Source organism: Schistocerca americana, chromosome X, assembly GCF_021461395.2.
Source record: "Schistocerca americana isolate TAMUIC-IGC-003095 chromosome X, iqSchAmer2.1, whole genome shotgun sequence".
Classification (NCBI taxonomy): domain Eukaryota; kingdom Metazoa; phylum Arthropoda; class Insecta; order Orthoptera; family Acrididae; genus Schistocerca; species Schistocerca americana.
In genome coordinates, this window is record NC_060130.1 from 325,205,445 (window position 1) to 325,277,533 (window position 72,089).

The window sequence follows — 72,089 nt, forward strand, 5'->3', positions numbered from 1 at the left end:
ATCGTACCCAGCGTTTCAGTAAGACTAACTTTTAACTCTTCATTTCGGTTCTGTCTATCAATTAACGTGACATTTTGTACAAAACCGTTCTTTAAAAACTTGTGCTAATCGTTGACTATTATCTGGCATTCTTATTTTCCAGACATATGGATATTGTCGTAAACGTGCTAAAGTTATTTTGCACCATCCAGCTGTTGGTTTCTGACACAATTTTATAAAAATCGAGACACTTTCAATTGGAAAATTTCTTCGTTTATGGTCCCAGTCTGCACTTGCTATTATTTGGAGAACGGTTGAGTACAGTATACATATACACCGTAGAACTTTTTGATTTATAGAATTTACGAAGAGTAGAGCTTAGAGAATAGAAAGAGCGAAGTGTAACTTAAGAAAGATGTGTATTTATTGATCATTAAGTGTTATTAGCCATGTTTTGGTAGTATTGCACAGAGCACCAAATGTTCTTCTATACAATGTTGGCACGGGCCTAGCATATAAATATTTTTCGTTTACATTATTTCTGTTGTATTCCGAAGTGTCTCATATATTAGCTATATTTTCTCCCGACAATGCCTTTAACACAAGAAATATTTTCTTACATTCAGATTCATTCATCATTTATCGAGTCATTGCCTCTCTTATCGTTTAGCGAATGATTGAGTCATGGAGTTAGCAGTTTGTCGCTGTAATGATAAATGAAGAAATGAAGGGAAACAGGAAGTTGTATAGAAGTGCCGAATGACAACAGATAGCTGCGGTACCCAGCGCAGCGTTTATATAAAGATCCCAAGTAACGACATCTCGCCGGCGTCCGTCATATTTATTAGTTGTATAGCTGTTATTAGCGTAGCCGAAGGCTCCGTAAAAAGACTACGCCGGGCGGCACATTAACGTTCCTGGAATCGGAGCCCGACCGTATATTATCGGTCATTACGTCATATCTGCCTGCTCGCGTCGCTTCTGCCTTGCTCCTAATAGAGCTGCTACTACACAGCGAGGAAATACCTCCTGAACAACTGAGGCAGTTACGCGTCAAACCGGTAGCCTCGTTGTTAACCTGATGTACGAGGATCCAGCAGCATTCGCCGCCGAATTCTAAACCGAACTCGAAACAATGCGTGTAAATGTAGTTAAACGTTTATAAGAAGGAGGAACCACATTAGTTCGCTTTAAGACCTTGTATCGTGATATCAGCTTCTCGCCATGTAGAGATCAATTCCTCTCCTCTGTGTCCACGTCATGTATGTTACTGTTAAACGCACTCGCTTATAATCTTATATTCTAATTTTTCTAGCTAATAACTAAATCGCACGAATGCAGTGCCATGTATTCATTGTTTACTAACCCACAGAAGCCACTGGCGTGGTTCAAAAGTCGTTTGACTGTGGGTTTACATGGTCAAATGGTTCAAATGGCTCTGAGCACTATGGTACTTAACATCTGTGGTCATCAGTCCCCTAGAACTTAGAACTACTTAAACCTAACTAACCTAAGGACATCACACGCATCCACGCCCGAGGCATAATTCGAACCTGCGACCGTAGCGGTCACGTGGTTCCAGACTGAAGCGCCTAAACCGCACGGCCACACCGGCCGGCTTACATGGTCATTTTAAATTCTTGTGGAATTACTTTTATATACAAACGGTTAAATATACATAAAACAACACAAATTATAAACAACGAAAGACACATAACATTTATAGTTGATTATCTAGGTCTCTAAACCAGTCCACAGGTTGTGGTGTCACCAAATGCGACTCACTGATACCACCAGGAAGTTTCCGTAGCAAACACTATTCAATCAGATACTGCGTAGTTTGCACAGCAATCCCAGGGTGGCACGTCAGAGAATCTTTGGAATCTCATTCACACAAAGAGGAACCACACCTTCCATGCACTGCACCGCATCGATTCAGAGCTGTCCATAATTTCGTGGGATGACCAAATTCATTCACACGTTTAGTAGGATCAGTAATACGGTGAAAGTTTTCTACAGGAAACTTCTGCAAAACCTCCTTTCTTTCTTGGCACGTATCATATTCAAGAGTCGCATACTACGTTGGCCAGGATGGTTGCCTGAGTTTAAGTTTTCTAAAAGCTATATTCTGTAGCTGATTGCGTGGAAGTGAGTTCTGATGAGTAAGTATTTTTGGAACTCTCTTACAGCTGCTGTTTCTCGTCTAATTGATGATGGTGCAATAAATATTACATAATACAGACAGCCATGAAAGTGATTTTGGTTTAGTAGTGCCATTTATTATTCTCATTGCTTGACTAAACTTTAAAATCAACTTTGAGTGCGTGCGACTGTAGTAATACGAGGAATATATCCGTTTTTACCCCATTCTAATAATATCAAGTTTGGTGTCCACTTTTATGTTATAATTTCTAAGTGGTTCTTAAAAGCAAGCGCCAATTCAAAATGACCTCCCAGTATTTTGGGTATGGCTTATGTTCAAAAGGAACAATTTCGAAGATTTTGATTTGTGATTAGGCCCACGGTTATTAAGACGGAAAACATTTTCAATTCCAATTCTTGAAGTAATCATGCATTACGCCAAAATCTATGGTAGAAGCTTCTTCATTATCTTCCAGTATTCCTGCTTGATAAGCTAGTGCCACATCGTCAGCAACTTGGGTATTTTTAGTATTACTGTTGGGCATATCGCCGATCCAAAGATTAAATAGTGTTGGTCATGGAACAGAGCTCTGCAGTAGCCCAGCTCTCAGCCTTCGTCTCCAAGGAATACTTGAAATCGACTGATGCTAAACATGCTATCCATTAAATTAATAAGGATTTTGCTACGTTATGATTTCTGCGAATTTAAATAGCAGGTATAAAATGCCGCCGTAAGATCAAAAAATGCTGCTCCAGACTTGAGTTTAAGCTGGTGACTTGATACTATGAATGAAGGTAATGTTGAAAGATGATAACAGAAACAGCGATTCCTTCGAAAACCGGCTTGTTACAATGGAGTTAATTTGTCAATTACAGGTTCTTCATTCTACCAGTTTATAAATAACAATCATAGTGAAAGCAAAAAATAATGACGTCGACAATACATACTCCTGCTACTATGAGCTGTAATTTGAGTTTTTGAAATAAAAGTACCTGCGGCTTCTCAAATTCATTAGCTTTTGAAACTACTTTGAAGAGCTACAGTAGTGAGGGTCGGGAAGGCTGGAAAATGGGGTCGAGACATTAAAAGTGACCCGACAACTATGCATGATGAGGAACAAAGCGACAAGCCCTCTGCCCACACCTACGAAATCGCACCACAAGTGGATAAGAAACTGCGATCTAATCCATTGTTAACGACTGCTTCTCTGAATTATGAATGTCCATGTTCAAAATGCAGCACTATTTACTCGAGTATATTGAAAATGAAGAAATTCCTCCAGCTGTATTTAAAGTGTCGACTTTATTTTGGCAACTAGTTTCAACGTTGTAAGAACGTCATCTTCAGGTTGTTACAACGTTGAAAGTAGATGCCAAAATAAAATCGACACCTTAAATGCAGCTGGAGGAATTTCTTCATTTTAATTTAAATTTATACCAGCTAACGTCCCACTGTCTTCCATTTCAACTATGGATGTACGAAGAGTTACTCGAGTATCGAACAGAAGCTACGATATCCTTAGTCCTTCCCAAGAAGGAGTGGCCAGCACATGAAGCAAAGAATGTCAATCGGACGAAAGTTTTTGGTCGACTAATGACGAGGTAGAGCGGATTTCTGGTTCAAATGGTTCAAATGGCTCTGAGCACTATGCGACTCAACTTCTGAGGTCATTAGCCGCCTAGAACTTAGAACTAATTGAACCTAACTAACCTAAGGAAATCACACACATCCATGCCCGAGGATTCGAACCTGCGAGCGTAGCGGTCGCTTGGTTCCAGACTGTAGCGCCCAGAACCGCACGGCCACTCAGGCCGGCAGCGGATTTCTGTTCCAAGATTGTTAGATTGACGAGAGATTAGTATCCCACATTAATACAGACTCAAAACAACGGTCAATTCAGTGGGACTACTCAACTTCGCTAAAACTGTAAAAAATCAAACCAACGCCGTACTAGAGTTGAAATTTTGTGCGTACCGCTATCTCGGGCGAAGAAAACGTTGTTTTTGTTGGTTTCATGGAACGCGGGTCAACAGTTACAGCTGACGTGCACTACGAAAAGGACATCAAACTGAGACGTGCCATCGGTAATGGAAGACGTGGGAATCTATCGCCTGGATCAAGGATAAGATTAAGTATTTGCTATGTGACCTTTTTGATCATTCGCCCTTCAGTCCCGACCTTGCATGCAGCGAATTTTACATCTTAATTCACTTCATGCAGCTGTCTAATGGACAAAGGTTTTAAAGATGAAGAGGAACTGAATTCCGCCGTTGACAAACAGATCAATCACCATACGAAGAACTTATGTGCAGAGAGGTTTAACAGCCAATGAAAGGAAAAATACACTCGAAGAAACTAAAAAGAAAATACTGAGACAGAATTGATTGGCCAATACTAATTTCATGACGCGTAATGTTCAATGCTGTCGTTAGACACATACCGGGTGTCCTTCCTAACAGTCGTCAGGAGTCTTTCCTCTGATGTTTTGGCAGAATTTTGAGTTTAGTTTATGCAATGTGTAGTTGGAGTCAGCTCAAACAAACACTCCGCATAGCATGTTTAATATGACGCCCAGCACCGATAAAAAGCGTTGGTTTGTTTCCTGTTACGAGCAAGACAATTTTTCAAGCGGAATTTTACGTGCCCATTCGATAGAGCGATCTCAGACCGGTCTAGTGCGATATGCACTTTAGCAGTATGTGGTAACGGAAACAATACAACACGAAGGATAACCAGCTCTCTGGCAGGGACTGGCGTGTCGCTCTGGTCCGTGCTGACACTAACGCCATGCAGCAGCGCTGCTCCGTCGCTGCTGGAGTATTGGTTATTCTCGCGTCTTACTATCCTGTTAATACATATCGACATAATGAATATCACACTACAGTAATGTGCGACTGTTCTATCGAACGGGCACGTCGAGTTCTGCTTTAAAAATCATTTCCTGTGTAACGGGAAACAAACGCTTTCCATCAACTCTGTGAGTCGTAAGAAAGACGTGACGAGCAGTACTTGTTTGGGCTAACTTCAGCTACGCATTGAAAGAACTATATTGCAAATACTTGCCGAAAAACCAGAGAAAATGCGTCTGACGATTCTTAGGAGGGACATCCTGTATAATTATGCACCTACTGTACTGGCTTTCAGATGTGTTAGTTCCATTCTCTGGGAGGAGTAAATTCCTTTCTTCCTATCCGGCGCCGTTTATCCAACCAATGCTGGTTCCGAACGGGTATGGTATTTCTCCACTTTTGCATAGGATCAATCACGCCTATATATATACTATTATTTCTACGGGATTGCCACCCACGAAGGCAGTTTAAAGCTACTAACAGCTCTCCCCAGGGGAGGAATCCCTTCTCTCTGTGTCTAGAGCAATCTCAAGATCACATGTGACAACGTTCCTTAGGGTGCTTGCGTATCATATATTTGAGGCGGGACTTGGGAACGAGTATGGTATTTACCTGAGTGGATGTCGGAAAGCGCCTGAAAACCATATCCAGGCTGGCCAGCACACCAGCTCGCGCTGTCAGTCTCCGAGGCCGAATCGATCCGGGATCGACGCTATTACCTGTGTCCTGGAAGCGGCCTCTTGATCGCACTCCCTTTTTTCGCCTTGGTTGCCTTTTGTTACCATTATTTTCAAAGGAAGTAGAGCGGTCAGCTTCAGGCCGGTGGATACAGTGTGGGCAGGGTTGCGAGGCCTGGCCATGATGCAACAGGAAGGAAGGTAAGCAAAACACTTTTACTCGTACAACTATGCCCCTCTAGGGGTAAGGACAGTATCTAAACAGGAAAAACAAAATTAAAGCGTAAATACAAAGTAAAATCCGCCCTTCCGGTGGACACTACATCCGCAGCTAGTAGCGACAAACGTCCGCGGGGATCCTTCTAACCCGCCATTAAGGTCGGACAAGTCTTCACAAAGAAACAGTCCGTATGGATTTGTTACTTCTTAGCGCTCTCAGCTATGTGGGTGAGTAACAGGAAAGATTTAAAGTTCAAAAAGGAAGGGCAGACCCCATGATGAGAGGGATCGATTTGTTGTGAGGATGAGGGAAGGCAACTATGAAGGGCTATTCGGCAAGGAGGATAGGAGGTCAGAAATAGTACATCGGTAAGCACTGAATCTAAGATACTGTGTGTGTGATTTTATGTGTATCTATCAGGAATATCGAATATTTCGACTACTAAAGGCATTTCTGTTCAGAAATTCACCGAAGGGCTCCTACTTTTCATATACGTCTCGTACTATTCGTGTTCGTGACGAAGTTCCTTTTCTCATTGATCAGCCCGCAGTAATAGTGGGATACAACTATTGTAAATGCACTAGCTCCTACATGTGAACATGCGACATTTTTAACTTTTATATCCATCATTCCCGTTCTAAATACAAAATTTAAGCTGACATATTGAGTAAAAAGTATATGCGAAAACGTGTAGAAGCAAGGCGGTGCTGGTTGTGGGAGTGAGAGGAGTAAGGAAGTAGTTGTGTTGTGTGAACGAGCGCCATCCAGGCCGAAGCACGACAGCGGATGTAGCTCCCATTGTCTGTCTGATTGCTGCCATTCATTTGTAGCATTACCGAGGCCGCACCGGCGTCGCTCTTAAGTGCTCCTACCAGTCTGTGTCACACACTCGCCCTACCGAACCTGCTGGCTACACACTAACATATACCGGATTCTGTACAAACCCCGCAGGATAGCGTATGTCACATCGTTATGCAAAGTAGGCCAAGGATCTGATGAAATCTTCTCAGGCCCTGCTCCGAGAGAAATCGTCTAGGTACCAATATCTTTTGAAAAGTTATCTATTTAAAGGTAAGGAGTAAGAAATTCATTTCAATGTATTACAAGTGTGAGAGATGGATAATTAGACTAGGAGGGAAATGACGAAGACTTGCTGAGCGCCTTCTTAGGGGGATTCATGAGGAGTTCCCCCCAGGAAATTGAAATCAAATACACATATAAATCGTAATCTCTTTTATGTCCATTGCTAGGTCAAGTGTATTTCGGTTTTAGGCCGACACATTTCTCTGTTGTTGCCTATCCACCTTCCTTTAAGTGACGGTCTCGATCTATTTTTGTATCTTACAATCAAGCAAAGGAGTAGCTCGGTCGCAATTCTCGCTTTATTAAATAACCGTTTTCGTATTGGATTTCCATGACTCATTGCCATACGTCAAACCCCGTAAACACATGAAAATCTCCGTTACAGATGCCTAAGAAACTTAATTTTGAACTCCATATTTAGTTAACAACAGCGAACCAGTCAATTGTTTTTCGCTGTTTTTCAAGTCGTTGCGTTCATCTGCCATGTGCATAAAACAGAAGTCATCAGCTGTTTCTCCTACTTCGTCGTTTATCTGTACAATTTTCTATACTCTGGATTGATTATGTGGTCTATGGTAAGATGTCGAAGTTGACAGATTGTAGGAAGATACAAGACGACTTAGACAAAATTTCTAATTGGTGTGATGAATGGCAGCTAGCCCTAAATGTGGAAAAATGTAAGTTAATGCGGATGAGTAGAAAGATCAAACCTGTAATGTCCGGATACAGTTCTACTAGTGTTCTGCTTAACACAGTGAAGTCGTTTAAATATCTGGGCATAACGTTGCAAGGAAATATGAGGTGGAACGAGATTATGAGAACTGTGTTAGGGAAGGCGAATGGTCGTCTTCCGTTTATTGGGAGAATTTTAGGAAAGAGTGATTCACCTGCAAAGGAGACCGCATATAGGACGCTGGTACGACCTATTCTTCAGTATTGCTCGAGTATTTGGGATCCGCAGAAGGTCGGACTGAAGGAAGACATCGAAGCAATTCAGAGGGGGCTGCTAGACTTGTTACCGGTAGGTTCGAACAAAACGTACAGGTAACAGTTACGGAGATGCTTGGGGAACTTACATGGGAATCGCTGCAGGGAAGGCGACGTCTAATCTAAAAGCCGTAAATTCAACTAAATATCTAGATATTACAATTACGAACAACTTAAATTGGAAACAACACATAGAAAATGTTGTGGGGAAGACTAACCAAAGGCTGCGTTTCATTGGCAGGAAACTTAGAAAATGTAACAGACCTACTTAGGAGACTGCCTACACTACGCTTGTCCGTCCTCTTTTAGAATACTGCTGCGCGGTGTGGGATCCTTACCAGGTAGGACTGACGGAGTACATCGAAAAAGTTCAAAGAAAGGCAGCACGTTTTGTATTATCGCGAAATATGGGAGAGAGTGTCACAGAAATGATACAGGATTTGGGCTGGAAATCATTAGAAGAAAGGCGTTTTTCGTTGCGACGGAATCTTCTCACGAAATTAAAATCACCAACTTTCTCCTCCGAATGCGAAAATATATTGTTGACACATAGGGCGGAACGATCACCACGATAAAATAAGGGAAATCAGAGCTCGTACGGAAAGATATAGGTGTTCATTCTTTCCGCGCGCTATACGAAATTGGAATAATAGAGAACTGTGAAGCTGGTTCGATGAACCCTCTGCCAGGCACTTCAATGTGATTTGCAGAGTATCTATGTAGATATAGATGTAGACGTTCTTTTCAGAACCACAATTAAGACAATTTATAGAACCTCCATTTGAAGCCGACTGTCAACCGACTCTACTGCCGCCAACCTACATTGCGCCTAAGGACCACGAAGATAAGATACGATAAATTAGGGTTCATACGGAGGCATACAGACAATCGTTTTTCCCTCGCTCTATTTGCGAGTGGAAAAGGAAAGGGAATGACAAGTAATGGTACAGGTTACCCTCCGCCACGCACCGTACGGTGGCTTGCGGAGTATCTATGTAGATGTAGATGCAGATTATAACGTATTTTCGTTTTATTATAACCGATTTCAGTCCTACCTTCTAACTTAGTCTGTCGAGTTAATCCATACGTTGTTGAAGTTCGTCTGCATTACCATTCTACCGGTGGCCTTTAGCGAACTGGTAAACAAATATCGTCAATATGAAATGTCTGCTCCCCAATCGTAGCATCAATCTTGCCTACCGATCCTCTGTTAAATTTTGTAATTTTCTGTCCCGACCACCACTGTTCATTTTCTTGTTAGTGACTGAGGTATTCATACTTGACTTTTTAGGCTCAGAGGTTCTACAGTTAATGCCCACTGATGTAATGTTACGGGTATTTATATTAGGATTAGTGTCTGAACCTCACAGGCAACGGCACTTGCTATTCCGTTCAGTTTTATAAATCTATAATTGCCGCCATTCAGTTCACAAAAGAATCTGGAAGTCGTATATTCCTAATCAAAAACAATGGTTTCGGCGTCACGCAACATACGTTGGCAGTCACGCCGCAATGCTGCCACGGAACTTTCCTTCGAGGTCACTTACTGTACTTTGAGACGCTTGAAGCACTTTCGAATGCATTAAGCTGCGCATCTAAAGAAGTATAAGAACTTCTGCAATGCTCTCTATAAGACATTACATCGTGCATCGTAGATTCCCCAATGAAACTGAATAAAAAATAAAAGAGATATTTTCAAAATTTGTTAGCACCGTGATCATATCAGCAACCACCGGTATTAAAGTGAAGTCGGAGATGACTGTAGATTATCCACCACCTTTTGATCAAACGTCTAAACATATTCATTCCGTAATTCTTTAACTCGGATCTTGACGTTCGCTGCAAAAGAGTAATTATACACTGAGATTCCACATGTATGCCTGGGCGAGACTTCGGCTTTTCGAGGCAACGACGCAAAATCAAGCTTACGATGTTATTATGAAATACCGCTTACATACTGTTTCATCTGGGAACATTATGCTGAACTCAAGAGAGTGACAGTATTGACTATTCATAGTAAGCAAGGGTACATATCAAGTGCCCCGTTGTTTCACCTCGTGTGAAGTATAGCAGAAAATTAAGTACACTGACATGGCAAATGAGCTTTTCTAAAACTTCAGCATGGCAGTTGACTTCAATTTTTACAGATTCTGCACGAATTTGTATAATACGGTTAATCTTTAATATACATTATTTACTGCACATTACGCTTACCTTGCATTCTGTGGTATTCACAGTGGTATTGGGAACAGGGAGCATGTCAATACGGCAGTTCTTGTCTGGAATCATTCATAATATCACTTTCAGCAAATGCGGTACATTCTTCCTGGTTCAATACCTATAGTCTCCACGATCTTATTACAAGCAGGGTTAAACATATTGTGTTGTGGAGGGGATATTGTAGCATCCTGTTCTCTTAGTGTGCACTTGTCAACAAGTTTTTGCCTTAGGGCTAAGAGAGAGGAACTCATGGGAGATATGTGATAGGTTTTGATGTTTCAATCATTTGGATTCAATAATAAATCACAAGAACAAGTTCTAGACATTATTATATTAAAAATTTACCACACGTTCTCCCCGAATAGTATTAAGCGCTATTCGAAAAAAACAGTCGTAGGTTGCACAGCTACAAATGGTAGCAACAGGGTTGCTGTACCACCAAGTCAAGATGTAATGGAATAATGTTTAGCATCAGGTGATATATTTCTGACTTATCGTGACCCAATCATGTTTTGCTTTTCGTTCGGAAAGGTAATCGGTGATTATAAGTAATAAGACAGTAATTGCTGAGCAGTTCGATGTAAGAATGTACTACTGTCGAATCCTCTTAAATACAGGCTGATTTTTCCAATTAGGAACGCACTGCGTGGAACGATCCCTGAGAGGATGATAAGCTGAACTGGTCATATGGACATATGACCTGAAATGCGTTCCGAGTGAAGTACACCTATTTGAAAGGTGGCGATAAAAGATCTTTGACTGTGACCCCGTTTATCAGCATGAGGCAGTTGGCCCGCCAGTACGGTATAAGCCAGACGATCATTGTGTATGTCCATATCACGTTTCTTGCTCCTTATCCTATCCAGCATCTTTTCCTGGAGCTTGTCTCGATTTAGGAAAAAATACCCTTTGTACTATTGCTAAAGTCTTTTACAGGGTAACGTATACTAAAGTAATGATTGCTCTCGTGTGGTAATCTAGAGATAGGCTTTTTAGTGAAAAATATTTGAAAAGCACTCGCACGAACCTATGAGAAGCTCAACTTTTTTTGAAATTGATTATAAATTCTTTCCTACCTGTTATGGGCCACACTAGAAATTACATTGATTTAATTGTCGTCAAAACTGGTTGCTAGTCTCTGATGGATTATTTTTTCACGCAAGCAAAACGGGTACCTGCCTTGCAGTGGCCATGACGCGAGATACCAAGGCGCGCTTTTTTCGACTTTCTATCTCTAGAGGACCTTACACGAATTATCACTTAGTACGGAAGCATACTAGACGCCAAAATAGAGATCTGCTTGCTGAAATGTCATGTAGTTAAGATGAAGTCAATCGAAACTTGATCCCGCAAACGTACCGCATAAGGGTTGGGTTGTTTTGGGGGAGGAGACCAGACAGCGAGGTCATCGGTCTCATCGGATTAGGGAAGGAAGGGGAAGGAATTCGGCCGTGCCCTTTCAAAGGAACCATCACGGCATTTGCCTGGAGCGATTTAGGGAAATCACGAAAACCTAAATCAGGATGGCCGGGCGTGGGATTGAACCGTCGTGCTAACCATTGCGTCACCTTGCTCGGTACCGCATAAGGAACTTATGTGGAGCTTCCTACGACTCTCTAAGGAAGCCGTTGGTCTCAGCTGCACCGATAGTTAGACAGATCTGTGCAGAAATAAGTGAGTATATCGTAGAATTCCGGCAGGAATAAAATAAAATGAAAGAATATATGAACTTTGCCAAAAATGAGGCATTTCTTCATTTTTTTTATCATTTCTGTCTATGAAAGCAAACCACACGACTGAAGAATCGATCTTCACAGAAAAAAAAAGGCAAGGATAACATCGATTCCCGTCTTCGACTGGATCATTGTATAATCTGAACGGGTCACAAATTCATTACTGTACTTTCTATACCTAATGTATTTCATAATCTCTTTCAAAACTAGCAGCAATCAATTCTGTAACCCAAGTAGGTGTAAATCTAGTGTGTTTTAAAACGTACACCACTCCCCTGATTTTAACAGCCTATTTATTGTAGCCAATATTAAGATATTTTCAGATAATAGTGGTACTCGGAAACTGGCCGAATAGTTTCTACCTTCAAAACTTCCAGGCTGAGGGGTCGCGTCAGTACATCAAAGTATTTCCTGACGTTTCATCTCCGACTGCAAGAGGTATCTTTGTAAATCGATCACGGCATTACAGCTGGAAACTTTCAACTGTAGTAAACACCGGCTACATTGTATAATTTTCCGAGAAATTGGGTTAAAGTCGGAGTTCAAAGGAAGTGTTAAGAAGAAAATAGATCTTTGACGTAAAGGTTTCCATTGGGTGATTTTTTTACGATTTTCGTAATGATATAACTGTGCAATAAACGCTGGATTAGTTTCGCTCAACTCTGATTTTTCGTAATAGTCGTGTTTGTTGCGTCAGCAATGAATTTTGTGAAGGTCGACCAAAATCTGTTGGTGATCCAAAAATCATACACGCTTGTGATTTCCGTGAGGTTGTGGCATCCTTAAGTATTTCGGAGACTGCACTGCATTCCAGTCAGGATGAACATCTAGCTCTGAAAAACGTCTCTTCCCGATGGATTTCTTGACATATCACCGACAAGCAGGCATGTTTCAGTTGCTGTGAGCAAATGCCGAAGAAAATTAACTGAAGAAATGTAAGAACCGTATAAAACAAGTGAAACTTGGATATCTTCATACGAACCGGAAACAGTTCTTTTTGTGTTCTAGCATGAACTGAAGCCCTCAACAGTACTTCGTTCATGAAGCCCTTTCAAGAAAATGATCACTTGTTTCTTTGGTTATGCTGGACTTACCTTAGAGGATCGAAAAATAATTATTCATTATGAATGTTTCAAATGGCTCTGAGCACTATGGGACCTAACATCTGAGGTCATCAGTCCCCCAGAACTTAGAATTACTTAAACCTAACTAACCTAAGGACATCACACACACCCAGGCCAGAGGCAGGATTCGAACCTGCGACCGTAGCGGTGTCGCGGTTCCAGACTGAAGCGACTAGAACCGCTCGGCCACTCCAGCCGGCTATTCATTATGAATACAACAATTTGTGTACCATAAGTCATCGATGAAATGGGGTAAAACAACCGGACATATGGAACCATTCTTCATCATGACAGTTCTAGTGTTCACACACAACTTCAAAAAGTAAATTACTTGACAGACAAAAACTGCGAATTAATGTCTCACCGACCGTGTTCAGATCCTTCTTCGCTTATTTACTTCATTTGCTCACTTACGTGAAAACAAACTCAGTGGACAGCGATTTTCAGCACCACATGAATCTGTGGAATCCTTCCAAAGGGTGTTCTTGAGGTACCAAGCTTAGAGTGAAAAAATATTTCAAGAACTGGTTCTAATGGATACGAAAGTATATGAATTTTAAAGGCGAACGTGTTGAGAAATAAAACGATTTCATACCATAAAACATTTTCTTTCATTGTTATAGTAAAAATAAAAAAAATGCTGCGCCAGGTCGTGAGTGGAGTCACGAACGTAATCAAAAACTGCTTCCGTGCAGATGAAAGTAGAAAAAAGTTGCGTAATACCGACATAGCCGATTAATTACACAGTTTGAATTTTTTACTTCATCTATCGTTGTACCGAACTCTCCACAGCAAACAGACAGTAAACAGAAGGAATAATGACGTTGTTGCATTTCTGGGCACAGAATAAAGAGTGTTGCGTAACAGAGACGCCAGCCCAGGGACACTGCCACCATCGTCCCAGAGACAGCATGTACCTTTTGGACGTATTTCTGCCCGTAGGTTCTCACAAGTGAATTAGAACAATGATGAACACTTTTAGTGCCATGTTTTGATCACAAGTGGTGTGTTATCGTTTCAAGCAGCCGTCGGTGAACTCCTAAAAACACATAAACGCCTAATGGCTGCATCCTCCCACATTATGGATGACAATAGATACTAATATGTATGCTTGGCGAGATGCGACTAAAGTGCTGCAGCGTGAGCCAAGGCAGGAACGGTTTTAAATGCTCCAAGGTGATACTGACTCACACAAAGGCATAGCTGTGTTTGTTGTCTTCTGATTCCGACATCACCTGACAGACTCCTTATGTGGCTCGAAGTCCTTGGTCCTCCGGAATTATTTTTTGAAGTATGCTGAAAAAAAAACTGCCTGTTGGCTTCTGCCTCGGGATCCTCTGCCAACGTTTTTCTCATAATTTGTCTGACGTCTGGCCAGGACGAGTGTCGAAGTCCTACTCTCCAATACCAGTGGCGGAAAAAAAATTACTAAAAAAAATATTAAACAAATGTCGGGCGAAGAACCGTAGACAGAAGCCAACAGGCAATTTGACAACAAGCGGCCAGGAAAGCTTTAAAAATTTTGTATGATGGAAACAGTTAAATGTAATTATTACTAGAACATAAACGGATCAGAATGTTTTTTAGATGTGTCGTGTAAGTCTTGCGATATGTGTCGGAAACATTCAATGAAAATAGTACTTTATTTGCTGAGTGTTTTGACAATTTCCGTATGTGTTTGGTCCAGTGATGAAGTAAAATCCTTCATCTGCCTGTTCATTGGATATTTAAAATTATTAATTATAGGTTAACCTAAGTAAATGGACATTCTTGTGAAATATTCTCGATTGTGTCGAAAATTCATTTAAGAGTTTTATCTATGGCTGCTGAAAAGTGCAAAATTTATATCAACCAAGTGTGTACAGGTGTGTAAGTCTTCTCGAAACACGTGAAGGCTACGGCAATGCTAATCGATGTTTTTCACCACTGCAGTAAGTATACTCGGCCCTAAGTTTAGTTACTTAGCAATATCAGTTGAATTCAAACCAAAAGCAAATAACGATGTTCCTTAGTGTCATCATTATTGGTCTTGCTCAAACGAAACTATTGAAAACTCGAAGTCTGTCTAATATATCTTTTTTGCTGATATGTTGAACTGTTTGTGTGCAGATTTGGACCAAACTAATTTATTTTCTGTTTTTAAAGGGATATTACTGTAAAGGCTACATTATTGTGAATGATTTACAAGTGAAATAGAAAAAAGAACGACAAACGCTTGTGATAAGCCATAATTCAGTGGAGACATCGCTTCAAAATCAGTGAAGTATTTCGTTGTAACATAAATATTGATGGAATCTGTTGGCAACAACCTGTTTAACTTTCAGGAAAGGTACAGAAGAGATTGAAATTTTCAGAAAATGGATTACACTGTAGATAACACAGTTCCCAAATCATTATCTCTAGAAAACTGTCACTGCATTGTCAAAGAATTATTTCATGAAACGTAAGAAATACGCATGGATTAGTTATTAATTCAGAAAACTGTCGTCGAAGAAAATTTGTTTATAAAAGAAATTCTACCATCGCCGTTTAGGTACATAATAGAAAACGTTTAGCTGTTATCCACCCAAGACAGTCTTCTTTGACAAATTTTCTTTCTTTTCGGAAATATGCAAAGAAATCCATTCATTCAGTGTTAAAATGTAAAGATTCTGATAGGTAAATGATTGCAAGGAACAGAAGTATATCACAATTGATGTTATATTTCTATTTAAACATTTAACACAACTGTCTTCGCAACACTCATATTTTATCGTATTCCTGGAACGATATAGTAAATTACAAATTGTACTCAACATGCATTGCAAACAACTCCATGAAAATGTAACTTCTTTACATGTATTTACATTATACTTAACACATGAATAAAATGGCACTTACAAGATAGCGATTGACGTCCTTATGAAGAAAAAAATTGTAAAATTTCACTGATGACATATTTCAGTAACAACTAGCGACTATTTTACAAACAACTGTTATGTCGGTTTGGTAACGGACACAGTCGTGTACATTTTATTACCTTAGTATGTGTCTCAATATAAATATCTTAAACAAGAATACACGTTCTGTACACCAGAGGATGTGTCCTAATAGCAGTCTGATACCAACTCTTACAGTCTAGGTAATCGATCAGGCACTTCTGGCGTATGGACGTCATCCGAACACTATTCACGAATACGGAAGCCGAGTCAAATGGAAATTCGCTGTATTTATTAAATTAAATAATGTCTTCTGTGCTGAAAAGTTTCCGTCTCTCCCTCGCTACCTTTTGTTTCCACTGGCAAGAGTAAACTAATAAGCTGATGGTGCTTAGAAAAGCGTCTTATTTATTTAACTAAACTTCCAAATAACATGTAGCTTTACTGGGCTGAAATAAAAAAGAGGAAACTAACTCCGCTGTCAGTTCCAGAGGAATGCACGATGCCGACTGGCCGCTGAGTGCCTGTGCCGAGGTTAGACGTCAGAAGTCCCGAAAATTGCCATTTTTCTTAATTTTGCTCTAGGCATGTCTCAGGATAATTTTTACTTTCAAGTACAAAGGAATTCTAGGAAACCAGCACTACTGGAAATTGACCATTGTACTCAGATCCAGTTTAGGGCCCGGGCAACACAAGAGGCCGCTTGGAGTGCCAAGATGAGAGTGACGCCCAATTACAAGATCTGTATACGATGGGTATCACATTTAATAACGGCACCTAAAACGAGTAGAAATGAACGACTTACAAAGGGGAGAGGAAGGATGGGTTATGACAGGCCGCTTGAGTGGAAAAATGTTCTGGAACTGGGCTTGCTTTTACTTTAGTAGAATGTTTTACAAATAGTTCATATAAGCAGTTAGTACGAGACGAAGGAAGGAAGAAAGATTCTAGTTTAAATTACTGTCAACGCTGGGTTCATTTGAGACGGAACACAGGAAGGAGGATAGGGGAAAAATGAGAAAGGAAACCATCTTGTTCTTTTCAAAGGAATCATCGTAGCATTTGCTTTGAGCGATTTAAGAGAACCACGGGAAATCTACATCTGGATGGCCAGATGAGGACTCGAACCGATGTCCCACCAAATACGAGTCCAATCACTTATGACTAAGCAACATCACTCTTTCAAACAGAAACCAGTTTCACGTTTCTTACCTCGCAAACATTGTGTACAGCACAGTGGACCTAATACGATTCTTTTTCGAAAAAATAAAGATCGCCTTAGGTTTTCAGCTTTAGTATGAAAACAACAGGGCATGTCGTGTTTTTAGGTATTTACGACACGTGTTCGACTTTTCTATTTGACTCGACCGTCCGGGTACTTCATTTTGTAGTGCAGATATGTACAGTATTTATATGAAAGAAATTCTGGCCTTGCTGACTAGTTTGTCACTAACGACGAGAGCGGCGGCGGCGACTACATGGTCATATGCCTCTTCATGTGCAGCGACAGGTGGTCGGAGCGCGAGAAGGCGCGCTCGCACAGGCGGCACTGGAAGGGCCGGTCGCCCGTGTGCTTGCGGTAGTGGCGCGTTAGCTCGTCGGAGCGCGCGAACTTCCAGCCGCAGCCCTTCCAGCCGCACTGGTACGGCTTCTCGCCCGTGTGCGTGCGCAGGTGCGCCTTCAGGTGCGATGACTTGGTGTACGTCTTGCCGCAACCCGGGTGCGAGCACGTGTGCACGATCACCTTGCGCCGGCTCCAGTTGCGTCGGCGCCGCGGCTTGGGAACGGCGCTGCCGGGCGCGGTCGGCGCGGGCGGCTGGGCCGGCGGCGGGGGCGGCGGGGGCGGCGCCAGGGGCTGCCGGCCCAGGAAGGGCAGGTGCGGCGATGACGGCGGCGTCAGGATCTTGAAGTGTGGGTGCGGGTGAGGGTGCCGGCCGTGGTGATACACGTCGCCGTAGCCGGCGGCTGGCGCGTGGTGGTGGTGCAGGTAGAAGCCGGGGCAGTTCTCCGGCGTAGCGGGAGGCGAAATCTGGCCGAAGGGCACGTGGCCCGTGGGCACGGCCGCGGAGGCTGCTGCGGGGGCGGGCGCACCGTACTGGCCCGGGTAGGCCGCCGGCTGCGGGAAGTGCTGCCCGGGACCCGTCCCCGACGACGAGGACGTCGGCGTCGAGTAGGGGAAGGCGGCCACGGGCCGGTGGTACGCGGTCGCGGCCTCCTGGTGGTGGTGGTGGTGGTGGTGATGGTGGTGAGCCGCCTCCAGCTTCACCTTGCCGGACGCGGGGGCGGCAGGCGGGAAGTAGAAGGAGGCGGTGTCCGGCTTGGCGGCGTCGTCGTCGGCGGGCGACGGGCTGGCGTAGAGCGCGCCCGGGGACACCACCGGCACCTGCTGGTCGCGGCCCGCCTCCGCCGCCCCCGCAGGCGCGTAGCAGTCGGCCAGCGGCGCGCCCACGCCCACGCCCAGGATCACCGTCTCGATGTCTTGCCACATCTGCCCACACATGCACCAGTGTCACCTCACCGTATCACCACAGCACACTAGCAGTTACATGTACACTTAAATACTACTCGAAACCACACTCGCTGCTCAGCCTGTAACCGATTACACGGTTAGTGGGGAACATCTGGAGCATGTCCCCTGGTGCAAATATTTATGCACAATAGCAAGAAGCGATATCAAATGGAACAAAAAAATGGTTCAAATGGCTCTGAGCACTATGGGACTTAACTTCTGAGGTCATCAGTCCCCTAGAAATTAGAACTACTTAAACCTGACTAACCTAAGGACATCACACACATCCACGCCCGAGGCAGGATTCCAACCTGCGATCGTAGCGGTCGCGCAGTTCCAGACTGTAGCCCCTATAACCGCTCGGCCAAATGGGACAAATATACAGGTTCTGTAATGGGGAAGGTGAGTAGAATGCTTAAATCTGTTAGTACGGTACTGGGAAAATGCACTGCACATGTAAAGTTTGTCGCATATAAGACAGTAGTGCGATCAATTGTAGAATACTGCTCCAACGTTTAGAATCCTTAGCAAGCAGGCATGATAGCAGAAATGTCCCTAACTCATAAACGTACTTCTATGATGGAAACGGATCGGTGTATAGGGCATACAAAATTGTAACTGAGATGTTTTGCAAATTCAGATCGGATTCTTTGGGGGAAAGGCGACCCCGTTTTTGTGAAACCCTGTTGGGTAAATTTAGAGAACCGGCATTCAAGGAAGACACTCCATCCAGCAAGATACAAAATGCGTACGTTTCATGAAGATAAGTTAAGTGGGGCTGTGGTACTTACAGAGATATAAGAAATAAATAGTGTCACACTCAGGAAATGAGCGCAGTGGTAGTAGATGCAGGAATCATGTACAGCCGCCCATGGCAATGTCCTAGTGGACGCGATTTATCGTTGCCTTACTGCGACCTCTTATGAAGTGTCGAGTGTGTAACTGTGTCGTGTGGATGACTGTGATGAGAGCTTGCACTGTTTTGTCTTGGGTTTGTGTTGTTAGTGATTTAGGGAGGGAGAGTGTGAAATCCGGTGCTGGCACATATCCTACTCCTCTCGGAAAGCAGTAATTAGGCCGCCGAGCTCAACGTCCCTATCCGACAGACGGACCACGGCCAGCGGTGTCACATGTCCTCACTTTATGAAAGGCAAGGGAGCGGTTTGGAATTTAATCCAGAACGTCGGCTCAAATATTAGTAATGAGAAACTTCATGTCACGACCTCTCCTCTTCTTGTCGGCCAGACAATGCCACTGAAAATCTTATTCACCGCCGGGATTACAACCGGCTTCCTTCCGAGTCGAGCGCCAACACACAGGCGTGCGTTATCGCCTTCGACTACGAAGGCGGCTTACAGGAATTTTCCCACCGCTCTCTGAGCGGATGAACAGGACACAAATTCGCTACTGTTGGTGCGTTGCACTCTTCCGGTATGCACTGTCAGTGGCTTGCGGTGTATACGTGGTGAACTGAACTTCACCCATAAAATTAGTTCTTACAAACGAACTCGAGACATGTTGACGGCAGAGAGGAAAGTGTGCACACTATTGCCATTAGAAAGTACCGTGAGTGAATGGTACAAGTTTGTTTCCAAACGAGATACACATGTCATATCGTCGATATTTGCAGTGCACTACAGATAAAAAATAAATGAGAGTAAAAAATCAAACTCAATACAATTACTCTCCAATGAGCCACCAGAGTAGACAGGCTGTCACTTACGTCAAAACATTCAGATGATCTCCCTGAAAAACTTACGATATTATGTAGGAGGAGCTGCGGTTAGCTTTGATTAACTTTCTCATCAGGCAGTAACTAGTTCTCCATTACATGTTATAGGATTTTAGGAAAGCGAATTGTTAAATACGGTTTATCCGGAGACTCGTGGAGAAGTTTAGTAGGCTCTGAGCACTATGGGACTTAACTACTGAGGTCATCAGTCCCCTATAACTTAGAACTACTTAAAGCTACCTAACCTAAGGACATCACACACATCCATGCCCGAGGCAGGATGCGAACCTGCGACCGTAGCGGTCACGCGGTTCCAGACTGTAGCGCCTAAAACCGCTCGGCCACTCCGGCCGGCCGAATTTTACTACACCTACATAGGGAATCACGTACAGGAATTTGTGCGCCTATTCTTAAATACTATTCAAGTATTTGGAAACCCCACCAGATCGGATTAAGAGGTCAGGTCGAAGCAGCTGAGGTGGCTGCTGCTATTCTGTCACCCGGCGGTTTAATAAGAATCAGAGCTTAGATGCAAATTCAGGAAGGGAAGAACAGGACTTCTCGCATATCCCATTGAGAAAGAATAGCAAACGCAGGCATCGCCTGCAAGGGATACAGGGGCCTTTAAGAATTTTTGTACAGAGAAACCGCTCCAGTCCCCGTATTATTTGATTTATTCTTATTTTCTCACATCTGACGCGAACATCTTCATGTATTCATTGCCCTAATGGTAACCCGTTACAGGTTTAAAGCTACGTTCAGCACAATCGTCAACACGAAGTGGTGTGAGTTGGATGCGCCACTAAGATAATTATCTGAAGACGCTCGCGAAACTAGTAATGAATGAAGTAATACCCGACCTGTGGCAGTTTATCTGTACATCTATTGAAGAGATTTAGAGAATCAGCGTCTGCGGCGCGTTGTAGAACGGTTCCACGTAATTATATGGGAGACTAAAGTTTAACAAGGACTCCGCAATACGGTGCAGCTGGAAAGTTTCTGAATTTTTTTAAACCTAGCTAACTGAAGCACTGACGGTGGAGCTGTGCTTCGAAAGGTACAATGATGAATAAAATATGCTATTGAAAACAAGGTAGGTGGACTTTATAATAAAGTTTTTATTTAGTTTCATTGTTTTGATTTCTTTCTTAAGAGAGCCGCTGTAACTACCATGAGAAATAGTTTTAAAAAACTCATTGGCAGAGGTGACAGAAAGGATCCAAGGAACGACTGGATACTTAAGATATATTTTCTGTGCAGATATATTTATTCTTATTGACAACAACTTTGAGACATCTAAAAATCTGAAGATGAGAATATATAACAGACGATTGTATAATTTTAGAAAGGTATATTAGAGTTAAAAATTCCGTCGACGAAGAATTCATTAAAGATTGTGCCTAAGTTTGATCGTTTGGGAAAGAAGTAAGTCGTGTCCCTTTCAAAGGCATCATATTTTTCATAAGTGATTCAAGGAAGCTGCTGAAACGAGGACAGCCTGACAGCGATTTGAAGTGCACTGATCCCCCAAAACAGTAACCTTCCGGAACGTAATTAGAACTTCAGAACGCCACTGTCAGTACCAGTGGAAGTGATGTTAACAGAAGAACATTATCGTGAATCAGTAGTGATATCGTGTAAACGGTTATAGGCTTTTGGATCCTGTAACCATAAATCGAAATGGAACGTCATATGTAACTGCCGTATTTTAGAGGGTAATCAGCACTCCGCGTCTTCTAAATAAAAAGTGCAACAATGGCAATTATAGCATCCTTAAAAAAGTCTGAGAGGGAGGTGAAACACAGATGCCAGAAACTTATTTAGCAGCCTCTGACTAGAGGATTAAGTATATTTGAAACAAAGCTGGGCCTAGTGATTGCGTACAAATGCGTGTAGATATTAGCGGGAATCGTCACACAATTTCTGCAGCATTTACAGAAAGTGGAAGCTTTATGTTCACTGGTACGATATATGGGACCAGCACTCAGTCCACGAAAGAAACCTCTTACAATAAATTTGTACGACATAGACTGAAATAGACTAAGAGCGTGTAGGACCCGAAAGACGTTAGGCTAATACACATTATCGAGCGTATAAAAAGAAAGAAAATTAAAGACATCACTTATGTCACAAGAAGGTCTTCTTTTTTGAGGAACCTTACAGAAATTTTAAAAATCTGGAACGGAAGAAGACTGAAGGAAATGTCGATCATTTCACGGAAATCCGATTACGGATTTTGAAGAACCAATTTACAACGAGGAAACCTGAGCTACACTGCGGAAACCTATATGACGCACACTAAAGGAAAAAAAAGTTGTGGAGTGATACAGCAGCGTAGAAGCAGGCATTACCCACGCGTTACATCCCAGCAATAGCGCGAGAAATCTTTACCATCCTTCAGGAACTGCTGATCTTCAATGTATACATCTAAACATTGATGTGGACGTAGATGAACGTTTAAGTGGTTGTACACCGAGTTTCTTTAGGTACAATGAATTCTTTGATCTCTAGTCGGTCTGAACAGTTGTATTATATTATTATTTACTATAAAAAGTGAAGACATCATATATTGCACACAAACACACACACACACACACACACACACGCGCGCGCGCGCGCGCGCGCGCGCACGCACCCACAAACTCACACACACGCACATACGTGTGTCCCTCCTTAACGTCGTCAGGTGCATTTTCTGTAGTGTTTCGGCAGTTATTAACAATTTCATTATTGCAGTGTATTGCTCGAGTCAGCCCAAACAAACACCGATCATGCGACGCCTCAAACAAAATGGTTTTTTAAGCGGCATTTTATGTGCTCATTCGATAGAGAGGTCTAAAATTACTCTACTGCGATATTCATTTTATCGATATTTGTCAACAGAAGCAGTAAAACGCGAAGAATAACCAGTACTTAAGCAGCGACAGCACAATCAGCAACTGCAGGAGTAATGATTATCCTTCCTGTTTTACTGTTCCTGTTAGTAGATATCGATGAAAAGAATATCACACTAGACGAATTTAGGACCTCTCTATCGAATTGTCACGTAAAATTAGTCTTTAAAAATAGCTTTGTTTGTAAAGGGAACGAACTTAATTGCAAGTATGTGCCAAAATACCAGATAAAATGCGCCTCACGTCTCTTAGGAGAGCCACCCTATATAGCAGTATTTGTAGTAGTACTGCTAACAATACAGTTTTATCATTACGTCCCATACCAAAACTCTTTTTAATTCTTGAGCAACTGCGATGTAGAAAAGTATTTTATAAGAGGCCATCGTGAAGTTTCCGTTTGAGTGCATTGCTGCAGGGTATATTCAACCCAGTGCGACTCAGATGCCGGTATATAAGCACCGACATGTAAGCAAGGGTTAGTGTGGCCACTGAACGGAAACTTTTTGATCACCCCTTATATGTGTGAAATCCTTGTCCGATATAAGGAATGGTATGATGGTCTAAAGCTGATAAGGTTAAATAAATAATATGTACAAACGAAAACCAGGAACACAAATGAATCGGTTTGTTAGCCTGTTAAATGGCAGAACACAGTGCTCTGTTCTTTTTGTTAACAATTTCTTAGTTTAAATTCTTAGAAGTTAAATTACACTTATGAACATTAATTACATGTTTCGAGTTCATAACTTTGAGACGCTTATTTGGTGAGAAACTTCCACAGAAGAATATACGAAAGTGGCTTTTTTAAGGAATGAAAACCAGAATTTTTCTCTCTAATTAATGTAAAGTTCTGATCAAATGGAACAGTAAACTTTGGGTTTCCAGACTTACCACTGCAACCAATGTCTCACACAGCTAAATCACATTACTCGCCATACGCTTTTTATTTTGAACTTTATTGCAGGTATAACCAATGATTATTTACTTTATTCTCTGAACTTTCTTTCCATGTATTTCTTCACTAGCACAGTCTGTTCCGTATAACTTGTCATCTCCCTCTGCTATGTTCTGCGACGAGTTTAGTGAATGTTAAACAGAGAAAGCTACTTTTTATGTGTCTCACACCACGGGAAATTCAGAGGACATATATTGCAGTGCACATATTTGTTGTTTCCAGCACAGTGAATTTTTTGAGGAAATAGACGTGAATGAAATCGATAATGCAGGCAGTCCTGCTAAGAAAACTTTATTATAATACAATATATTTCTCTGCTAGGGATAACAGAAGCATCACCAAATGTACTGCCCTTGCGACGTGACACTTTATAAGAGCAAATAACACGAAAGATCTATCTACCACACAATCTGTGGCAGACTCACAAGTTCGGTAGCATTTTTCGCCAGCACGACATACGAGTGCAGACGATGTATTAAACTATGAAGAAGATTAGCTCGTAGCTTCGGTTAACAGAAAGACAACAGAAACCCATTACTGCGAAGAGAGTTCGTTGAACACCGCACACAAAAAATTTACTTTGGAAGGTAGTAAGATCCATTAATATTTGAAACAGTAAACATGAGCAGCAAACGGGGTAGGAGAGGTGGAAAAACAGTCTTGGCTGAGTAAGCGCTAAATGACTCCACTAGTCTGAAATTCAGCTCGCTTGGAGAAGAAATATCACGCCTGTTTCTTTTGAGAATCCTTTGTGCTACAGAATTTTGACAGCAGCTTCAAGTAAGAAGAGTAATGCTTCCGAATGTGTGGCGCCTAGATTACCCCTTTTCAGTGAATCTCCGTCACGCAAATGTTCGCAGCATAAAAGAACAATCACGCCAGTTTGTTGGAAAAGTCGACTGGTTCAGCAAGTGTGATGGAAACTTGAAGATAATAGCAATAGAGTTCCCTCTTTGGTGCGCCGCAGGTATCAAACTGGAAACCGCACCATAAACAGTTGGGAATAGGCACACACGGTGCAGAAAGAAATTCTGATACTTTTAAAACATGGGGGACGTGGAATCCAGCAAAAGCTGCCAGATGAACAACGCTCGTATATTCATTGTTGTCGAACTGCGGCCCAAAATTCGAAAAAGAAAGCCGAACATCAACGAGGACACGAAAGTGTGTGCATTTATCTTAACTTTCCCTAGCTACTGCTTGATATGAAAAAACGCGCAGATACCGCTTAAAGTAGTTGAAGGTACTAGTTTAAGCTAAACACTCAAAGCTGGATGAACTTAAAAGTTCATATTCGCGGTTGGTTACGTTGGGCCCAATTTCTCTGTTATTTGGGTAAAGTTTTACTGTTACTCCTAAATCAGCTCCGCTAGGAATACCTTAATTCCTTTAACATGTCACAATAATAAGCTGCACTACAGTACCAGCGCAGCAGTAGAGTAATCGACATGTGTTATTGTAAAATGTTAAGTATTTAAATTATATGGTTCAAATAGTTCAAATGGCTCTGAGCACTATGGGACTTAACATCTGTGGTCATCAGTCCCCTAGAACTTAGAACTACTTAAACCTAACTAACCTAAGGACATCACACACATCCATACCCGAGGCAGAATTAGAACCTGCGACCGTAGCAGTCGCGCGGTTCCGGACTGCGCGCCTAGAACCGCTAGACCACCGCGGCCGGCTTAAATTATATCTAGTGTTTTAATTTCATGTTGTACAGTGAGCTATAACTCAGTCAATGCAAACTAACATACTGATGAAAATGGAAACACAAATTGAATTTTGAGAACATACTTTCAAAATATCATTTCATACAATAAATGCTCGTAAATCCAGACTAAAACATCACTACAATGTTGATTTCTTCGACAAATAATGGGCTAACCCTCTCGAAAATTCCTGATGTGTTGCGAATGATTGTTGGGGCCACAAAACTCATTACAACTAGCACTTCACGGATGTTGAATTCCGCACTCTCGTCGCCGATTGGTTGCCATTTTGTGGCAGCAGCTCCACAACAGCGTGTTGCTGACCCGGGGTTATTCCAAAAATTCCGCTCGATTCGACGCCCCCTACTCTGATCTGACATTATCAAAATTTATTTTCTGCACTCTATGTAATCCCCACCACAAGTTTCGATTATGCAGTATGGTAGCAGAATTGGAATGTGACTGTGGTAATGCTAGTAAAACGTGATAACAAGCGGCAGAAAAAAAATCAAATGACGCAGAGATCGTCTGTTAAGAATTTTTATCAAATACATGACAAAAAACATCGAACGAATTTAGAGACGCGCCGCTAGCTCGGTATAGCCTGTAAAAAGTGTACTAGATATACTCGGAAAATTTAAATAGGAATCCTTGCCATTCCTTATAGTTCTCGCGAAGTCCTATTGGGTAACAAAACCCGTATTCGAGGGAGACGTTGCCAAAATCTATTTCCCGCATAGGGATCATGGGAATAATATAAGAGATATTTGGACATGTGCAGAGGCTTATGGACAGAAATTTTCCCCTGCGCAGTACGCGAATGGAAGAGGAAAGGAAATCAGTTATATTTGTACGATGTACCGTCCGCCATGCACTGTTCGCTGTTTTCTTCTCCTGATCACTGTCACTCGGAATGCAGCTATTCGAGAGCGATGATATTCCCGTCTCATCGAACTGTAAGGTTACGTCATTAACAGTAACACAAATCTTGTGCGCTCCGAATTACTGCTCGTTGTATGCAAATGATATTACATGTGCTACAGCGGGTGCTCACTCTTCTTTCACATTTCAATCATGTTAAGTGATACCAAATATTGCCTCATGATCAAAATATCATATTCTGAGAGATTGTTATTATTTATTTTCGTTGATTGATGAGTTTATCACCCACACACACGTACACACAAAATCTTTTTCTCCTCTCATATTACTACTGAGCTGACCGCGAGACTGAATGCCACCTGTTGGCGCTGCGCTGCTGTAAGAAATGCACACAAGATGAAAAGGGAATCATTCTAGCGACGATACGGGCTGCAAATGCCAAAATCCACTGATGTTAGCGACTTTGGCACAAGTCAGATCGTTATGGCCAGGCGCTGGAACGAGCATCACGGAAATGGTGGCTCTGGTCGGCTGGTCAAGTGCTACTGTCGTGAGCGTCTATGGCAAGTGGTCGAATAATGGTGGAACCGCGAGCGGGCGGCAATGATCTTCACTCAAAACAGAATGTGGAGGCTTGCCCTCTCTGTAAAGTAGGACAGACGCCGATCTGTGGCTGACGTGAAGATAGAGTGCAACGCTGATACAGGCACAAGTGATCTGGTCAACATCGTTCAGCGCGCACTGCTGAGCCTGGGACTCCGCAACAGACAACGCACACATGTTTCCATTTTGATTCAACGATATCGTCGAATATAATTATAGTAGGTGCCGGTTCATCTGGATTAGACTGCAGGTCAATAGACACGATTCTCTTACACCAGGTCGATGGTCATGTGCGATACATCATCATACAAGCGATAGGCTGGTCGAAACGTGTACCGCGCGACGGGCGCAGGCCGCTAGGGACAGTATTATGCTGTTAAAGACGTTCGCCGGACTTCGTTGGAGCCTGCAGTAATAGTCAAAGGCAACACGGCAGCTGTGAGTTCCTAAACATTATTCCGGACCACCTACCTCCCTACATACTTGATCTTTACCCAGACTGCGCTGTCATCTTCCAACATGATAACTTTCCATGCCACAAGGCAAGAATCGTGTTACAGTGGTTTGAGGAACATGACAGTGGACTCACGTTGATGTCTCGTCCACGAAGTTAGCTTGGTTTGAACCAGATGAAATACATTGGGACATCAGGGGGCGCCGGCTCCGCGCCAGCGAACCTAAGCCTGTAACTTGAATGATCAGTGTATAGCCATCTGGTGCTACGCACCTCTTGAGACCTACCAACTACTTTTCGAATCCACGCTACACAGAATCGCTACTGTATTGCGCTCCAAATATGGACCAAAATGCCACTAAACCGGTGTCCATAATATTTTGGTTCATCAGAATGTGTAGATCTTGGTATGGAACCCCGAAAAGTAGCGTATAAATGAAAACAGCCTTCATCAGGTTATGAAGAAGCATTCTGCAATGCGGTAAGGTCTTCAGAGACCAGTATCTGAGAGTCACGCGTCAGAACCATTTTACCACATGCGCAGATCACTCAAAGGAGGATTCAGCTGAAATTCATGGCGTCACTGTGGTAGCTGTCAACGGTCTTGTAAAACAGACGCCTCACGATCTTCCCGGTGTCGCGCGCACGTGAACGTACTGTGCAGTGTTCTCCGCGAACACACTGGACTTCTGCCAGACATCTGAGTCACGAGCTTTTTATCTCTGCTCATTTATGGCTGAAATACATCTATCCAGTAAGTTACCACCCCACTGCAATCTGTAACTAAACAATACACAACAACACTGCACAGAGACTAAGAAGGAAAAGAAACAAATAAGAAAAAAACGAAGCGTTTCTTTCCCATTAACCTTTGTGCCTGCGATAGCGCAGCCCTGACGAACAACCCGGCCGGCCTGAGTTTTCTCGCCACAAAGTGAACCTGCCTCGGTGCCTTTTTTTAAAGTCATTCTGTGTCACTGTATCCGTTAATTGCGTTGGCGCTTTTCCGCCTAATGGAAACTGGACACGCAGCGGTCGTGGGTGATATATCTGAAACCCCGGGCAGTGCTAATAAATTCCGGCCGCCGGTCGCGTAGTCACAGTTTCCCCATTCAAGCCGGCGAGTTGAATAAATGGCGGTAGCGGCGGGCCGCACGTGAGTGACATGTGAGAAGGCTGGCAGGCTCGCCTTACACCTCTCCACCTCTCCACTGCGCTCCTGACAGCTGCGGCCGAGCCGCCCCCGCCCCCGCCCCGGCAGGCGTAGCCCCTGGGAGGGGGGCCGTGTTCCCACGTCTCATCACGCAATTAATGTTGTGCTTAAAACTCAGTATTTACCACAGTCACAGTTGCGTTTAAATACAGCTGACCACTGGCTACAGCCAATAGCGGTCAGCTTCAAATCTGTAAGAAATCGCAAATATACAGAAATCGCCAGGGCATCCTGCTGTATAATTAAATGCATCAAATCGCTTATGCCACACTGGGTGATCAAAAAATATATTTACAAACCTTGGGGCCAGGCACCTTACACCAAAACAATAAAAGTGTCATAAAATAACACGCCTAAAAATGCTTAGTTTTTAATGAAACGTCGCACTGAACACATCAGTTACACATCGTCAACCTGGTCGTGTCATCAACTTGTAAACTCACAATAAATGTTCAAAATGTCTTCCTCTTGCTTACACACAAACTTGTGTTCGTCTGATCATAGTCTTTCGCAGCCTTTCAAATGCTGGCTGGCGGTGGAAAATTGTTCCGCAGGTTTCCACGAATTTCTGCATGGAACTTGTCCTCCTCCACCCACGCCTCAGTCACAGTAGATCAGTAGATACCAGACATGTGTCTTCTTACTTGCACGGGGACATCTTTTAGTGAGTTTTCGAGAGTCTTCTCATTAAATTTGGGATGCCCCTGGAAAGCCGCTGACAGTAATTTTTTATTAATAACTAGAAAACGACAGATTTTCGGACATTACACGAGCTCCGTTCCCTGTTTTAGTGTAAGGAACATGTCCCAGAAGTTTGTAAAAGTAATTTTGAATCACCGTGTGTATATAAAAACTAGACACTTTCAACTTTGTTACAGACTAACACGGGACCTTCGTTGCCGTGTATAACTGTCTCAAAATTAAAATACTGGTAGTAAGGAGGTGGGGGAGGCGCGATGGATATCCCTAAAGACAAGCATTACGAATAAGCTGCAGCACTAGTAGAGTGGGGCGGTAGATTGCGAGGGTTAGGCACATGAAAGTACACTCACAAGTGTGCGTTAAGGTAAGCACATTTTTCCTAAAGGGTGACTAGCTAAACAGTAAGACAACAATCACAAAAAAGTACTCTAATCTACATCTTTGAAAAAAATTTAAAAATAATTTAAATGCAATATGTTATCGAACACAAGTTTGAAAATGAAAACGTCTCAGTTTTTAGCTTTCAGATTTTTGTGATTCATGACTTTATTGTTCAATTACTCGGTAACTTTTTGTCTGTTTTGTCTGTTTCCTCCAAGGTCCTCATTCCCCCCTCCCCCCTTCACCCCTCCCCCTCACCCCCTCCAACCCCTTTCCATGTACATTTACGTTGCCGTGTTAAGCTTAGCCCAAGCTAAAAAGTACTCATGTCTCAAACGATTCTACATATTTAATCTTACAGTAAGAAACCTTCACGGTTTCTGCATATTTGTCATTTTTGTGTAGTTTTTGTAGATCTAATGATGGCCTCCAGCGACCTAAACAGATAATCAATTGTATTCCATCGCAGTTGTGACTGTAATCAGTATTTCGTTTCCAGTGGTTGCTTCATCTCTTGCAGGCAGTAAGTTTGCCTCAATAATGCTCTGCTGGTATTCTGCAAAATGAATCAACCGGCACAGTGCTACCTCAGCAGCAACAGCGCGTCCGTCACGTGGGCTCGCATTCAGCACTATTACCGATTTAGAATTCAAGCCAACTAATACACTTATCTTAATCTCCTTTGTTATTCTTTCTGTACGTGTAGCAAGCGATAAAGATAACACAGCAGAAATTTGAAAGAAATTTAAGTTCAGAAAGTGAAATTAAAATTGTAAGGCTTACCAACAACAATGTAACTCCGTGAGAGACGGAAAAGGACTTGGAACATCAGTTGAACGGAATGGATAGGTTCTTGAAGAGATATTATCAAAGGAATATCAGTAAAAATAAAATAATAATGTAGTGGAGTGTGGTCGCATTGAGTCAGGTGACAATGGAAGAATTACCGGGTGAACAAGAAGTCAGTATAAATTTGAAAACTTAATAAACCACGGAATAATGTAGATAGAGAGGTAAAAACTGACACACATGCTTGGAATGACATAGGGTTTTATTAGAACAAAAAGAAGTACTGCTAGACGCGTGAAAGGTCTCTTGCGCGCTTCGTTTCGTGATGATGGTGTGCTCAGCCGCCACTTTCGTCATGCTTGGCCTCCCAGGTCCCCAGACCTCAGTCCGCGCGATTATTGGCTTTGGGGTTAGCTGATGTCGCAAGTGTATCGTGATCGACCGACATCTCTAGGGATGCTGAAAGACAACATCCGACGCCAATGCCTCACAATAACTCGGGACATGCTTTACAGTGCTGTTCACAACATTATTCCTCGACTACAGCTATTGTTGAGGAATGATGGTGGACATATTGAGCATTTCCTGTAAATAACATCATCTTTGCTTTGTCTTACTTTGCTATGCTAATTATTGCTATTCTGATCAGATGAAGCGCCATCTGTCGGACGTTTTTTGAACGTTAGTATTTTTTTGGTTCTAATAAAACCCCATGTCATTCCGAGCATGTGTGTCAATTTGTACCTCTCTATCTACACTATTCCGTGATTTATTCAGTTTTCAAATTTATATTGACTTTTTGATCACCTGGTACATCAGAAAATGAGAAGCTGAAAGTAGTAGACAAGGCGGCGAAGTACCTGATGACGCCAGAAATAGATAGGACATAACATGTAAACTGCCAACAGCAAGAAAGAGCTACATGTTAACGTTGAATATAAGTTTAAATGTGAGGAAATCATTTCTAGAGGTATTTGTCTAGTGTGTAGTCTCACACGGAAGTGAAACGTCCACGATAAACAGTTAAGAAAAGAGTACAATTTTTTCAAATATGATGCTATAGAAAATTTCTGAATATTACATGGATAATTCTGATAAATAATTAAAAGATACTGAATGGAATCGGGGAGAAAAATGTTTACTGGCACAACATGACTAAGAGTAGGGACAGGTAGACAGAATTCTCACTAAGGTATCAAGCTATAGTTAATTTTGTAATAGATGGTACGATGGGTGGGTGGGGAGCGGGGGGTACTAATTGTATAAGGTTATAAAGTCGTGAATAAAAATGGTTCAAATGGCTCTAAGCACTATGGGAATTAACATCTGAGGTCATCAGTGCCCTAGACTTAGAACTACTTAAACCTAACTAACGTAAGGACATCACACACAACCATGCCCGTGGCAGGATTCGAACCCGCAACCGTAGCAGCCACGTGGTTCCGGACTGAAGCGCCTAGAACCTCTCGACCACAGAGGCCGGCAGTCGTGAATAAACTAAGCAAGTTCAAATAGATGTAGGTTGCAGTAATTACACAGAGATGATGAGGCTTGCACAGGGTAAACTAGGGTTGACAGTTGCGTCAAACAAGTCTTCGGGATAAACGCCAGCCCACCGAGTCGTAAGTGGACTAAATGATCTGAAATCGTTTATCTTCACTATCGATAACACAATAAATTTTTTAAAAAAAATGGATATTTGTCACAAGTGTCCTCACCCACAAGAAGATTTTTACAGAACTCTTGAAATAGTTCGCCTCTATGCGAGTCTGACAAATTACGGCTAGCGGAAGAATGCGAGCGATAGAGAGACAGAGAGAGAGACAGAGAGAGAGAGAGAGAGAGAGAGAGAAGGATTCTACGAAGAGATGCATGGTTCTGTTTGTTATTATTTATTCATTCTTGGAAGATTGGAGGAGTAAGACCTTCTCTTAAATCTAACAGGGAATCTTCATATTTTACAGTATTTTCATTATGACACACGTTTTATAAGAGGTCTTATATTAGTATGGAATCCAGTACTCCGCAATGATTATGGTATCAGCAGTGAAAACAGTAACAGGTAAAACAGAAATTTCTTTGTGAAAAGAAGAACAGTATGAATAAATTACTGGCAAATAAATTGAGACTGCGTGTCCTGGAATCAATAAAAGCCAGAGAGGAAGGAAGAAAGGAAGACAAAGAGGTATGTGATACAACACATATAATGAAGAGGTAATAGACTTGCTGAGAAACGAAAATAGAAAGAACCACAACTGGGAGATGAGATATTATACCGCTTAAATCAACTGCAGGGGATATGCAACGACTTGCTTAGACAGGAGTTCTTCTATGAACTTTTTTCTATTTTCATATTCATACATGAATCCTAGGCAAACGATTATTTGTCGATGGCTCACAACAATCTGGCTTTCTTGTAACGATCGAAATACCATTGAATTACACGATCTAGGAGTTACAGCTGTTGCTGTTCTAAAACTGCCGTTTACTCATTCGTGTAACATTGCAGTTGCTTAGTTTAAGAGATAACTGGTAGTCGCTACACAAATGACTGATGTTTCGCACGTTAATAAAAAAAAGGCGTAACAGGTTGTACGAAAGTTGTAAGGAAGATCAGGATTTAAAGTCCCGTTGACGAGGAGGTCATTAGAGACGGAGCACAAATTTTGTTTTGGGAAGGATGTAAACGAATTCGACTCTTCCTTTTCAAAGGAACAATTCTCGAGCTTGCTTTACACATTAAGGGAAACACCCGGAGATCTATATCTAGATGACCGAATGAGGATTTGAACTGCCATCTCTCAAATGCCAGTTCAGCGTCTTACACTGAGGCAACTAACTCGGTCGTTCTTAAAAAATGTCATCTCTCTGTAAATGACGGTATTGTATGCAGATCATTATAGCACTAAACTGCGGTACGCGCTGCATGTGTTCAGGTGAGCCTAGATTATTGTTCATACCGAGTTCTATCTCAAACTGAAGTCTCCATCCGTTTTCAAGTGAGATCGTATGACTGTAAGCGGCATCCATATCGAATAAACGATTGTGCAGAGTTTGTGTAGCCTGTATCAATGAAAAATGAAAAATTCGAAACACCGTGGTGATTACTTCTCTCCTGTTTTCTTACTTATAAATTTGTTCATGACATGTACGCTTGCGCTAAAAATATCTATGAAACTTACAGAAGTATCTCGAACCTGATATATGGTCTTTTTATGTATTGTACCGAAAATATAAACGAAATTCCAGAATCTTATACTTGCTCGATATTCTTCATTTGATCTCCAGTTTCTTTGTGGCAACTAACATAGCATTCATCAGAAATCTCTAGTTCACTGAATATGATTCATACCTGACATAGGACCTTCCATTGCCAGTTTCTCAATTTTCATTTGTCACAGTTTCAGTTGGGTTTAGCTGGAGTAGATCAATGACGATACCTAATTTATTTGGAAACCCTAAATAGTGTGTGAAATGAAGCATAAGGTATAACAAAGGTGAATAGTGAGCTGATCATTTGTTAAATTACTAGGCGATAATTTAAAGCGATGGACCTGTTTTCCGACAATATCGATACGATCGCTAGTTCAGTTTCAGTTCGTCATTTAACAATAGATTATGGCGATAATATTTACTTACATGATGTTTACACTATCAAAATTCGTTTCTACGTAATCATCAAGTAATTCTGGAGATCTACCCCACTGTCAGCATTTTTGAAGGCTTGAGAATAAAGAAGTATTATCTTTTCACAACGTTGCAACTTCCTCGTTAATTCGTAGGTGGGACTGAAGCATACTATTTGACTCCTCCTACATTTTTCCTGGAGATTAGATGGGTAGATCACATTACTAATGAGGAGGTACTGAATAGAATTGGAGAGAAAAGAAGTTTGTGGCACAACTTGACTAGAAGAAGGGATCGGTTGGTAGGGCATATCATCAAGCATCAAGGGATCACCAATTTAGTATTGGAGGGCAGTGTGGAGGGTAAAAATCGTAGAGGGAGACCAAAAGATCAATACACTAAGCAGATTCAGAAGGATGTAGGTTGCAGTAGGTACTGGGAGATGAAGAAGCTTGCACAGGATAGAGTAGCATGGAGAGCTGCAGCAAACCAGTTTCTGGACTGAAGACCACACCACCACCACATTTTTGTGACAATTAAGTGAAATTGCTCATATTTGATAAATAGTTTTGTTTGAAGCGTTAGGAGCATCGCAGTTTCATTCTAGTTCACTTTTCAGAGAAGGCCAGTTACTCGAAGAAGTGACGAGAACTGGACCGATTTATGGACCAATCCTACACTCGGTGAGTCCTTACTTGGTTACCAGCTTATAAAGTTTAGTACTCACAAAAAGAAGAATTCGTTAAAGAAAGTTACCTAAACGAATTTCGGTTAATCGCAGGTTGGTTCCTTCAATAAGGCCACTCGTGATTCCCTCCCCTACTTTTGCCTCCGTCTCTAATGATCTTGTTAAAACAATTTCAGCTGTTTCACGACTATAATTTTAAGCAAAAAGATTTCGCGTCCGCTAACGTGGTCACATTTCGTTGTCCTTAGTAAAGATTGAGTCAGCTGTGATCACTTAACTTTGATTCTGCGTGAACATCAAATCACGTTCAGATAAGTAACCAACACATAGTAGGAATGTGAAGTCCATTACATTAATTCTATATACAGGCACAAAAAACTTTGATAGATACGACATCGGTTAGATGATAATACTTATATGTGATACAATGCTTAACGATTAATTACAAACCGAACAAACTAGAGACTACAGAAAAAAGAAAAATAATTATTAGTGTCTAAAGAGTTTGTCGGAGGTAATTGCATTTTATTATTTTAACAGCTTTTCAGAATGAGTGACCCAGATTAACGAAAGAAAATAATTTTTCATTCTAAAAGGCTCTTTCTCACATTTTTTGTGGAAGTGATTTGCCGCTATTTACGGCTATTTCTGTTGTTCTACAGGTAGAGGACTCTCTCCGACGGTCGGAGTTGAAACAGGAAGCCAAAAATATTCTCATTCGTCCAGACTGCAGTAATACACGTTAGTTGTATATCATCTGATTGTAAACACATTACAATTGTTTTTCTAATAGTCTTGTGTCTACATATCTTTTGAAAAAGTCTTTAATTATTCGGTACAAAAAAAGCCGATCCCTGAAGCTACTGTTAAAGGAAATCACAGAAATTGGAAGCTTCTAACTTACTTCCTATAGAATGTAAAAACTGATGCTGATATAAAATATTTTCTGTGATGTTCACTATTAATGTAAACAAAAGGCTTGATTTTAAAACACATTTCTGCGTTTCTACCGAAAATAAACTCAGTGCATATGAAGCCTTTTAGAAATTACCGGTGCAAATATTCTAGTATTTATTTAAAAGACTGGAACAATAGTTCGGATAATGGAAACAAAATTTTAGTTTGGAAAGAAATAATAATCAAGAAGCGGGAATGACAGAGAGAATAACTTTCAGGTATAAAGTACTGAAGTTCACCTGGCACATATACCGAAAAGATAGTAAATAAATAATGATCAGTGAGGACAGAAGAAAGAACATAACATCGTGGGGAGGATATCAAATAACAGAGGAAACATAGGACATTTCAGTCGAAATGGGGAACAGAAGTTGGTCATAAAGGGAAAGCCGGCCGATGTAGCCGAGCGGTTCTAGGCGCTTCAGTCCGGAACTGCACTGCTGCCACGGTCGCAGGTTCGAATCCTGCCTCGGGCATGGATATTTGTCATGTCCTTAGGTTAGTTAGGTTTAAGTAGTTCTAAGCCTAGGGGACTGATGACCTCAGATGTTAAGTCTCATAGTGCTTAGAGCCATTTGAATAAAGGGAAAATAGCAAAGCTGCAGTCGGCAAGACGAAGCTTTGTACAATGCCTACTCCTATATCTGTATTAGGTTCGCTGCCACACGGTGTTTGGCAGAGAGTATATATTTACTTCGTATATTTACCCCTATCCTACGCCACTCATGCGTGCTACAATGCAATAAATATATCGGCAACACTGTAGGTAATCTTGAATTTCTTTAAGTACACCGTCGTTCTAATTATACGAGATGTTGATGGTAGAAGCAATATGTTGCTTGACACGTTTAGGAATGTGGGCTCGAAGAGTTTTCTGAGTCAGGCTCCATCCGTTCCGTATATGGTATTCCACTAAAAATTTTTGAACGTTTCTATATTCGTTGATCAAAAAACCCCGTGACAAAGCATGCAGCTCTTCTTCGAATCTTCTCTGCCTTATTATTTGTGCTCCTTTACAATGAAGGTGAAGATCATTTCACGTACTTTGGATTAGATACTCTAACAAGTTCTATTACAGTTCGAAGCAGATTGTCTGCCATAAGAAGCATATTTTCCCCAATGACTATTTCTACACTACATTGCACTGTGTACCAGAAATAGCAGTGTATATCTATACCTTGGCAAGTAAAATAGAATAAAAGCACGGGTGTCCCTGCATTTCGGTTGAAACTTAATGTGTTGTTTCCAGTACTGTGTCCCATACATAATTCTTACTGAAGTATTTGGATAATATTGTATATTATAAATTACAGTCGAGCTGTACTTTAATTTTTAAACTTATCCGCATTGTCTCATGGACTGAGGGGAAATGACAATGTTTATGATGATTCCCCATTTGGATCAGTACTTTAATCTCAGCGGCTCCTTCGGCGCCTTTAGAAAAGAATATGCCTTCCGTCTACGTAATCAAAAACAAATACAGAAAGCGACACAACGTGGAAACCCATCACAATCACATACTAAGCTATTACACTTGAAAGATAACAATAATGATTCGAAACGGCGAATGCCCCAGTGTGTATCTGGAACGCTACGAAAATTCTAGGCCACCTGTGCTGTATGTCATTTACATTCATCACCTTTTCTGCTAGTATAGTTTCTGTTTCGGACATGTCTGTCTTACAGATTGTCAGAACCTTCCCTTTTGTAGTTATTTGATCATTTATTACTGGATTTCGCCAGAAAACACAACTGTTAGCATAGTTCTGCTGATTGGTCATTAAGGTGAAATGAATATATTTACATCCAGAACTCCGAGCAGAAAACCTGTTGCGAGTATCCCTCCAAGTATAAAGAGGGATTGATACACATAAACTATGAAGGGTTTTGTGGGAAATAAAGTTTCATTAGGAGCCTGATTCTTATATTTCTATATTCGGTGGTGTATTGTCGAAATTTCGAAGTTTTATTAGAAATTTAGCTTCTCAAGTTGGTGAGAAAAAGTGGACATGTGCAGGCACATTCATTGAAGAGCAAACCCAGTTAACCAACATATGCTACATTATTTATCCTGGTGAGTGATGTGAAAATATAACACTTGTCTTTGAAAATCACTTTCAGTATAAGGGAAATTTCAGTGTAATCCCTGAGCCTACCGCGTATTTTTTCACATTTGTGAAAATACACGGAGCAAAACCGCAGCACTAGTAGATGTTATTAAGTGACCTTTCTAGTTACATACCGTCTAACGAAAAAAACAATAAATTACAGAAAATTATTATTACATAACATCTGACTGAGATTTTACTTTACGATATACATACAGAAGTAGTAATAAGCGGGAATTTTGAAATATCTCTGATTTTAAGGCTTTTCTTCCGAATGGATTCAAGACTGTAGCAATTTGGATGCACAAAATAGTCTCGAAACCATTTTTTAAAATTGGTAACACAGATAGTTACATCCAGTCCCGGAAGAGATGCGAAACAAGACAAATAAGCAAAATATAAAATGATTTTCTGACTTGAGGAAGTTAACTTGCGTTTTAGGGTTAGGCGCGGAAACTAAGTTATTAAAGCATTAAATACTATTTTCCTTGTAAGAAGGAACCATGCTATAAGCTTCACCACAAGGAAAAAGTAAGAAAAGAAGCTTACATCGTACTGATCATAGGAAGACGTCAAAGACGCCTCGATCCCAGGATGCAATCGTGATCCACCGAAGAGGCCTGGTGGGCACCCAGGATGATAGGTCTCAGCAGCTCGCATATTCTGTTACGGCAGAAAAACATCAGCCAAAATTATTATTTACTCGGTGAAACGACAATATGCATTAACGTCGCCTACCGCGAACTTCTTAAATTTAGCATTTGAGAACCGAACAAAAATAAAAACGGAATAATCTTTTGTCAGTTACTAGCTCTTTTTTTCGGATGATCACTTCTGACCTAATATGTGAAAGTGACGGTTATTACTCTTCCTACAAACTGAGTTTAAGTTTCCAATGGTAGCCATGTACACTTTAGGTATCCTTAACTGGAACAGTGAGCACAATAAAAGGCTACTGTATATTAAACAATTACACTCCTTTTTGCCAAAACCAATGATTAACTGAATGACTGAAAAAAAAAGAATACTTCGTCCATAATGGCTCTTTGTGGAGGCCAGCGACTAAACAGGTAACACACAGGAAATATTTCGATTTATTGCTTCTGTCAATTTTTATATAAAGTCAATTACGCGTTTAGATCGGTATAGCATTGTCATCAGGTACAGGTAGAGTTAATTTTGTTCACATCACAGAATGTACTTGTGGCTCGCACACGTGTTGCCTGTTTGCCAGATAGCGATGTTTCAATAACGTTACCCGTCGTCTTGCACTAGTGAATAAATGTTATCGTTACTGCTGGGTTTCGGGGCAGTTTATATATTTCTATGCAGTAAGTACAGTCTCTACACATATTCAGAGCTATGTGAAACACTTTTCATTTGCTTTAAAAAATAGTAACATGTCCTCACTAATGCAATGCTATATGCAAACTTCTTGTATAATTGATGTCTCTCAAACTGACGTTAAGTCAATTCATCGACGTGAACAGATTGTAATCCACGTTGCTATGATGGCATAACCGTCTAAAAACGTCGTGAACTTTAAAAAGTGAATGAGGCAGTAAATCGATGTCCTCCTTCAGGATCAATCATTGTCACACACGCCCACATACACACAATCCTCTATTCTTCTATAGATCAACAAACTGCTTGTTATAAAGATTATACAGATCTGATGGGTGTATCAGAACAGAAAATGGGATTAATTCGAGACGTCACAAGCCAATGCCATGAAACACTACACAAAAAGTTAATATGTTGTTCTGTTGTTCTTAAATAGTACCTTTATTTTCATTTAATTACTTAAAAGAAATCTTATCTGTAAAAAATGTTGCATGTATGGCACAAAAGAACATTATGAATGTATGTAATTGTAGGATTCACTGTACACGAAGCAGCTAACGAGTAGGACATCATTTGAGTTGACGAAAATTCTATAGCAGCTTTATTATAGAAACTTTCGCTTACGAGTTACGTCTATCTGTTGAGTTTTGATATGTAGCTAAATCCATATATGTACTTCGTTCCTATGCCTTCTAGTAAAAATTCACCGAAACACACAGTTCACTAAAAATGGAACATTTCACAACATGATGATATTTGACAATTAACGTATCAATTTGTTTAGAATTATATGAATGTAAATAATATTAAAAAAACCTGTTGCTACTGAAAATAATTTTCTTACTTTCAATAATTTATGGAAACTGGGCCAAGATTATTATTTCGCGCTATACTGAAAATGAGATTGTCAGCTCCGTATTTGTTTGTATTATTACTAGAATAGCACAATCGGAAATAAATTACAGCATTCAACACTTCATCCATCAAAAGTATTACAATTATTTGATTTCGGATAGCAACGAATTCGCTTCAAACTAAAAAGGCAGGCAAGTGTTGTCTTGTTGTAGCTTCTTCAAAAGTACTTCAAAGTCTGCAGGACGGTAAGTTATTAGAATATTGTTTGAATTCTTTGGAGCTCTTGAGTTATTCTCAAATTGATTAGCTGTAAATCGCGTGTTTGACACTTTTATATGTTGAAAAAAAAAATTTCCCACACTTAATGACACCAGAACCATTTCGTAAGCTTGGTCTGGAAACAAATTTTGTGACTCGGAACCAGATGATTGGAGATTCTGATCCAACTTCTCCCATACCTACTTAGGTAATAAATATACAGAAGGATACCTGAACACATCAGCTGGGATTACTCGAAACTCTTTGCCGTATATTCGTCAGATATTTGTGAGCTACGAATATTTTCATTTCGAGCAGAACTCCAAGTTCCAGTTAAGTAGGAATTCTAAGCTGATAAATGTGATAACTCGTTTTATTGTGTTATCATTATCATTATAGTATGTAAATTCTTTTCCTTTTGGTTGGTTGGCATTATCTCTCTCTCTCTCTCTCTCTCTCTCTCTCTCTTTCTCTCTTTCTTACCGAAGAAGAGACTGTTGCCAGTAGTAGGTTTCGTTCCATGAAACGACACATTATATATTTGGGACTAATTCAATATGTTCCTCACTTTCGTAGTACTGTATAATTGAGTCCCTCCGAAATCAAACGCAAGAACAACAGAAACTGAAATTTGTCTGCCAACAATGCAGGAGAAAATTTAGCTACATCATTCAAAAAGGCCATCTCACTTTCAGACACTTTTTATAATATAACCTGACTCTACATCAAATTCTCTGCTTCAACTTCCATAACTCAGTTTGCATATCCTCTGTTTTACTGCTTAGTGCAGCGTGCAAGTCTAATTGGGTTGACGAAGGAACGTACGGACTTCAGTCAGTAAGTTACACACGTCGTCCCACGCTAAGAGCATTACGCAATAAGAGTGGCGCATTGTTACAAGGGGGTACATGTTTCCGGTATCCTGCAAAGACGGTTTTCTAGCGGTACGGATACCAGGTACATCACAGCGTGCGATTGAAACGGCGCGGCTGCTGGGAGCATAATCCGAAGTTGAAGTAAGCGGGACTATGCGACTCTTGTGGACAAAACGTCTAAATTTCAGATCCACAGAAAAATTCTGACGATATATGGACCAAATGCAGTGTCGAGTACAGCCGTGAAGTGGCCCAACAATTTGACCAAAGCCGCACACAAGAAGGCGATGTTGATCCACCACACAGTCCAGGTCTTGCACCATGTGATTTCCATTTTTTCGGCAAACTGAAAGAATATCTGAGGGAAGGAGAGTTTCCAACGATGAGGACTTTCATACAGCTGTTCTCGAATGGCTTCGTGATCAAGAAGTGGATTACTCTCGTCGAGGATCTGAACGATTAGTAGGGCTTTCGGACCTTTGTTTACAGAAACTGGATCACTATGTTGAAAAATAGTATCACGCATATGTGTCACTCTGAAGTTTAGTGCAGCGCTGAATTAAAGCTGCTTGGCATGGCATGATAATGTCTATCTAACTTTATGAAGTCTCCTTGTATATTACAGTTTTGTGCAGTACAACGTAGTTCTGTTGTAGAAGGCTGAACATCACTGTAACAGAAACCACATATCTTTGCAATTACTTAGCTGCATTCTGAGTCAATGAAAACCTTTGCCGCCTGAGACTGGTCTCACGTTGGTCTATAATCCGTACGTTGTTGTGGACGCCAAGCGAAGGAAACGTTTTTATTGTAACATCTGGGAGACACTGCTACTATCAGCAAGATCGATAGTTGATGATACAGAATTGTAATTAAATGTAATGTAATTTATTCTAATCGAACGATTGAAGTTGTAGATAATCTGCTACTACACTTTCCAAGTCGTGCAATCCCATTTTTGTTTGAAATGTACTAGACAGACCATTTCAGTAGACGCTATCATTCACAGTTTATTGTTTCCAAAATTTTATTTGTGGTAGCCACAAATGTCTCATTCGGTTTCCTGAATTGTACTCCACTAATAGTTTGCTGGTAATATCAATTAATAAATATGGAGGTACGCGTACTTATTCCACAGTCAGCCGTTGATTGCTGTGGCGATAAATATCAGTGTAGGTTGCGTAGAGCTAATTTAAATTTCAGTGTACAACGTAACTGCGAAATGCTGTGCCTGCTTTTTATAGAGATGTCTTTAAAGGTGAATACCAATCCGAGCCATGAAAATGAAATACTACGCGAATGGCACAGTTGACCAGCCTGAATTTTTTGAAAATCAAAAATTTGGGCTTTGATTTTTCTAATGCCAGCAACTGGAAGCTTAATTATCTCGACTTACAGGCATTTTTTCAAACCAGAAAAATTTATCAAAATTGATATTAAACACCCTAAGCAATATTTCCGACACGGCTTCCCGTCGTTACGGTTTCTTATTATGATAAATCTGTCATTTTTGTGAATATCTAAACTATGAATAAAGCAAGGTGGGGAGAATATACTGCCAAGAAATTAGTTTTACATGAAGAGAGTTACCAGTGCTTCATTGATTTAAGAGGGAGCGAGTCCACAGCGACTTTCTCATGTTACAGTATTCCTTTTTTCGTTTTTAAATCATGTCAGAGGTTCAATAACTCTATTCTCCCTAGTCTTCGCCCCTTCTTTCAGAGCAGTAAGTGTGCTTTTGATGCTTAAAGAATACATTTGTTACTATAGCATTCAATGTAGCAATCTGTTTCATACACGGATCTCTTTTTCGGGAAAAACGTGGACAATAGAGCTCTGTTTTAGGCTTTGCCGTAAGATTCTGTAAGTCGAGGAAATCTGACCTTCGGAAAGTTTTATTGTTAACGTCAGCGTTCATGCTCCTCAAAAGTGTTTGTGTGAAGTATAGAAGCTAGCCATGAGATGGTTAACTCGATTGCAACGACATTACAAGGACCCTCTTTAGTGCAACAATATTCCTGACATTAACTTCTGCAACAGCAGCTGAATAGGACTGTGTATGACGGGGTATTATACCAATCAACTGTGTTAGAATAAAGAATGATAACTGAATGTGTAATTCTGTAGGTGAGAATCATCATTGTTGCAAAGTAAAAATAATTTCATTTCTTGCAACATTATATGCACTTCGACTGATTCATAAAATTATGAAAATAAGGAGAGCTGCTTATGGTAAACCTGAGCTTGTGATAAACATGAGCTTTTATTTGAAACAAATAAATAACTGTTTTAAAAATGAATAAGCAATGAAAATGAAATACTCCTTTTCGAAAAAGTTCGTATTGTCATACATTTTCCTCGATTACAAGAAAGCAATTAAAACCGATACAACTGTTGACATAAATAGCAACGCAGTTTTCTTGTTTCAAAATGTTAAAAAATATGTCATTGCATCCATAGACAGTAGAATGCCAATTTTTTCAGATGAGCTTCGATGAATTCTAGACATTCACCCTGTCCTGCGCACAAAGTTTCTATTATTTGATATGTTTTTCGTCGCGGAAACATCATTCGCTCAACTTCGCCATGTACACTGTTTCCCAGGATATTCATCTGAACTTATGATAACTCTTTCAACCGAGAATGATACTTACGTCTCCATAATGGCGACGTTCACGTTTATATTTATTCATACTAGAATTTTATTAAGTTTCATAACAAATATTTTAGTTTCACTTTCTCTTATGAACGACAAACGTGTATAATTATGCGTGGTGGAATAAAAGGTTCTGAATTAGCGATGTTGGCGGAGAAATTATATAAATCGTTAAGTGGAACTCTTTTCTGGAAATTCGTAATCTACTCTTATTCGACAGCAAATGTTTTTGACGTCTTGTGTTATATAGCTCGTACTATTCCTGTTTCCTTCTAGACGAAACCATTCTCTGAAATACAATACAGACCTGACGAAAACAGAATTCATTGCACTGTTGAGTAAATTTATTGACTCATAAAACATTTTTTATTATTGATAAATACGTTTCAAATTCTGTGAGACCATTTACAGATCCTGGTTTCATCATAGCACACAGAGATTTTAGTCTTTTGGTCGTTTCTGTACTGCGGATACTTGTGGCTTAAGTTATGAGCTTTCTTCCTCGCACAACACTGAACATATACATACGACATTTTACTTATAACGACTAGTCACCGTAAGGGTACTCTACGCAACACAGAAAGGAACAAAAACCTAGCTTAAAAGGGATTGTCCGAAGCTCCTTATCGTTCACCCACAGGATACGAAATCTATTGTGTATCAATAAAAACGTATCTTTTGCCTGTAAGCGGATTTTATTCAGCAATCAAATGTATGAGAAAGTCATGTTACATCATATATAAAATGAAAAAAAAATCATTACCAAGATCACAACACATGAGTCAAAGATTCTCCTGTTCATATCATGGAGATGACCACTCATTCTAGAGTTGGACTCTTTAAGTTCAGTCCGACGTTTCAAAAAGTGTTCACATGAGATGATACTCGACAATCAGCGTAAACCTAGAGAAATGGGTGTCTGAATTTTGAAGAAATTTACTGACGATGAACCATGAAAGACGAATATATCTGATGACAATGATGAGACTACTGAGACAACCACATATTACACACTAGAGAATACAGTTGAATTAAACAGAGGTGCTAGTAGATAGCACAAAGATACGGTCACTTGCTACAGAGTTTTTGGCGGAAAACATGAAAGTTAGTTTACTCTTTATGTCATTTTTTTTCTAAAAGTAATTTTTCAGGGAGGTTCCTTGTACGTCTCTCCTTTAAAGACTTTTCTTGCCGGAAATGTTGTTCTGAACATTTACATGTGTGTAAGGAAATACACGTGGTAAACTCTACATCTTGTTATCATACTGGTGACACTTAAAAACGTTATCCGACCTCTCTGGTTAGTTTGAGAGATCCGTCTGAGTAACGCATTTCTAAATAACAGTTTCGAATGTACAGAGTAAATCTATTGATCACGGCGTCATTGTTTTCGTCAGCTTACATCGTGAACTTCGGACACTACAACTAAAGAAAAAAGTAATTTGAGGTAGTTACCATAAGCATAAATGTCACTCAGTTAAAACTGTGCTGCGACTCTAATCATTTCACACGTAACGCGCCACGGGGGACGTGTTATCTGGTCTTCTGATCGACTCTGCAGCAGAACGCACTGACAATACAGCCGTGATAAATTGCTCTCGGCAAGGGCGAAGTATTTCATACTTCCATACCGGTCATTACATGGATCGCAATAGTTAGCTATATCGTGAATAATTAATCACTACGGAATAGAAGTTGCAACATTATGTGATATATCTGGGTACAAAGATACGTGTATCTAATGGAACATTTATGACGCAGTGTAAATGAGAGAGAGAGAGAGAGCTAGAGAAACACAAGAATTCCATAAATGCAATGCGTCACAGAAATTCCACGTCACTGTCCACATTTATTGCCCCCAATTAAGTGACAGACTCCTGATATTCTCTCAGAACTTCACCCCGCATCATAGTGAACAAACATAATTCGCAGCAATATTTATTCATGTTTGCTTGTTCGTTTAATACCATGTACAAAACCAACTGTCAAATTTTATATTCGTATTCATAGTTAAACTTTCTCGCTAAAACCCATAAACAAAACTTTGGCTGAAAGGATTGTCTGGTGATCCTCTAATCTACGAGAGCAAAATGTATCATTGCTTTCAAATGTAATCTTTGATTACATTGATACATGAAGCTAATATCTCAAGTGACGAGGGAGATTATTACGAAAGAAACGTATTTTGTAATAAGAAAAACTGTAAACAAAGGAATTTGTCTATCATTTAAAAAATAAAATTCCTGAAATGTAAAATCTGTTCTCAAGGTATTATTGCGTCTTGCTTCACTTCGAAGGGACACAATTCTTGGTGTCACGTTATTATGCAATGTGTAAACATTACCGTTTTTAGTAGTAGAAAAAATGCAGTGGTTGCTACCTAATTTAATCATATTCTTCATGTTAGTTTTCACTATGAAAAAAAATTACCTTAAAAGAAACAAAATCGTTAATTCACTCCATCGCGTGCTGCCAAACTACACCATCGCACGGACAGTGTCTTGTATGTATATCAGGTCGCTGGCGCGGAACTACTGCATACATGTATGCAATCATTGCATTCCTTCACGACGTGACGAAGGGATCTATAGTTTTTCAGTATTCAGGATCGTCCATCACAATCATAAGGGTTAATTTTGGGGCCTCACCAACAACAAACAAAACTATGATAAGGTAAGCAACGTGCTTAAATTTCAATCGTCCCTCAAATTAAATAACTGACTTGCTATAGACTGTCAGACACCGGCTAGGTCCCAAAACGATCAAAATATTTTGTGTAATAAATAAAGCTGTATTTACTTTAGGTCGCCGTAAACTTCACGATTCTTTTATACCCTCGGCGTATGGCTGAGGGTACGTGAGCTCTGATGAATCGCTTAACAAAATTTGCCTGACATTCTTACGAGCTTGTAAATTGCGTAAGTTATTGTGGCTGGTGCAGCTTTACAGGTATGCTAAGTCACAGAATGTAAATAAGAGGTGATGATTGATTTTGTTACTCAATAATTACTGGCACTAAAATTTTAAGAAGCTCGACCGTTATACGGCGTATTATACTGTTGGTCCAGTAATATGATTTGCATACCGGGCCGGATTATCATTGGGGGACAATCGTTCATAAGACAACTTGCACCAAGCAGTAGCGCCGGCTGCTGCTAATACTCCTCCGGTGATAAAATACAACACAGGAAAGTGCAGATTGAAGACATTCTCAAACACTTACAGCGGACTGACATTGTGTCGTTCTGTCCCATTAATGCGTGCTACACTTATATCCTCACACATTATCTGATGTCAACAATGTTCCCGAAGCGTTTCTTCCTCTCATCGAGTCAACTGCAATAATATGTAAATGACGGAGCACGTTTTGCGGGCTCTAAATGCTTTTACTATCATTGAGCTGTCCAGAACACTAGGAGAGGTCCCAAAATTGTCTTTTATTTACATAAATCGTATCGCCCACTCTGAAACACATCATCTGTCTTCGTTTTTTCTATGTAAGAAGTCCCCTTCAATTTTTTACGAAGGCATATTTTAAATTTTCCAGGTTTCAGTGAATTGTCATATCTTATTTTTGTAGTCATAAGTATTTCACAGGAGAAAAATGAGAAAATCGTCATTGGCTTAATTTTTATTGATACGGGTTCTGCCTGCGGATGAGTAACTACTATCGGAATCTCTAGACAGTACTCTACACACAACGATGAAGACTTGTCGTTTTAGAATACTGATCTTGTAGATTCCACAACATGCTCAGCAGCAGCTCAGAGGACAGAGATTAATCAAAGTAAAAGTATTTACGGATGGCGGACCCCTGATGCCGAAAGAGGCGTTCACTGATCTTCGGCATATTCATCCTTGAAGCGTGACATATCACGTCCGAGATACATTTTATTTTTTTTTTTTTTCAAACGAAACCTCTTGTGGGAACAATAGCAGCTAAGGAAACCTATTTCATATTTTGAGCGCGCAGTGATTGACATATTTTGCAACAGCAGAACTCACAACTATCTAAACCCGCTGTCGTTAATTTCAGCCGCACTTTTGTTCCGCTGCCTGTAGAACTGGTTATTGAAAAGTCTGGACGGTGGTACTCGTGTTAGATTGCTCGTACTTCACCGTGCTGCAGTTGATAATTTATGTAGCACTCGCATTGTCTGCGGTAACTTTTAGTAGACGGCATGAATCGAGCAACGATCATTTTATAATGCTGGAGAACATGGCTTGAGGGACACCGGCAGGAAGCCGCATGCTGCGCCGACATCTATATTAATAGCACGCTTTTCACGGTGCGGGTACAAGCACTGCAACGCTGTCGCGCCACACATTTTATTGGCTGTGTTGGAATTCAATCGCCCGGACTGCAAGCTCCGATACGGCCCCCGTTTTATGAGCTAGCACTCGGGAACAACGCGGCCGTAATTTTTGACTTGCAATGAATGTTTATATTTTCTTCCTTTCATTTATCGGTTGTATTATCATTCCTGGCGGTAGCAAGAGCCGTAGTTTGCAGGAACATGTGTTAATAATGCTGTACTCAGCTTCTTTGCTTCTAACCTGGCACACAACTCTTACACCTTCATTTGGAACGTCACTTTACACGCTGCTCATTAGCAACAATGCTTAAACGAGAAAATAATTCGGCAAAAATAAAATAAGTGGTACACAGAACTACACGACAGGTACTCAGATACCAAACACTACAAACGTAGAATGGAGAACAGTAAAACGATTTAAGACCTTACCCCGCTGTCTGTAATACTAGTCTAACTAATACTGCTTATTGAGAAAATGTACGCAGTACATCTCACACCACTCGAGGACCTAGCTTTAGTTTTCTCCTGAGTGGGAGAGCACTGTACATACTCCGTAGCATCACCGACCTACTGGCAGAGGTTACACGTTTTCAAATGTTCAACACTGAAAGAAGCTAAAAAATACCTCCGTGCAGAGCGTGCGATTTCACGTGACAGCGGAACAACACTAAAAGCTGCGGTGGAAACGACAAGGAGGTTCCGTCCGGCAAGTCACACGCACGGAAGAGCACTTACCTCTTGGAAATCAGCCATCCCATCGGGTTGGTGTCGCTCCGGCAACGGCAACGGCAGCCCACATGCACGCCTCCGTCTCCCGGCGCCAGGCGTCACGCTTAGAGTGCCTCCGCGGGAACAATAACACCTGTTCTTATTGGACTAGTTTTGAAAATCACTTCGGAAAGCACAGCCAGCCCGTCTTGTTCTCCTGCGCAGGCTTGTGACGTCAGCAGCGACCAATGGGACGGAGACGCCGCACACCGGCAGCCAATGAGGGGCAGGCGGGTCGGCCAGGAGAGGGGTGCCCGCCTGACATTCCTCTATCAGCTGAGCGCGAACCATATGCCGCTGCGCTGCATTCGTCGGCTCCCCTCCGTTCAGCACGTGCGCCCGTCTCCGTAGCGTCCTTAACAAAACGCGTAAAGATGTTTTTGTTCTGTACATACGGGGATACTTTGCTACTAACACAGCACAGTGTCCTTGCTGATGCAAAAGTGTATCTCCTGTGAGATGCGGGGAGCGTTTATCATCTGGTAGTAACTTCTACACAGATTCTAGGCAACACGAGCGATTTACATACCATCAGTTCTCTTTTCTATAGAAATTTCTTTATTTTCATTAATACTCACTCCTTGAAGTCCTACAATACGCACTGAGAAAATACATACACCACAGCAGACAAAAATAAAACATCAAATACGCGTCATGACAAACAAATGAAGTTAGAGATTGAATTACGTTACTATCATCGTGACGGTCTCTTGCTCTTTTCTCAAGCGCTTTGCCTACTTAATAAATTAAATGGGTAGTTCAATGTTTTGTCATAAATGACTCATGGCATCTGAGTGGATCTACTAGTTTTCAAACGGACACAATATGGTGGTATAAACTGTTCATTCGCCACTGTATGAGAGTTACTGTTCTACTCCTGCATCGAAGTCTCCAAAACATGTTGGCGTTTCGTGAACGAAATCCGTTTTTTTTATCAAGTGCTGTCTTCCCGTAACGATTATTTTATTCTTTTTGTGGTTACTTCCTCTTGGAAGCAGGGAGGAGGGGAGGAGGCTAAAGGAAGGATAACAGTGAGGGAGGTGGACAATATTCAGAGTTCCTTACTGCGTTCACGAGTAATGGGAAGGAATATCGTTAAGTTTCAATTATGGTAATACATTCCTATTCCTTTTGTTATTCCGGTACGAAATACGCCAACTAGCAATAAAAATGAAAACATGTCAACGATGCTACAGAAGAACTGAAGTCTCAAATGTTAAAATGTGCCGGCCGGAGTGGCCGTGCGATTCTAGGCGCTACAGTCTGGAACCGAGCGACCGCTACGTTTGCAGGTTAGAATCCTGCCTCGGGCATGGATGTGTGTGATGTCCTTAGGTTAGTTAGGTTTAATTAGTTCTAAGTTCTAGGCGACTGATGACCTCAGAAGTTAAGTCGCATAGTGCTCAGAGCCATTTGAACCATTTTTTTGTTGTTGTTAAAATGTGTGTGAATTCCTAAAGGACCAAACTGCTGAGGTCATCGGTCCCTAGACTTACACACTTGTTAAACTAACGTAAACTACCATATGCTAAGAACAACACGCACACCCATGCCCAAGGGAGGAATCGATCCTCTAGCGGGAGAACTGAAGCCTACACTAGCCATTTCAGTGAAACATATGATAGCTCCAGAAATATTCTTCGATCTCTCCCGTACTATAACTTGTTGTTCATGTGTACCTAGAAGTGAGTTAGCCCTTTAGGTCGATGTATGCTGTTTTTAAATTAGTAACTGAAATTTAAGTTGGCTGCTTTTAAGTAAAATATCAAAAAGCAACGAATATCCATGATAAAAGTTTTAATTCGTCATAAATTTCATTGGTACATGTACCTGACGTACTGTTCTGCCCTTGCATCGAAGTCTCCAGGATCGTCTGACTCATTTAAATGTATAGTAAAGTCTATAAAGCTCCATATAAATCCACATACATAAATCACTTTGAAGTTCATTTCTAAAGGTAAATCATTCCAGCTTCAATGACTTTCTGCTCCTCTGATATCGCATATGGAGCTGGTGCAAAGTGACTGCCTATATGCGTCAATACGCACACCAATCTCTCTTAGTTATTCTCATTACCTATACCTACGATGGAAGCAGTAGATTCGTAGCACAGTCTTTCTCGAATACCGATTATCTCGAAAGCTGCGTCCCGTTTAAGTCTCTCCGAGCTTCCCCGTCTCAGTTTCGTATGGCTTGTACCATCATTTGTCGATCTTTTACAGAGCGTCTCTGAACTTAAAAGATGTCTGTTGTCATGCCTACTTGATAAGGATTTCAAACACTGCTACAACACTGTAGAAATGGTTTCATTAAAATTTTGTTTTAGTTTCCTTAAGAGATCCACTGAAATTTCCAAGACCTATATCAACAAATTTAAGTATTCATCACGTAATTTTACGTGTTCATCCCATTTTGTAATGCTTCACAGTATTTCTCAAGGTTAATTAAATGAAGTTACAGGTTCAAGACATTCACCGAGAGAGATCGTGCAGTGGTTATCACACTGGACTCGCATTCGGGAGGGCGACGGTTTAAACTCCCGTCTGACCATCCACATTTTAAATTGTTCGTAATTTCTCTAAATCGCTTTCGGTAAATGCTGGGATGATTCCTTTTAAACTGCACGGACAATTTTCTTCCTTGTCGTTCCCTAATCTGAACTTATGTTCCATTTTTAGTGACAATCTTATCGACATGACATTAAACAATGATCTTCCATTCTTTATTCCTTCTATACTTTAAGTGGTAAACTTTTCCCATAATATTCGGTTTTTTCTGTATGTTGTGGGCGTTATCTTGCATTTATCCACATTGAACAGCACCTTCCTTCATCAGGCAAGGCGAATTACAGCCCAAACCATTTCGAACTTCCATACAACTATAAAATTCATCCAGTGGTAATAACTTCTTTTAAATAACAGCGTCGTAAATGAGCAAGCTGAATGTGCTGACAGCCACATGTGAAAAACCATTTATACACTAGTAGGGCCTATACTGAGGCATTACCGATTCGATCGTGATTTCTTAAGGCACAACCCATATTGTTTCGTATCTACTGAACATTTTCCGTGAAGTGTAACGTACTGGAAGTTATTAGTTAGTAATAATTAGAGTAAATCCCACTTCGCGAAGATGCTCGGTTTGTTCGTATCTTGGTTATAAATGTTTAATGCGCTGCTATGGAACACCCTTGGGAAATGGAGGAGGGCGAAATCCATTTGAAACTCAGGATATACTATTAACGCGTACTGATTTTTTGAGAGGAACTTGCGTTGTTCCTGGAATACCATAATGTAGAGTGCGTATTCTAGAGTCCTACAACAGTCAGATAATTTATATCTACAACTAAATGATTACTCTGCAGTTCACACATTTTTGTATGGCAGAGAGTTCCTAGAATCACTTTCAGACTATTTGTCGTTCGTTCCGCTCTCGAATAGCACGGGGAAAAGTGGATACCTACATGTTTCCGTGCGAGCTCTGATTCTTCTTATTTATTAAGATGGTCATTTCCCACAGGTAGGTGGAAGCCAAAATATCTTAGCATTCGGAGGAGTATCTAAATCATTGAAATTTCTTGAGAATGTCTCGCCGAACGCCTTCGTGTTAATGGTTATCGCCTCAACCAGGCTTATCGGATCCGTAACACTCACTTCTGTTTCTACATAATACACGACGAGCTATCCTTGTTTAAACGTTTTCGAACTCCTCCCTCAATCCTATCATGTAAAGGTTCCATACGGCAAAGCAATACTCTATAAGAGGGCTGACAAAAGTAGTATAGGCAGTCCCATTAGAAGATTTATGGCATGTTCTAAGGGTTCTACCAATAAAATACAGTTTCTGTTTCGCCTTCCCCACAACATTCTTTTTCGTTAAGGTTCCAATTTAATTTCTTTGTAATTGTAATCCCTAAGAATTTAGTTGAATCCACAGTCTTTAAAATTGTGTTGATTATCATGCAACCGAAATGTAAAGGATTTTTTTATACTCGTGTGGACGAGTGAACAATTTTTACTGCGTTGGGTCAGTTACCACTTTTTTCACTATGCAGATACTTTGTCCAAATAATTTTTTAGTTCGTTTTGATCTTCTGCTTAATATTCCAGACGGTAAATGACAGCATCATCTGCAAAAAGTCTACGTAGGCTGCTCAGATCGTTTGCTAAATCGTTAATTAGATTAAGAAACAGAGCGCCCATAACACTTCTTTGGGGAACCACATATATCACTTCGGTTTCACTAGTCCACTTTCCGTCAATTCCTACGAACTGTGACTTGCTGACAAGAAATTTCAAACCAAGTTGCACGAGTGATACGAGACTATATAGACACACAACTGGATAAGGAGCCGCCTGAGAGGAAAGAGACTAAATCAGCAGAGTAATCAGTGCACTTTCCAACATGGAATTCGACAGCGTTTGGCGCCTTGTTCACTGTGAGCGATGTATTCGTAAAAGTTTTTCGTTTATTTCAGTATAAGAATTTTTGCAGTGAGCGGTGATGACGTTTGCTTGAGCAGAGATGAGGTAAGGCGCAGTGCGCCGCGCGTTCCGTTACGGGCTCTTCCGGCCGATCTGAGCCGCGCGGCGCGCCTGCCGGATGCACAAGTGTCACTGCCACCGGAAGCGAACCCACGGCTGGAAAATAACTGTGTTCAGCACTCCCCTCACCGCTGGACACGCGCCACTGCATCCACTCCTCTAAACGCTTCTCATAGCCAAACTTCGCAACCAAGTGCGTTCTATTTTCTCAATTACGCCCGAAGAGTGCGTTGCGTGGATGAAAATGAGTTCCTTCACAACACAGGCGGGTGTCTGTTATGTTTGCAACCCATTATGGAAGAACTAATATTTCGTACAAAGAGTCTTTCATAATATTTCTAGTGACCTGCATATTTCCACAAGCTCGCAAGTTGTTTTTCCTTTCAAGCCTTTTCTTTTAATAAGAACACGAGATAGTTTTCTCTGTCACCCTCATAACGATTCCCTGAAAATTAATAATACGCAGGATGGCAGAAAGAGTGTGAAAAGCTTGTAAAGGTGTTGCAGGGTAGAAAGTGCTGTGAAATAATAATAAACTCGTTACGTTGCGCAGTTTCCGAGTTAATTAGCATCAAGTTAGCCAATCAGGCCATTACACGGGCAAATTCAAGCGACCCGCCAGGTACAATTAGCGTCAGTTGTTCTCACAGTGTATGTGATAGCGCACGAGACTGCTCGCCCTTTGGCTCGATCCTTACTAATTTTAGTGTTGTTCTCTTGTCCGGTTAGAGAAAACCAAACGAAGATCACGCTTGGCGCACCGTCTCTGGCGGGCCACCTGAATTTTGGCGCGCAACGCTCTTTCTGGCTAACTACAATGTCAATAAACCGCAAATGGTGCAACATATCGGATCCTTTTCTTAAAAACTATTTCCCAGCGCAACCTACCCTGGAGTACCCTTACAATCATTTCAGACTGTTTCTGACCACCCTGCATGGCCAGTTTTTCCTTTGCGAAACAGTAAAGCAAAATATCATATAATCTCTGATATACAGTTCTTGCTCTTTCATTTCTTACTCAGTCACGACACTTTCTTTTCCCCTATCTTTATTAATCGTGTTTTATCACGTCCCCTCTCTCTCCATTTTCCACGTCTACTCTCTCTTTGCCTCGGCCGGTGTGGCCGAGTGGTTCTAGGCGTTACAGTCTGGAACCGCGCGACCGTTACGGTCGCAAGTTCGAATCCTATTCGGGCATGGATGTGTGTGATGTCCTTAAGTTAGTTAGGTATAAGTAGTTCTAAGTTCTAGGGGACTGATGACCTCAGATGTTAAGTCCCATAGTGCTCAGAGCCATTTGAACCTCTCTCTTTGACTCTTTAGTTTCAGTCTACTTTACTGTAGCTTTTCTCTACTGTTGCCCTCATGAAGGAATGTAAACTGTGGCTTTTTCTTTTTCTGCACTATATTAATTACTAAACGCCTTATAATTTTGTATATTTTATATAATTTATAACATGACTACGGTAATTAATTTAATGCAGAATATGTAGAATGCCTGGTTAGATGTAAGAGAGGACCTCATAGCCCAAATATTGCTAAGTAAACTAAAGCAATATGTAAGTAAATAAATTTGTGCTTAAGTAGTTTGTTGAATTAAGTCTTGAGACATTCTTGTTTGACTGCGAAAAGCACTGACTGATTTTAAGAAGCATATGAAGATTTAATACTAATTTTATGTGTCTTGATCGCGAAATACAGTTCAGAGTACTAATTTCGATTGCTAAACAACCACATCCAGATCATAAAAGCTTCATTACAGCAGGTAACATGTCTCAAGTGGTGTCTGTAGGCACGTACTATGTCACTGATCATGTACCGTTTGAGACATGAGCCGTGATAAAGGCGAAGAGTAAACGTGCCACATATTAATGTTCACTAATAAGTGTCCGGATACTTGTGATCAAACAGTGTAGCTAAGTGTTTAGGATCTGGTGATGATGGTTTAGCAATCTAACTGCTTATCAGAATTGTATTTTCCAATCAACCTCTATCACTTGAGCATGTCAAGATTTGTAAAGTAAGTAGAACTTTACACAGTTTTGTTAATGTAAACCCATTGTTGTAATTTCTGTATTGTGATGCTTCTTTAACTGCTACTACTACTACTACTAGTACAATAAATCACAATAATAACAATAACAATTCTTCCTATGCAGGTTTAGACTAAGATCAGCCTGTTCTATTTTCACCATCTTGTTTTCGGTTTGTACACTGATCTTCTGCCCAAACGTTTGTAATGTAAGGATTCTTTTGAGGTCTTGGCCTCTGACATACGCAGAACGTGCTCCTTCCCTTCCTTTTATTCTGTGCAGATCGCTCCTTTACACAGAATAATAGTAAATAGTGATAATAATAATAATAATAATAATAATAGTTCCGGTGGAGGCCCGGGAAAAGAATAGGTCTCCGGTATGTTCTGCCAGTCGTAAAAGGCGACGAAAAGAACAAACCACTAATAGGGCTAACCCCCCTTTTAGTGTGATTAGTTGGTTCAGGACAGTACTAAAGAAGCCTCGGACAAGCGCCGTCATGGTCGGGGACGACGCTTGAACCCTATGCCCGCCCACAATGGTAACGACACTGCTAGCCAACTGGAAAATGATTCAAATCCGAATAGAGGTGTTTTGCAGGATATGCTTCCGGCAACCACCCTAGAAGGAAAACAAAGACAGAGGATGAGATGGTCAGATGAAGTTAATCTACACCTCATGTTCTGTTATTACCAAGCAACAAACCTAGGAACCAACACAACTGGATACAGATCACAAGTATACACAACATTTATTACCTGATACCCAGAATTAAAATTTTTAACAGAAAACGACTAGCTGATCAGATCAGTGTAATAATCAAAAATAACAGGATACCCCAGTCAGAATTAGAAAACATCAAACAACAAGTACAACAAATACTGGAACAAAATAATGTGCAATTAGAAGAAGAAGAAAATACAGTAATGGACTCAAACATCCCAGAGCAAACAAACAAAGAACAACACGCATCAATTAAACAGTCAGAGGAAAACGAAATCTTAAGACAGCCACCAGAACAAGCACAAATAGAACACGAAGTGACACACATGTTAGATATAGTAGAAAAATTTCAGCTGACATATATAGAATACAAAGACACATATACAGATATTAGACCATTCTTGCATAGACCGCCAAACAACCCACAAGTCGAAACAACAATAAAAACTATCAACACAATCATACACAACAAAATAAATGAAAACACAACTATGGAAGAGTTACAACTACTGGTTTATATGGGAGCACTCACTACACTATATATACACACTAGGCAGAGATCAGAACCAACCAACACACAGAAGAAACCCACAAAACCAGCATGGCAACACAGGCTACAGATCAGAATAGAAAAACTGAGAAAAGACATCGGACAGCTAACACAATTTATAAGAAATGAAATGTCAGAAAAAAACGATAAAGGTTATGTAAAATCTCACAATAAGAAGTGATAGAGCAATTAGATGAAAAGAAGCAGAAATTACAAGCATTGGCCAAACGACTTAGAAGATACAAAAAAAGTGAAAATAGAAGGAAACAAAACCAAACATTCAACACAAACCAAAAGAAATTTTACCAGACAATAGATAACACACACATTAAAATAGACAATCCACCAAACATAACAGACATGGAACACTTCTGGAGCAACATATGGTCAAACCCGGTACAACATAACAGGCATGCACGGTGGATACAAGCAGAAACAGATACATACACGATGATACCACAAATGCCTGAAGCGATAATTTTGCAACATGAAGTCACCCAAGCAATTAATTCTACTCACAATTGGAAAGCCCCTGGAAAAGATAAAATAGCAAATTTCTGGCTAAAGAATTTCACCTCAACACATTCACATCTAACTAAATTATTTAACAGTTACATTGCAGACCCATACACATTCCCTGATACACTTACACATGGAAAAACTTATCTGAAACCTAAAGATCAAGCAGACACAGCAAACCCAGCTAAATATCGCCCCATAACATGCCTACCAACAATATACAAAATATTAACTTCAGTCATTACACAGAAATTAATGACACATACAACACAGAATAAAATTATAAATGAAGAACAAAAAGCCTGTTGCAAAGGAGCACGAGGATGTAAAGAGCAACTGATAATAGATGCAGAGGTGACATATCAAGCTAAAACTAAACAAAGGTCGCTACACTATTCATACATCGATTACCAAAAAGCTTTTGATAGTGTACCCCACTCATGGTTACCACAAATATTGGAAATATACAAAGTAGATCCTAAATTGATACAGTTCCTAAACATAGTAATGAAAAATTGGAAAACCACACTTAGTATCCAAACAAATTCAAATAATATCACATCAGAGCCAATACAGATTAGGCGTGGAATATACCAAGGAGTCTCATTAAGTCCTTTCTGGTTCTGCCTTACTCTGAACCCACTATCCAACATGCTAAATAATACAAATTATGGATACAATATTACTGGAACATACCCACACAAAATCACACATCTGCTATACATTGATGATCTAAAACTACTGGCAGCAACAAATCAACAACTCAACCAATTACTAAAGATAACAGAAGTATTCAGCAATGATATAAATATGGCTTTTGGGACAGACAAATGTAAGAAAAATAGCATAGTCAAGGGAAAACACACTAAACAAGAAGATTACATATTGGATAACCACAGCGACTGCATAGAAGCGATGGAAAAAACAGATGCCTATAAATATCTAGGATACAGACAATAAATAGGAATAGATAATACAAATATTAAAGAAGAACTAAAAGAAAAATATAGACAAAGACTAACAAAAATACTGAAAACAGAATTGACAGCAAGAAACAAGACAAAAGCTATAAATACTTATGCTATACCAATATTGACCTACTCATTTGGAGTAGTGAAATGGAGTAACACAGACCTAGAAGCACTCAATACACTTACACGATCACAATGCCACAAATATAGAATACATCACATACATTCAGCAACTGAAAGATTTACATTAAGCAGAAAGGAAGGAGGAAGGGGATTTATCGACATAAAAAACCTACATTATGGACAGGTAGACAATTTAAGAAAATTCTTTATAGAACGAGCAGAAACTAGCAAAATACACAAAGCAATCACTCATATAAATACATCGCCTACACCACTGCAATTTCATAACCACTTCTACAACCCTTTAGATCACATAACATCAACAGATACGAAGAAAATAAATTGGAAAAAGAAAACACTACATGGCAAGCACTCGTATCATCTAACACAGCCACACATCGATCAAGACGCATCCAACACATGGCTAAGAAAAGGCAATATATACAGTGAGACGGAAGGGTTCATGATTGCAATACGGGATCAAACAATAAACACCAGATATTACAGCAAGCATATTATTAAATATCCCAATATCACAACAGATAAATGCAGACTTTGCAAACAACAAATAGAAACAGTAGATCACATCACAAGCGGATGTACAATACTAGCAAATACAGAATACCCCAGAAGACATGACAATGTAGCAAAAATAATACATCAACAGCTTGCCTTACAACATAAACTTATAAAACAACATGTTCCCACATACAAGTATGCACCACAAAATGTACTGGAGAACGATGAATACAAATTATACTGGAACAGAACCATTATAACAGATAAAACAACACCACATAACAAACCTGACATCATAGTCACCAATAAAAAGAAGAAATTAACACAACTACTCGAAATATGCGTACTCAATACAACAAATATACAAAAGAAAACAGGAGAAAAAATTGAAAAATACATCCAACTGGCTGAGGAAGTCAAGGACATGTGGCATCAGGATGAAGTTGACGTTATACCAATTATACTATCAACTACAGGAGTCATACCACACAATATCCACCAGTACATCAATGCAATACAGCTACATCCAAACTTATATATACAATTACAGAAATCTGTAATTATTGACACTTGTTCAATTACCCGAAAGTTCCTAAATGCAATGTAACATATACCGTACAGTTAAAAGGAAGTCACGCTTGATGAAGGTCCGCGTCACCTTCCATTTTTAACCAGACATAACGTCTGAGACAAGAAAGAAATAATAATAGTGATAAGGTCACTCTTGCTCTCACCTGCTCCGTCAACTATATCATTTCAAGCTAAATCAGTACTGACTTAACCACAAGGAACGTAACAAGGATTACCTTAACTTAGAATAACATTCTCATCTGGGCGTTTCCAGCACATCCGTGTTGTCACTAATTGGTTACAAGCAGTTACTAGTTGGCGGCATTTCGGTACAGCGTTAGGGTGGTAACTCTACATCCACGATCCGTGAGCTACCTCATAGAGCGTGTTGGAGGTAGCACGTTCATTTTTCACATCGCCGTCTCATTAGCGGGTGGTGCGTAGGAAGGCGGATTGTCAGTAAACCTATACATGAGCTCGAGCTTCTCTAATGTTACCGTCATGTTCGTTCCGCAAATTTTACGTTGAAGGCACTAAAATATTACACCACTCTTCCCAAATTGTGAGGATTGTGGCAGTGAAACTGTCCGAGTCCCACAACTCTTTTCTTGCAGCGTTTGTCGCTGGAATTTGATAAGAATCCCCGTGAAGCCCTCGTTCCTCCTAAACGGATCCATGGTGAAACGGATCTTTTCTATGTTCTCTGTTAATCCTGCCTTGTGAGGGTCCTAGATTGACGAGCAGTAACCAAGTATCGGTCCCACGAGAGCTTTGTGAGCTACCTCTTTCGTGGGTGAATTACGTTTCATTAGGGTTCTTTCACCGAGTCTCACTATGGCAACTGCTCTTCACACAGCTATACTATTTGATTAAAAGCATACGGACACAATTATGGACATTAATATGGGGTGCTTTCACTCTTCAGCTTTATAACGGCTTGAAATATGCTGGGAATACGTTCACTGAGGTGTCTGAATGTCGGTGGTGGCATGGCAGCCCATTCTTCTTCAAGAACCGAAACCACAGAGGATAGTGATTTTGGACGCTGGCGTCTGGAGCGAATTCGACGTTATAAGCCATCCCTAATTATAGCTCATCCCTAAGGCATCCCATTCGGATCTTGTTGGGATTCTAGGCGGGCCAATCCATTTCCCGAATGTTATTGTCAACAAACCATTGTTTCATAAATGCCACTTTGTGACAGGGTGCACCATTATGCTAATTTTAGCAATCTTCGTCTCCGAACTATTCCTGTACTCTACACAGTTCACAGCGCTGTAAAATGTGCCGGCCGGTGTGACCGAGTGGTTCTTGGCGCTTCAGTCTGGAACCGCGTAACCGCTACGGTTGCAGGTTCGAATCCTGCCTCGGGTATGGATGTGTGTGATGTCCTTAGGTTAGTTAAGTTTAAGTAGTTCTAGGGGACTGATGACCTCAGATGTTATGTCCCATAGTGCTCAGAACCATTTGGACCATTTTTTGTAAATTGTGTTCATATTCTTCTGCATTTTTTTTCTTAAGCACAATAAGGGAACCACACAATAACCACAAGAAACATCTCCACAATGTAACGCCAACTCCCCGCACGTCGGTACTGCAAATGGTGGTAGGTAACGTTCCCCAGATATTCGCCAAACCCAAATCTTTCCACCGGATTGTCACAGGATATAACGTGATTCATCACTTGAAATCGCTCATTTCCAGTCACCTACAGCTCAATAGCTTCGCTCTTTACACCACCTAAATCTTTGCCTAGCGCTAACTGCCGAAATGTATTGCTTATAATGAACTGCTCTACCACTGTACCCTACTCATTTTTTCTTGCTATTACCCATCACTGTACTAGGTGGACTTCTGGTAGCACTATGGAACTCACTAACTTTAAGACTTTTTTAGAACAACATTCTGCAATGCTCGATGGTCCCTGTCTGAGAGCAAATGAGGTCCACCTGGTAGTAAATGTTCAAATGTTCAAACGTGTATTAATTCCTAAGGGTCCAGACTGCTGAGGTCATTGGTCCCTAGACTTGCACAGTACTTAAACTTATGCTAAGAACAACACACACGCCCATGCCCGAGGCAGGACTCGAACCTCCGGCGGGAGGGGCCGCACAACCCGTGACATGTCGCCTCAAACCGCGCGGCCACTCCGCGCGACGGTAGTAAATCAGGTGTGGTTGTTTCTTCGTGATTCCACTTCACAGTCATATCACCAACAATCGTTTTGTGACGCCCCCGAAAAGTTCAAATACCGCTGATGGATTTGTTACATAGGTGATATCCAAGACTGATCCACATTCGAAGTCACTGAGATCTGCTGACTGATCCAACTGCTGTTACTGCTTCTCTACAAACAATATAATACTCACCGCCTCGTGTTATATTAGCGTATCCGCCTTCGGTTATATCTTGCTGTCAGTTTCGTATTACACAGGAGTGTCAGGATACTTTTAATCACATAGTGCATTTCATGTGATCGTTCCTCTTTAGATCAAGACTAAAGCACACCACTAAATATTGTACGTTGTTACTGCTTCGAGTAATTGATCACGAACCTTGGAATCGATCGGTTATGTGTATTTTTGACTATTTATGCGCAGTGTGTTATATTTATTTCTGTTTATTGGCATATGTTATCGCTACTCGAAGCATCATCCATCTACAGGTCTTTCTGCAACTCGATACAATTTTCCGGCGTTGCAGCTCCCCTCTACACAACATCAAGCTCTACAAATAGCATCAGTGTGCCTCTGACTTAATCCATCAGTTCATTTATATATTCGTATACAGTAAGAAGTCTGTAATACTCACTTTTGAAACACCTGGAGTAAATTTCAAATCTGACGACTTCTAGCCCATTAAGGCGAGCATCAGTAGAAGTCAAACACAAGTAATGGAAAGTAGTCAAATTACATGAAGTTTTGTTGAGAGATTTAGACTAGGAAATGAGAAACTGCGCTTAGTAGTGAAGTTTCCATATTTGAGTAGTGGAATAACTGACAGTGGCAGAAGTAAAGAGGATATAAAACACAGACACGCAATATCAAGGAAAAAATTTCTGAAAAAAGGTAGATATTTTAACATATAACATAAACTAAAGTATCAGGAAGTCATTTCTGAACATATTTGTCTGGAGTGCACCCTTATACGAAAGTGGAACGTGGACGATGAACAGTTTAGACAAGAAGAGAATGGAAGCTTTTGAAATGTGGTGCTGCAGCAGAATGCTGAACATTAGATTGGTATATTGTATAACTGAAGTAGAGGTACTGAATCAAATTTATTTAAAATAAGGGGTCTGTTAATATGACACTTCCTGAGGCATCAAGGAACAGTCAATTTGGTAACGAAGAGTTTTTTTTTCTTTGGGACGGAGAGGGGGAGGGGGGGAGGAGGCTGGGTTGTTAAGGAGACCTCAAAATGCAGAGGGAGACCAACGTTGACTACAGAAATCAGATTCAAGTGAAGGTGGGTTGCAATAGTTATGCAGAGACGAAGAGGCGTGCACAGAATAGACTGGCGTGGAGAGGTGCATCAGACCAGTCTTCTGAACGAACAATCACAACAACACTAGGTTTGCGTGCTAAGCTTCAACTGCAAGGAACTCCTCTGCCCTACCAAATAACTGATCTGCTAGTCCGTAGGCTAATACTTTGTTGAATTACTGCACAACAAGTACCAACATAACACGAACTCCAATTTTATTGGCATTAGCCCAATATTTGTGCTAAGCCCAGCAATTCGTACGATTAATAGATTAAGCTTTAATTTGAAAGCAGTCGTAATAACTGTGTATGCTATAAGCCTGCTGGTGTGTGGAATGTAATCGAAGCTCGTCGCGTTTTACTGTCTTTTTACGCCATGTCTTCGTAATTCTATGTGGTTGTTAAGATAATTAATTGTAAATCCATTTAATTTATTCCTCTTGATTTGTGTATTACATTGATTTCGATTTTCTTAATACTAATGACAAATCTAGTCATTTATTCCCGTGTAGCATCACCCGGCAGAGTAGCTAAAGTTTGTGTGAATATCTTATACACAAAGGTAGAACAAATCCTGCATGTCAAAGATATGAACTGCTCACTTGTGCCCCCACAGTGAAACGGTTCTTCTCACTATATTTTTCAACCATTATACTTTCAACTTGTTTCCCTCTTCTACATTCTTAACCATTACATCTCATCGTACCAGTTACTACATAATTCTCAAGCATCTGTGTTATACATCAAAATGTTAGTCGTTCCTAATAATTTTCACCAGACACTTCTATTTGCATTGTCACGGTCCGTTCCTATGATAAGAGTTTTTCAAAGATATTGTTTTCTGTTCTACTTAATGGTGGTGACGTGGATGTGGCGATAGCATTCTGGAGGGCCAGTCTCCAGATCTCCAGCCTCATAGACCTATGTTTTCTGGAATTTTTCCTACATAATCTAAAGAAAATTGTGCGATGACACCTTTTAAGACATCACAGCTGGAACCCTTACCTATCCTTGTCCAATCCGAGCTTGTGCATCGTTTGTCAGTTCATCATCGACGCGAGGTTACACCCTAGTATACTTCCCTTCCTTATTCTGGCTAGTATATCTTCCTTTCGTGCTCTCCGTACGGCAGTCTACCATATCATGACTGCAGATAACAAGCAGTCCGTTATTATGGACGTGCCAATCGGATAAACGATGGAAAATGAGATAATTTTGAATGTAAACATTGCGTAACTAAATACACATGCCTCAAAGGCAACTGGTCAAATACAAAAGTCAGAATAATCAAAACTCAATCATTGCACACATTCACATTCAGTTATTCACATTCAAAGTATTCCTTACTGCTAAGGTGAAACTTACGTCAGTTGCTAAGATAGTACATGCAACAAGAATACAATCTGTTTTATATTAGCATATTTATGTCATGTTACGTAGTATTCAGTACGATTATTTAATACTTATTCTTTTATTCTGTATTGGTTGGTTGATTGATTCGGGGAAGGGGACCAAACAGAGAGATCATCGGTTCCATCGGGTTAGGGAAGCATGGCGAAGGAATTCGGACCAGCCCTTTCAAAGGAACCATTTCGACATTTGCCTAAAGTGGTTTAGGGAAATCACGGCAAACCTAAATCAGGATTGTCGGAGGCGGACGCGGGTTGAACAGCCGTCCTCCCGAATGCAAGTCCAGTGTGCTAACCACTGCGCCACCTCGCTCGGTTTTCAGTATCGTTAAGACAATTTTTTTACCTCTGACACTATTATTTTAACTAGGTCTCTTTATATTAATAAAACTTGTATTACACATCGGAGAAAATTTTGAGGATATTTGCTATATTACTATCAAGCATGTCATTTAGCAACTTTTTACTATGTACAGTGTCATGAACGCAAATTTTCAGTTTTTTATGTAAGTTCATTTAGTGCCCTTGGTCCATTTTATTTAATATATGCAGATAATTCACGATATCCTGGAGTGGGTGGGCAGCGTCCTTAATGTGAATGCACATATGAAAAAGATTGTAGCCTACTCTTAGTTCGTATTACCATCTTAGCAGCTGAAGTAAGTTTTATCTTAGGAAATATCGGACTATTTACAGTAGCCTGGTTCGCCGATCTGGAATCCTTATCAAGATGAGTTAACGGAAGAGACGGAAAACATTAAAAGAAGAGATGCTCGACTACTCACTGATTAGTTCATTCGTTATGAGAGTGAGATACATATTTTCAGCAGACTTTAGTGGGAGGCGTAAAAAAAATGCGTTGTGCATCGTGGACAGCCTTATTCAAAAATTTCAGAGAGTTAGAAATTTCAGCCCTTCCTCCGGCGAAACACCCGCTGAGTAATGTTAATGTACACATTATGTTCCCCCTGCCATGCACGGTACGAAGCTTGCGGAGCGCATATGTAGGTGTATGCCATCATACGGAGGTGTTGTCAGTTTTTTCCTCCTAAATGACATTGAATTCTTATCAAGTGCTAAGAGCTATGTATTTTTCACCTCTTTTCCGTTGACAAGGCTTAATAGAAAAGCCAGGTAGTAGCGCTAAGGGGCCGCTTGTTTTTCTCGCACTTCGCAGAAAATGTTTACGCTGCTTCTTCGTACAGTGTTCGCTACCGCAGGCGACGTTGTGTGGGTGTGAGCAACACCACCAAACACGGAGACAAAGGCAAAGAAACAACAAGACTTAGCTGTGACACATTACGTTGCAGAAGCATGGCACGCACAGTTCGCCTGCCTTCCGTGTCGAGAGTATGACTGTCCCGAACGTAGCTACCGTGTGGTATTATTTAAGGCAGTCGCTCCTGCAAGGACGCAAAGAAACTACCCGATGCGAGGAAAAGAGCCAAGAATTTCTCGGCGTGTGTGTGAAAGCTTTATGGGGGACTGATAACACATCGTTGCAGCCGGTGTCAAAGAGGCAGTATTTATGTGTTCCGGTGCGCCTTGTAATATGTCTGCTTGAGAGATGTTAGGCTTTTGGCGTTGGTGGTCCCCACTTCGAGCCCTGTATAAGGCGGCCTGCTTGTGCTACCGCTGGAGATTTCAGATTGCAATGGCGATATAATTCTGCTTTATGACAGCGCACACTCGCGTGGGCTCACTCTACGTTCATTCATTGTTTGTGTAACCCTTTCCCTCGCAAGCGGCTTTCTCTGCCACTTATGCAATGAACAAATTACTGCATTAGCTATCTTTGCATAGCAACATTCTATAAGGATGCATAAATCTGTTACTCTTTAGCCTGCCTGTAGGTATTGCGGCATGAATGCAAGAGAAAGAAGTCTTTCTAGCCAGCAGAATTTATGCTCTTAGTTCTACAGAAATACCAAATCGCATTTGTTTCGAAAAATTCTCACATAACAAAAAAGTGATGTATCGATTCACCATGAATTGGGCTGGCAAATTATAAAAAAATGTTATTCTGAAACAGTTCCTTCTTACATTAGAACTGTATCAATGATATGAAATCGAGATTAATGACTTCGGTAGTATCCCACATCCAGTGCAGAGCGAGGCGAACGTAGATGCCAAAGCCAGGATTTTCAGGTCTTACGGTTTGGTCATTATTTATTGATTATTATCTGATGTTGCTTTGAGCTATGCAGAGCCTACACCACGATACGAAATACAAATAACTCTAGTCCAGTGCACGCTCTTACGTACCATACGTTCAAACTGACAACCGAAAGAATAAGTAAGAAGACAGATATGGTGAGTCAGGAGGAAAGCTACATCCTTTGATGGATGACTGTATTACTGATTCTTAACGTAAAACTTCATATGGACATATGATCTATTCCAAATGGTTTCCGAGATAGAACACATTTGATATCACTTTTGTACATTTTCTTGAATAACTCGAGAATCGCACCTTCCAGCGAAAACGAGCCGCAGTACAAAATTAAACTACATAAAATTTTCCACAAGGAAACTGATTCTTTTTTCTCTAGGACTGCAGTATGCTCCAAGACAGCTCGATAACACGCTCAAGTGCTGTAGTGTAGGTAGTTTTTGTAGGGCAATTTGAGGTAGTTTCCCTTCCTGATAGACTACAAGCATGCTGTATCGAACTGTTCGTCTCAGTTCCTTCCACTACTGTCGTACATTGTAAACATTGACAATATTTGAATAATACAGAAAATAAATAACAGTGTATATTAAATGCGTTGTAGCTCGGAAACCATTCGGAATAGGGCATAAGTCCGTGTGAAGCTTATTTTTTTTAGAATCACTAATGCTGTCACCTCTCAAAGTATGTACCTTTCCTCCTGACTGCACCTGTATAACTGCTGCATACAATTTTTCTCCGTGAGCTCGTGAATACGATGTGTCCTTTGCGTCCTTTGAGTTAGTAGCAGTTCACTTGTTTCTTTAGTAACATTTAGTAGCAAATGGACTTGTGTCTTCACATGTATGGAAGGATCAGAGGCCGGGTACGACAAATGCCATTATATCGGTGCTGCACAGCTGGATCTCACTTCCTGTCTTAAGTGAACGTTTTGTTTACTGAAATTTGTAAAGAAAAATAACACCTTTACCTAGATGTATCTTGAGTAGTAGTAAGCGTATTATAAAAATATGCTGTAGTCAGTCTTCCCTCACTGCACAACAGTAAATTGATATTAATTTAAGAAACTAATACCAACATTACATATGTGTTCACTAACATCGGTTCAATTACATTCTTACAGCTCTGGCCTAAGAGTTCATTGTTTTTACTTCAGAGTTGCGATGTGCGTCTTAAAAGCTCATTAACAGGAAATGTATGTGGTTTCTTCTGATTTACTGGAGTACTGAATGCATGACCGCAATGAACTAGCATTCACGTAAAACTGGAGCGCTATTCAGTTTGTGTAAATATCTTGGTTTAAGATGTAAATTGAAACCAGAACGTAAATATTTTTGGGCTATACAATAAATTAGTCATCGTACATAACCGAAGTAAATTTTTACTCGCAAGTGACTACGTGTTACTACTCTTCCTGGAAAATGAACAAACATTTCTCGCAGTTGAGAGATTCGCTTCCTAAAAGTACTGTGTCACTGCAAGTGAATATCAATGGTGCAGAAAATGCCAAGGGAACCGATCACCACCGCTAAAATTTTTCACTGTTCTTATACATAACTGGCTTCTAGCCAGAGGCACATTTTCAGGTGTTCTGATGCAACAAAGAGATGCGTACGGAATGCACTAACATTCCAGTAAGCAAATAAATAGCGCTCTCTCCTCCCCCTTCTACGCTTGTCCCTTTCTCTCTCGCTTCCTCTCTCTGTCTCTCACTCACTCTCCCCCTCTCTTTCTTTCTCTCCATTTCCACCAATCCTTTCACCATAGACTGTCGAAAATTTGCTCAGTTGGAAAGAAGGGGTCACAGAAACTTCCGCTTTGTACATATCTGGAATGGGCATTCGTCACGGAGATATTGTTTGTTATAACTGCTGTCTTAATGGTATTCTTCTAGCAGTATGTACAGCATTTGATGTCCTATGTTTATGATGCTTTCTTTTATTTAACACTGCTAAATACCACTAACAAATATAACAGCTGTTGCATAGTATTCTAGCTACTAGATTATTTTGTTTATTTTCTGTTATCTCGAGTTAATCCTCTTCTTTGGAATCAATATCGTCGGTACTTATTGATTATCACAATGGTGATAGTATAATGATATTCAAGAAATTTCGCATACGATGTCAAGTAAATTACTACTTTTTGCGTAAATAAATTGAAAGAAGGAACATTAGCCTTGAACGTCTCGTCGATGATGAGGTGATTAGTGATGGAAAATGAGCTCGTATAGAACAAAGATGAGGAAAGAAACTGGGCACGTTCTTTCCAAACAAACTGCCCTAGCATTCGCTCAATGCATTCAAGGGCACAACCGTAAATCTAAGTCTGGAAGATCGTATTTGGATGTGAAACGTAGTTTGTGTTTTGGGCTATATGGTTTCGTGCCATATTCGAGGGTCACTTTCACAGCAGTAAGGTCTATATTGATGTATAACGTATCCTAAATTATAGATAAGTGGTTTACACAATTTTAAAAGCCGGCCGGAGTGGCCAAGCGGTTTTTGGCGCTACAGTCTGCAACCGCCTGACCGCTACGGTCGCAGGTTCGAATCCTGCCTCGGACATGGTTGTGTGTGATGTCCTTAGGTTAGTTAGGTTTAAGTAGTTTTAAGTTCTAGGGGACTGATGACCTGAGAAGTTAAGTCCCATAGTGCTCAGAGCCATTTGAACCGTTTTTGAACAATTTTAAAGTTGTTAAGTCTACCAGATGAGGACATATGGTCGAAACTAGTTGGACCATAATAAACATTTTAGCAACTTGTGTTTAAGTTCATATAACTGTAATTCTACAACAACCCGTTTGTGCCCTGGTGCAATGACAAGTGCCTTACCTTGTACAGTCACTGATTGAGACGCAGATCCTCTCTCGATCGATGTATCTTAATGCTACTGACAAAAAATCTTGCAAAGGTGTACATTTCTCGCCATTGGCGGCCAAAAAGAAAAGAAAAAAGCCAAAGGTACAGCCTCAATAAATCGTCCCCTTGTTAACACCATTGATTAAGCATTTTGGTTCGTTTTTCCGGTGTTCCGAAGGGACGTGGAAATGCATCGGTGAGGAATGGCACGTTAGCCGTGGCCGCACTGTAGAAGCAATAAAGCGTTTCCAATGGCCGCAGCACAAAAGGCAGAGCGTCGGATATTTACGGATGACAAATATCCGGCGGAGCGTCCGGCGCTGCACTCTCAGTATAAACGGAACAAGTCAATAAAAATAGCAGGTACCGTGACAGAAACAGTTTAAAAGCGGCTACTAATCTTGTGTAATTCGTTTTATGCGTTATTTATTTATGAATTGAACGGCGGCGGGAGGGAGATATATATGGCTAGGTGGAAATGTGTCGTGGGGTGTTGGCACCTGCGGGCGAGTGTTTAGGCTCCCTGCGGGCCCTTGACCACGCCGCAGGAATCTGGAGTGGCGAACACGCGCCCAAAAGGAACGCCCCAAAATATCATCATAAAGTCGGCGGCCAGCTCGCTTTACAGCCAAACCTTAGGGGACTATAAAGGCGCGGTTTTCATCAGACGGTAACGCGCTGCTGGCGCGGGGGGGCGTAAATCTTTCGTTCGATATCTGCTGGCAGCAGCTACGTCGCCTCACACGTTTCGTTCCGTCCCGTACCTGTTTCTCGCGTGTTCTAGGACGTGAAAGTGCTGAAGTGGGATTCGCTACTTCACTGCGATAGTATTTTAGTTCCCTAGCGGGTATTCATATTTATAGCTCTATTTCTAGAGATAATACGGGTTTGTGTTCGACAGATTATTCTAATAAAATTCGGAACCTGTAATACCCACGTCCGTATCATTTGAAAATTTAGAGGAAGGTTTTGGAAATATTGATTGCAATATTTGGAATTCATATGTCATTACGGATTAAATAAGGGGAGCTTGTACGTAAACCAGACTGCAGTTATAAGAGTCAAGGGATTTGAACAAATGGTAGCATTTGAGAAGCGTATGAGCGGAGGTTGAAGCGTATCCCTCATGTTACTCAGTCTGTACATAGAGTAATTAAATAACGTGACGCTGGGGGAATTAGATTACGAAAAGGAACAGGAAAAGTAGTGGATTAAATTTGCAATTTAAGATACAAAATAACTGACTATCCCCGAAGTAGGGAGGATATAAAATGCAGACTGACAATAACACGTAAAGCATTTCTGAGAAAAATTACTACCATCTAATGTAAATTTAAGTGTTAGCACGTCTTTTCTGAAGGACTCCTTCATTACGTAATCCTTTTCGGCTTTCTAGGAACAGTGGCACTAGATGTAGTTTGCTATCGCTTACGTGCCTGTCCCTCGTATGCCTCAGACTTACAACATTGCAGCGTAGATCAATGAATATTTGTGAAAGATAGCGTTGTGCTAGTGCCGCGGAAGGTTGCACAGTGCAAGAAATGGAATCAGTGAGAACCAATCCTGGTGCTGCGTGACATTCTCCTCTCCATTAGCACCAAAATAGTCGTATTCAAATGTGTCAAAGTTTCTGTTAATAGCTTCTTAAGTTTCTACTGCACAAGGCAGTACAGACAGTTTAAACTTCCGCTACTGTGAATGTACATATAAGTAAAAGTGATAAAATACACAGTCTGAAAGAAACTTTTTATTTACACGTCAAGTTCCGTAGGACCAAATTGAGGAGCAAACCTCCAAGGTCATGGAACGCGTCAGTGTCAGTACATGAAATTACAACATAAAAGTAATAACAGATAATAATATATGTTTATGAACCCGAAAAAAGTTAGTCCATAACTTTAAGTAAACGCAATCAACAATACAATGAGAATCAGCTTAATTTTTCAAGGAACTCATCGACAGAATAAAAGGAGTGACCCGTGAGTGAACTCTTCAGTTTCGATTTGAAAGCACGTGGATTGCTGCTAAGATTATTGAATTCGAGTGGTAGCTAATTGAAAATGGATTCCGCAGTGTACTACCCACCTTTTTGCACAAGAGTTAAGGAAGTCCGATACAAATGCCGGTTTGTTTCTGCCGAGTATTAACCGAGTGAAAGCTGCTTATTCTTGGGAATAAGCTAATATTGTTAACAAGAAATGACAGTAAGCAACACACACACACATATATATATATATATATATATATATATATATATATATATATATATATATATATATTGAGAGGCCAATGTCAAAATACCCAGACTCGTGAACAGGGGTCGACAAGAGGTTCGTGAACTTACACCACTTATTGCCCGAACCGCCCCTTTCTGAGCCAAAAATGTCCTTTTAGAATG

At 40.6% G+C, this 72,089-nt stretch overlaps 1 protein-coding gene across 1 annotated transcript; it reads right to left on the reverse strand.

Moving 5' to 3' along the window:
* Window positions 1-15,781: 15,781 nt before the first annotated feature.
* LOC124556000 (Krueppel-like factor 2) lies at window positions 15,782-49,310 on the reverse strand. The gene is made up of 3 exons (XM_047130042.1): window positions 49,182-49,310; window positions 38,692-38,805; window positions 15,782-18,421 (listed from the first exon to the last, which is right to left on the reverse strand). The coding sequence occupies exons 1-3, from the start codon at window positions 49,197-49,199 to the stop codon at window positions 17,408-17,410; spliced, it is 1,146 nt and encodes a 381-aa protein (XP_046985998.1). The 5' UTR covers window positions 49,200-49,310; the 3' UTR covers window positions 15,782-17,407.
* Between the last annotated feature and the right edge of the window lie 22,779 nt (window positions 49,311-72,089).

Excerpts from the sequence above, each read along its gene's own strand:
- LOC124556000 (XM_047130042.1), bottom strand. Across the intron at positions 18,422-38,691 it reads CTTCCTATGATCAGTACGAT|ATGTGGCAAGACATCGAGAC; the intron begins GTAAGCTTCTTT and ends ATGTGTGGGCAG.